Source organism: Taudactylus pleione, unplaced genomic scaffold, assembly GCF_031769625.1.
Source record: "Taudactylus pleione unplaced genomic scaffold, aTauple2 ptg000251l, whole genome shotgun sequence".
Lineage (NCBI taxonomy): Eukaryota > Metazoa > Chordata > Amphibia > Anura > Myobatrachidae > Taudactylus > Taudactylus pleione.
This window is the reverse complement of record NW_028284653.1, coordinates 7,759,932-7,832,020: the sequence shown is the minus strand read 5'-3', so window position 1 is coordinate 7,832,020 and position 72,089 is coordinate 7,759,932. Positions and strand designations below refer to the sequence as shown.

The following is a 72,089-nucleotide window of genomic DNA, read 5'->3' as shown; positions in this document are numbered from 1 at the left end:
GGTTAAAAATGAATGTATCAACTGAACAAATCATGACTTTCCAAACAATTGATATGCTGAAATTAATTGAGATGCAAAATTTATGTTCTATCCAGGAAAAGTCAGTCTGGAGGTCCAAGGGATGTGGGCAAGAGTCCTCTGGAGGGATGGACAAGGTAAGCCAGTAGCTCCCAAGGCAAATTACCCCAGCCTGGCTGAGGCAGCGCACGGTCTGACTCATCTGGGAAAGCAAGGTATGTGTAAATTGGTGAGAGCATACTGGTGCGCACCGGGTTTTTCTTCTCAGGCGTAAAAGAGAGCAATGTCCTGTCTGACCTGCTTGAGGAAAACCATTGGGAAAACGATCCCTACCGAACCATCCCACATTCCCCCGACTGATGGACCTTTCCAGGTAATACAAATTGATTTCATCCAATTACCACCCTGCAGGAATCTCAAGTATGTATTAGTGTGCACTGACGTGTTTTCCAATTGGGTTGAGGCATACCCAGCTGCCACTAATACTGCTGCGTTTACTGCCAAGAAAATTGTTCAGGAGTTTGTGTGCAGATACAGTATCCCTAAAATTATCGAGAGTGATAGGGTTACTCATTTCACAGGTGATGTTTTTCAAAACATGTGTAAGCTGATGGTATTAATAGTCGACTTCACACCCCCTACCGACCGCAAGCCAATGCCAAGGTGGAGAGGATGAACGGAACTATTAAAAACAAACTAAGTAAAATCATGGCAGAGACTGGACTAGGATGACCAGAAGCATTACCGTTGGTCCTACATAGCATAAGGACCACTCCTAGACCCCCTCTAAATCTGTCCCCCATTGAAATACTGTTTGGTAGACAACCTCATTTGATTATAAGTCCGCAGGAAGATTTGAAAGGTAACAACAAGGTAACTGTAAGGTATCTTAGAACGATGAGTAAACAGTTATGTCCCATGATATGCCTGAAACAATCTGTCATGATGTTGAACCTGGAGAATATGTTATGATCAGAAATTTCTTGCGTTCAGGTTGTTTGATTGATCGTTGGGAAGGTCCGTATCAGGTGTTGCTGACGAGTACCACATCTTTGAAGGTGGCAGAGAGAGATACCTGGGTCCATTCCACTCACTGCAAAGAGGTCAACCAACCGGTGGAGAAACAAGGCGGAGACTAGGCTGATAATGTGGACCTGTCGATCGAGAGGTTGTTTCGGGAGGATTAAAAGGTTGCAGTGAGATATCTGAACTAAAGAAATTTGCAGGTCCTTGCTACGGCAATGGACTGGTCTGCTGTGTTCATTTTTGTATTCTCTTCCAGAGTTTCCATCATCCTGGTTTGTTTGGGGATCTCTGGTTTATGTGACAGGGGACCGATAAAGGAGATGGGAGCTGATAGCAGTATTCATGGAGTGGAGTCGAAAGGAGGAGTGCTATGCCAATCAGGGGAGTGTTTGACCAATCTTAGTACTGTAATTGTTGAGATCTGCTATTTTGTATACTCTGGGACAGTGTGAAGGTCTATCGTCTGAGGATTATTGTATGTGTGAGTTCTGTGGGTCCGTAATTGATGAGAGATGCATCCAACGGTGTCAACCCAAGTATAATCAGTATTGGGGTGGGTATCCTTTAGAAGATTATCACACCATGGTGGGCAAAAGTTTGAACCAAACTGACTGTTGGGTATGTTCTCACGTGCCCCAAGGACAACATAATGTAGGATTAGTGCCCTTCACATTAAATATCTCTGAAATTCTAGAATAGCAAAAAGGGAAGACACTGAATGGGAAATTCCTTAATGCCAAACCACCCCATTTTAACTCCACCAGTACCAAGTAGATAAATCACTTTTATGTTTAAACATCACCAACTCCAATGACCCAGGAAGTTGGGAGGTGACTGGGAATAATCAGACGATGACCTTCTCACAAAGAGCTGACCGTGAGCCTATGAATTATGAACTGTTACGCAAAATTAAGTCAGGTGGAAGACACTTCCAGTATAAATATACACTGAGTTCCACCAAAGAAATGGTTGGTAGAATACCAGAAGGGTACTGTGCTAAGGTTATACAACCAGGAAAATGTATTTGCCAGATGGGAGAACCTGAGATAGGATTATTTGTGAGGGAAATGTGTCTAATGATCATGATGCATACTATTCCTTATGTTGTCCCCGATGATGTATATTTTATATGTGGAAGCAAAGCGTATAAGTGGCTCTCCCCAAGTTCCGAAGGTTTGTGTTACCTAGGAAGTGTCGTCCCAGAGGTTATGACCCTCACACATGATGAAATGCTTGGTATTCATAAAAACACACCATCACCATATCTTCACACACAGTACGAACACAGAGGCAAAAGAAATATGATACCTGGTGATGTGCATAAAGCCACACAGTTAATTAGTGAAACAATTGGCTTTCAAGTTTTGGTAGCACTGGATCCTACCAGTCTCGCTCGGGGTACACAAAATTTTAGATATATCCAAGATCTTGCTAAATCAATAGATAATATCACCAAGATGTATGATGACACATTCAGGTATACAAGTAGGGAGTTGAAAGCATACAAGAAAGAACTGGTGCAACACAGACTAGTGTTAAATTATTTAACAGCTGTCACTGGAGGGTATTGCGTAACTTTGGCCACCCAATTTGGAGTAAAATGTTGCACTTATGTCACAAATGATACCAGTGACCCCAAGTGTGATAGACTGGAAGATGGATGAAATTCTGCAGCTAAAATGGGTATTTCGAAAGAACCATAATGCTTCAGTGGCCGAAGTAGAGAAGATGGTAGAGGAATGAGTTTCATGGTTGAACCCGGTGAAATGGTTCTCAAGTCTAGGAGAATGGGTCCAGGAAATGATTGCAAGCATAGGTAAACTCCTGATCCTCATATTGGTTGTCATCATAGTAATTGGCATGTGTGTCAGGGGTGTTCCTACTGTGTTGAAATGTGGAAAATGTAAAGATAAGGTAAACCGGAAGAATGAAATTATGATGGTGGTCAGTGGTAACAATATGAATACTGAGGTAAATGTAGAACTGCATTACAACCCTGAACTAGAAGGTACCATCGTATAATGTATATAATTTAGACATGCATAAAATGTATTATTAAAATGTTATTTTAAAACAACTCAAATAATCCCTATTCCCCCTCAAGACTTCCTTTATAAGATTGGTGCATCCCCACATCTTTCCCATGATCTCCCAAGATCCGCAGTGTGCGTAAAAGGGTAGTTTTATGTCCCCTCCTAGAGACACATTATCGATGGATCAAGAACCACCTTGTGCCATCTCATAATATAACATTAAATGATATGTCATAATGTAAGCCTAAAATTAATTTTCAAATCAGAGTATGAGAGCATGTTGTTTGCTATCAAAGGGTGGACTGTCGAAGCCGGATAATTGGCTGAGACAGGATCGGTCTAAAATTAGATCTGCGCGACGTCATTTTGCAAGTGGCAATGAGACACCATTTTGCGACTGGCCGCCCAGCGCCATTTTAGTGAAACTCGCCATTATAAGTACATACGGCTATGCTATTATGTAGCGTTGTGCGATTCCCACGCAATAGAAAGAAGTTAAAAGTCCTCACCATGTAAATACAGTCACTAAAACATATAAAATAATTATCCCTTTAAAATACGCACCATAATGTACTCCACAAAACATAGTCGCACAACTCTAACTAGCATCTTTTCCCAATTCCCCAATACTTACACACTGCACTTACATAAAAGGTTCCCTAGTATTAAAGTGTAATATTCAAGGTTTATTCAGTAATTATTAATGTTGTGTAATAAAGGTTATTTGTTATCTAAGGTTTAGTACATGGTAAGCAGACAGTGTCTGGTGTTGTACTGATCCACTGTGTCTTTACAGATTTCCGGTATCATCGGTGAGAAGATCAGAACCTGCGTCTGCAAACTATGGACTATAGAGAGTTAAAACATTAAAATGTACTCTGTAATGTTAGCAGCTTAGATTAGCATGCAGCGGGAAAAAGGACACAAAGGGCGGTTGGAGGCTGTTTGTGTCCATTTGAAATTGTCCTATAAACTATCCTGTGACAGAAACACCTTTAAGAAGAACCAATGGAATCATGCCAAACTTGTCTATTGTATTGTCTATCCCTGAAAGAGTATATATGTGCGCTCTCTGACCCCAATCCAGTCTTCTTGCTGTGCTGTTGACGAAGGTTTCTAATGCTGATGCCGGTATCTGAGCCCAGAGCGCGTGCGTATGTAATAACTGTGCCTTGGGTCTGTATGATTTATTTGCGCTAATTGTCTTTAGATCACAGCGTGCAACCATATGTTTTTATACTGAATAATAACTTTTTGTGCTTTGGAACCACATTCCAAGTCTGAAGGCATTTATATATTTGTGACATTACGCTAAATTGCAACAAATTTAGAAGGTATAGGTAGGATTGCATAGAGGTTTAAAGTAGGTATCAATAACACTTTAAGCAGACTACCCTTTGGCTTCACCTAATTGAAGCAGTCCTTCATACATGAATAAATTATAGAAGAGTCTATTTAAAAGTCAGTGCAATCATAGAGGGGTCTTTCTAACGCCAGGTACACACTAGACGATAAGTCATCCGATCTGGGGGATTGGAGCAACATATCTGGCACATCGCCTAGTGTGTACACACTATGTTGCTGACTATGCGCGCTCCCGGGCATAGTCAGCGACATCCTCCTTTGGCCCTGCATGTAGGTCTGATGGGCGACATCTTTAGCGGGGGCCATGCTGCCAAATGCAGCATGGCCCCCACCGTCATTGCCAATGCCGGGTCCAGTCACTCTCAAGGTCGGACACACTAGACATCGTTTAGTGTGTACCAGCATTAAGACTCTGGTTTTGAAGAAACTTTAATTTTCAGAAAGTATAAACCCATTATCATCTTAGGAATACTTATTTCTCTGACAACCACCAACTCTCCTTCCGCATTACTACTCAGGGGGAGTGGTAATACAGAAGGAGTTGCTGGTGGTCAGAGAAAGGGAGGGAGGAGTTGTTGAAGTAAAGAGATGACAGAAGACAAGGCCAAGGGAGTGATCCTAAGACTACTCTTACTAGGTGGAATCTTGACCCCACCAGTTTCTCACCTGCTCTAGTCTTCCTTCTCTCCTCTATTACTACTCTCACCTGCCCTGACCAAGCTGTTTTCTATGACCATACCCTCACTGCTGCTCTTGAATCTTCAAGAACCAGCTGTTCCCATCAACCATCCCCACCCCAACTCTGGTACTCTTTTCTGACCTGCTTTTTCCAAAAGTGCTCTAGCTCTGTTGAGTACTTCTGGAGGAAGTCACTCTATCTTGCCGACTTCCTTCACTTCAAGTTAACAAATCAATTGTCAGTAGAAAAAAAAACAAGATCTGTCTTAGTGGATTAATTATTGATTAAAGCTGCACCTGTGGGCCAAGTCTAATGATAGGTTGAGGTCACTTTAAATATCCACAACTGGAATAATCTCCATTTTGCCTCTATTTACCTTTGAAATAGGCACCACAGAGTGCTGAAATGTGTTAGGAAAAGCATAATGAACATCGGGGCAACAAGAGGAGCCGTCTCCTAAATCTCTCTTACACCTACAAGCATTCAACCTCACTACTCCTCCTTACACCTCCAGCCTCATTTCTCCACACTCCTTCCATACCTTTTTGCTCTGTTAAGGACTACTTTCTCACCTCCTCCCTGATCACCATTTCCCACTCTCGCATTCAGGATTTCTCCCAGGTCGGGCCTAACCTTTGGAATGCCGTCTCTTCCTCCATTAACTTTCATACAGCCTCCAAATGTGTCCTTAAACAATTTTTTTCCACTAGCTTACCATCCTCAGTGGCGGGCTGGGCCAGGGTGCCATCTGCCTCCCGGGCCCGTACTATTTCAGTGCTGGAGGGCTAGCATCTGTCTGCAGCCAAACGCTGCATGAATACATGGTGACTGGACACAGGCAGAGGATGCTGCTGAGCCACTCCATTTGTGTACACATATGGAGCCAGATTATGGCATAGTGGGTAGGTGGTAAGTTCCCCAGTGCCGTCCCTTTCTCAGATGCACACCCATCCTCCCCCCCCCCAGCCTTTGTTCGCAATCTGAGACACACTGAAAAGAGGAATTTTGGAGGTGGGGTCCTGGTAGGGGGCAGGCTACACAGCGCTGTCTGAAGTCGGGGCCAGGAGCAGCAACATAGATGGGAGAGAGCATGGAGGAGCTGTAGCTGCAGTCAGTCAAGTCACAGTGGCAGAGTTTAATGTAAGTGGGAGGGAGGACACTAATGTCACAATGTATATACTGTATGTGACAAGTGTGTGACTGTATGTATGTGTGAGACTGATGACTGTATGTATGCATGTGACTGTATGTGTGAGAGACTATGTGATGACAGTATGTATGACTATGTGATGACTGTATGTGTGTATCTACCCCTACTCATCACCTCCCCCAGCTGCCATGTTTTCTCTACATTAAATGGTGGTCATTGCAATGCTCTGTGCATTATATGGCAGTCACTGTGACACACTTTGCATTATATGCTGTCCCTGTGATGCTCTCTGCATTATATGGTAATCCCTGCTATGCTATCTGGTAGTCACTGATGCTCACTGAATTATATGGTGGTCACTACAATGCTCTGTGGGGTTGAGGTAGTGTAGTACAGACAACAATACTTAGCCATTGAGTCCTGAGACAGTAAAAGTATGCAAGCTCCATTTAAAAGTGTAGATACCCCAAAACCACAGAATAAATGCAGCAGGCGCTGGAATCTTAATGTAATGGGACTAAAAATGTTGTGTTCCGTCATCCTAACACTTTTCAGTCTTAGCAATGTTGACAGCTGTATGAAAGCTAGCCAAGGATGACTACTATCTACAGGGAGGGAAGGGTGAGAGAAAGCCTAGCTTCACCCCTAATGTTGAGCCATTCATAGACACACGCCCATGTTTAATGTACATTTCATATTGGTGTGAATGGGGAGCACACCAGTGTCTTGTGGCTGCAGCACAAACCTAACAAGAAACACACCCCCTACTTACGCATCACAAACCCCTCCTGAGTAGCGCATTACACCATCTGCATATCTAGCTGCACCTCTGCCTGAACCTCTGTATCCAATCTACTCCCACACTACCTGCTAAGGTGAGAGGGATCCAGACATTGATTGGAAATGAATTACATTTCTTGCTGGCTGTTGGAGTTGAGGTGACTTTCGCAAACTCCTTCTATACTGATTACCAGAATGGTCCCTGCATTTTATACCAGTCACTAGAATAGTCCCAGTATTATATACCTGTTATGAAAATGGTCCCTATATTCTATACCGGTCACTAGAGTGTCCCCTATATTGCATATCCGTAACTAGAATGGTCCCTGTATTGTAGATCGGTTTCCGAGAATCGTTTCTGTATTGTATATTGGTCACGAGAATGGTTCTTACGTTGTACATCCATCACTAGAATGGTCTCTGCTTTATCAGATTGGGCTGGTAATTGTATTTGTTTACAGCTTCTTGACATAACAATTTTCAATATTTAATAGACTATTTAAAGCACTCCCACCTTATACATACCATACCTACAGAGGTTATTATCACGTGTCTTTGCTTATTACAATGCGCTAGTAGAAAAACTGGGCCACTTACTTGTGTCTGCCCCCCAAACTAAAAGTTGCCAGCCAGCCCCTGACCATCCCCCCTAAATCTGGAGCCTCTGCTCTATTCTTCACATTGTAACCACCTATATTGCCTATAGATTGTAAGCTTGTATGAACAGGGCCCTCTCCCCTTTGTCTTCTCTATATAATTATGCTAAATGCTCACTTTGTATGCATTTATGTGAATGTATATACTGTGTATTTTCTACATTACCTAACTAGAAATCTCATTAAATATAAATGGTAAATAAAAAAAGACTGTAGCAATACCATAATATGTATCACATTAACCACAACATTGGATAAACACACATTTGTTACATTGAAAGGTTCTATTAGGTGTAACTTGCTATCGGTTTTATAAAAACAGTATATACCCGGTCTAAAATCAGTGTCCTGTGTCCATACAAAAAACACAATTTGTCAGATGTCGAGGCAGGCATAATATCAAATATATCCGGTAGTTCTGATAGGGTTTAAATCCTTAGATCACATGCCAATGTATCAGTCAGTCTTGCTCAGAGGTATTATTATATTACCTGTATTACAATTTAGTATAAAATGATAGAGACCTGATTTAGTGGGATCTGATTAGCGCTATGGCCTAGAGCAATGTTCCGCTCCTAGGGCTGACTCTCACTCTGGCGCTACAGTGGTTGTCAGCTTTTAAGCCGCTCAGGTCCACAGGTCTATGTGACGCAGACTGCCACTGCATTACCATTTGGGCTCCGAAACCATGGATTTCTTGCAGATTACTGCTCTCCACCTCAGGATGTTGCAAGCAGAATGCAGACACTGGCGGCTATCATGCTCCAATGAAGCAACAATTGAATTGATGCGGCGGGCGCCCCTCACCGACAGCAGTCGGCGAAAACTGAATTCCACACTTTGTGTCTAACTTTATGAATGAATAGAGAATTGGCTTTGCCTCACTTATGAAGTTTTTGAGTGTGTTGGTAGCAATCTATTTTAGAGACTGTTCGGTTTTTACAATTTGGCAAATTTTACCTGTAGGGAGTAGGTGCACAATTATAAATTTACATGCCAATGATGTAAAAATTTCAACACTTATTTCAGGTGGCAAGCCAATGGAGGAGAAAATGGTTTAAGAAATAAAATGCAAAATAAAAATAAATGGATACCTTGGCTGCAACTCACTTCTAGTGTGTTGCTACAGAACAAGTGGCCACATTGCTAAATCTCTCTTACTGCTGAAAATGGTTGGTTAGAGACACCATTTTCCTCACATGGCAGGAGGAGAGGGGTGTAAGACACCATGATGGACATTTTTTAGATAAGTGTAACACTTTAATTCATGTATATTATAAATTTCATTAATACACAACCTTTGGTATACATTAATCTAAACAGAATATAATTGCGGTTCTTAACAAATTTCTGGCCAAATATGTGAGCCTATACACCACATACAGGTGAACCCCATCAGTTGGGTCCCTACCATTACTAATGCTAACACATAATGTCATAAGACCCCCCCTAATAGGTAGATCCAGAACCTGTGATGATTAAAACCACCTAAGGGGGATTTGGCTGCACACCTACCAGGTATAAATGCAAATACTTGCCTAGAATTATATTTTCTACCCAACATATCCCTAGTGACTTTTTTTTTACATATGTCCAATAATGATACCCCCTCCCAGGTACTTCATAACACCATACTTATGGCTTACAACATAAAATTAGATAATCATTATACTATTCATTTACTATTTCTACAAAAACCTGGATTTTCAGAGCGGAGAGGCCCTTCACCCTTTCCAAACGTGTGTGTGTGTGTGTGTGTGTGTGTGTGTGTGTGTGTGTGTAGGGAGGTTCAGTTAGGGGAACGGACTCTGCACTGTTGCCCAATTTGGTTTAGTTTTTAACATGCTTTAAAAATATGGGCATACTTTTATGTATTCCCGTAGCAGCGCCGGCTCACATTCTATTGCATTTAGCCTCTGGTATTCGAGTATTAAAGTATGTTAGGAAACTATTGTTAGCAATGACCTGCCCATAAGAGTATTTTGCACTTATGGATCCAGAGTTCTCCACCTTCTCTGAAGCTATTTAAGAAAAAACTTTTTTCCCCCTATTTTGCATGGACTGGTTGGAGACATCTCCAGAGGAAAACTCACCCCCCAAAAAAATGTCTTTGCTATGTGGTAAAATTTTATCGATACTGACCCCCAATTTCACTAAAGAAGTCATACACTACTCCTTTCACTATAGTATGAGACTCTCATACTTACAAGACCCGCCAATTTCTTTCTAAGTCTATTTGAGTCTAGGCCTTTATCTCTGCATGCCCGGTGATACTTTCAGTATTGGATAACCACTCCTTTACCACTTTGTACAAGACTTGTTATAGTGTACCCAACTCTTTATTGCCTGTTTTCAATGTGGATGAAACTTCTGTACCTTTTTGATGCTTCACTAAAGAAAATAAATTCTTAAAAAAAAAAAAAAAAAACACCACACAAGGGCAGAGGGGGGGAGACACCTCTATGTGCAGACCAGGGAAGGCTGAGAAGAGGTTATATGCTATACAAAGAATTGTGGAGTTGGGAGACAGAGAGAAAGCATGGGTGGTTCGGTCACTACAATAATAGAGACTAATAATTCAGTGATGGATAGAGATGTGACATTAGAGAACAAGCACAAGAGAACTCCAAAAGTGGGGCAAGTGTGAGTTCTAAGTCAGAACTAGGACCCAACTTGCTGCAGATCTCTCTGAGAACAGTAAATGGGTATCAACCTATGCACAGGAATGAAGAACCAAGGACTGTTATCTCACAGTGTCAGGACAGCTGGCCCCAGAAAGAGTCCATTGTGCATTTAATCAGAAAGATTTTATAGAGTAGATGGGCCACAGGAGAGAAGCTTGCAGAATGACCTAGGGGGTCATTCCACTCTCCTTCTCTCAAGGAGGAAGGTGTAAAGATATAGGCTTAGTTAAAAGGGGTCTCCTCTAGGGAGTCTATTTACTAAGCCTTGGATGCAGATAAAGTAAACAGAGATAAAGTACCAGCCAATCAGCTCCTAACTGCCATGTCACAGGCTATGGTTGAAATATGACAGGAGATGATTGGTTAGTACTTTCTTTCCATTCAATTTATCTCCATCCAAGGCTTATAAAGAGATATCTAGGGGGTCTGTTTACTATTTTCCTATGGGCAGAGTTAAGATTTAGATATGTAAACTATATTCAAAGGGCCCACAGTAAAATCAGGGTAGTGGGAGAGATTTTGAAAGCTATTGTATTAGAATGTAAAGGACTTGTAGTATCTTGCATGTATTACTAGAAAGAGGCATACTTTCATGTGCATACTAATTAAACACAAACTACAGGTAAATTGAAATGAACTGTACACATCCTTAATACAGTCCCAGTGGTTCCCAAACACGGTCCTCAAGGCACCCTAACGGTCAAGGTTTTAAGGATATCCATGCTTGAGGACAGATGGTTTATTCAAAAGACTGAGGTAATAATTAAGTCACCTGTGCCCAAGCATGGTTAAAATATGGACTGTTAGGATGCCTTAAGGACAGAGTTTGGGAACCTCTGGAATATCCTCTTCCTGAATGCATTTGTCCTGACTCTGCATATAGATTACTATCACACATCTAGCATGGACTTCATAGGAAAGTCTGTTTCTAGACACAGTGGGTGTCAGAAAACATTAAACAAAAAAAACCGTTAATCTTTATTTTAATGACAAAATTAACCTGTCTACATACTCTACTTTGAAAAATAACTCCAAAATGGTAAAGTATTCAAAATCTAATATTTTTTAAATATTACATGAAAATTGGCCCCATGAAAACAACATTTGCAATTGGAAGGTACAGTTTTATTGTCTTTCACATTTAATACATGAAAACTGTATAGATTTATTACATTGAAACAAAACTGACAAAGAATAGAGGTGTTGGAACATCACATTCCACATATCAGGAATGTAAGACCTAGAAATGACTCCCTTGAAATTCAGTAATAGGGCACATAGTAATACATTAGACAGTATTATTCGCATGAAACATCCAATCAGGAAAATATATATTATATAAAAATGTTTTTAGAACACTACATACAGATCACAAATAAATCTGATTTCAACACACATACAAGCCTTGCCATCCAGTTTGTTTAATTTTGTAGAAATATACCTTTCATAATTTATATGAATATATGTAATCAAAAGAGGAAACAAATTGTGTTTGTAAACACAAAGGCTCATTTAACACTGCAAACACCTTTTAGTATTCATATTACCTAATCCAAGGCAGGAAACCAGTGATAGAACAAGCATTATTCTTAGCCATGCCATAGGGTACAAGCTGCATGGCAGCATGGCAGAGTGCTATCTTATCTATTGCAACAGAAAATATTGTTAGTCTGAGAGCCACAGGTTGCCTGAGTTCGGTATAAACAATACAAAACAAAGAGAATATCATTTATTCTTGCCCAGGTGCCATCCTAGGTAGAGAATACATTGAATACAAAGAGAGAAACACAGCGACATGCTTGAGTCTTGTATAAAAAGAATGACTCCACAACAGAAAAAACAATGTGTACATACCTTTATAAAACATGGTGCACACTGATGTGCGGGTCCGTCCCTCCTGCCAGCCGCCGGCACATCATCATACACGTCATGACGTCCGACGCGGTATGATGACATCAACACCCGCGTATCAGATGCAGGGTAGAGAACAGTAGTGCGTAGAGGGCAACCTGAAGGTATAAGTGAAAGGGATAAGTTGGTGCGGTGTACTAAATAAACACTAAAGGGGACATATAACATGTAGTTTACAAGACAGACAAGTGTATAGACAATAGCAACAAGTCATATAAAAAACATAGATCGGTGAAACAAGGGTGAAAGGAATGTTACAAAATGGTCCAAAATGATTCTGCCCAGTGTAAAAAGAAAAGTGCATAGGATGAAGACAAAAGAAAAAAAGACTAAAGAAACAAAAAAGCACAAATGATCCAATATTAAAACTATTGGATACTCTTTAATACTTGATAATTTTTACTGTTTTGTTTCTTTTGTCTTCACCCTTTGCTTTTTACATGGGGCAGAATCATTTGGACCATTCCTTTCTCCCTTGTTTCACCGATATTTCTATTTTTATATGAGCCATTGCTATTGTCTATACACTTTTCAGTCTTGTAAACTACATGTTACATGTCCCCTTTAGTGTGTTTATTTAGTACACAGCACCAACTTATCTCTTTCACTTATGCCTTCAGGTTGCCCTCTACACACTACCGTTCTGTACCCTGCATCTGATACCCGGGTGTTGATGTAATCATACGTCGGACGTTATGACGTGCACAATGATGCACCGGCCGCAAGCCGATGACGTCACTCGCCCGGCGGCAGGCAGGAGGGATGAACCCGCACATCAGTGTGAACCATGTTCTATAAAAGGTTTGTACATGTTTTATTTCCCTATGTTACTGATAAAAGTCTTTGCTGACTGAAATGTTGAACGAACTAACACTGTTGTTGTGGAGCCATTCTTCTTATACAAGAAGAGAGTGCCGCTGTTTCTCTCTCACAAATGTTTGCAGAGTTAGGAAATAAAAAGTTTAATGGGCATAGCAATAAAAAAAACACATAAAAAGACAATGACTAGAATCAAAAATGTACTAATGCTATTTAAAATACATGTACACAGTATGTTCAGTGCGGGTTTACTACACTATCTAGACAAGTGGATCATTTAAAATGATGTTCAATTGAAAAAAAAAAAAAAAAAAAAAAAAAAAGGGAACAATGCAGTTTTTAATGGGTTTCACATATAAAAATATCAGGAAGGTAGCTTTATATTTGAGAATTTTTTTTTAAAGCCATAACAAAATAGCCAAATATACACTTTTGATGTTAAGGAATGAAAAAACAAAAAAACATTAATATAAATATATATATTTATATGGACTAAAATTACTTTGAAGTAAAAGCTTTAACTCTAACACTGCAGGAATATAGACATAAGCATATCAAGATGCAGAGCCTGTCTGCAAGGAAAAGGGTCTATATGAAAAGATTTACAGTGAATACGTATTTTGCCACATTTGCAGTTTGCTGTGTGTAAAGGAAGTTCTCTCTATGTTGCCTTATTTGGATACATGTTTGGATAAGCATATATTAACTAAAAACACAACTAAACTGAGTGCATACACTAAAGGTGTCTACACACTTGGCGATTTTTTACACGATCTGGCTGATTCCGATGCATTGGAACGACAGATCGTGTAAAAAAGTGCCTAAGTCCTCACTCACGATCACAATGCGATGCACGTCCCCGCTGGTCGCACATCGCATCTTCAGATCTGCCGTAGATTTGCCAATCTGGGACACAATGCACTGGATGCACGATAGATCTTAAGTCAGATTGGACATTTTTTACATCAAATCGTGTGTAGGACTGCCGGGGAGAGTTCAAGGGAAATCGTATATTGTGAGCACATCGCCAAGTGTGTAGGCACCTTGACTCATGCATTCCAGATTAGTTCTGGTGCATTCCATTGTAAATGCCTATGAATACCAATCTCTACATAATCTAAGATTTAAAGGATTAAAACTGATCAGTCGGCAAAGGTTAAGAGGACAGGGGCTCTTACATTCCCCAAAATACAAATCTAGGTGTACCTAAAAATGAATAGACACAAAGAGGCAAAAAAGTGCAGCATAGGTCAGCGTGTCATATTTGACTGCCTGAATCCACCCCCCCACGGTACACCCCCTCCACGTCCTGCGGCCGCCCACTTACAGAGCCCAAGTTGGCAGTCCGGGAAAGCTGATGACACGATTCGCAATGAATGACGTCATCGTACCCCCGCCGCCCACTATACAATGCCTGTATTCTTGCCACTGTATAGTGGGGGGCAGGGCCACAATGACATGATTGTGCCACCACGCCCCTCTCTGCCGATCTGGCTGCCCCCTCCTGGAGGAGAAGGCAGCAAAGTCGGCATGTATGGTGAAGGTTTGTGTGCCAAAAGTTATGTTGGAGCATTTATTACTCAATTAAACTTGACTAAAATGGAGTCAGTGAACATCCCTTCCACTACAATTATTGATGTGGATTCTGCAAAGACAATTTACAGTAGTAAACAAGCTATTGTAATAGAAAAACACAATTTCCATTCATATAAACCTTAAGAAAATGCTAAGAAGGCAAGTTAGGTGTAAATAAAGTTAAGGAGAAAAAAACCCCAAAGAAAATAGAATTTATTAATTAAATAGAAAAAAAAATACCAAAAAAGTGACATAACATTTAAAATGTATTAAAACACACAAAGAACAATACTAACACACTCACCATTATTTATGCCTGATCAGTATAGGTCCAGTATATGGAGCAAACATTAATTTTCAAAGATATAATTCTAGATTTTGATAATTGCTCTAATGGTAAAGTCACATATTTGTAAGATTTTCAACCAATCTCTATTTATCTGCAAACTACATGTTAAAGGATTGTCCATTCTGGAAAAATACTTAATTCAAATAAGTTATCCCACCCATTACTTAAAAAGGAGAGCAAGCATGGACACTTTTCATTATTAGAGCATGAACAGTACTGTAATACTGTAGTGTACTTATTTCTCGTAAGGAATACGATTCATTGTGAGCTAGCCCACGGCTTTCGGGTAACTTGGTGATCATATCTCTCTATCCATTTGGTAAACATAGGATACATATTTTACAAAGGAAGGGTTGTCCATTAAACAATATTGGTTGTAATCCTATTATTCTGAAACATACACCAAAAAATAATAAAAATCCTGTGTCCATGCTGCATGAATAAGCCACAGAATTATTTCCATGACAAGTACGATATACAGAGTTTGTTTTCTGAAAGCCAATTTACAACCTTCTTTTTTAATTTAATATTGCTATAAATCACCAGGGACAGAAAAAACAAACACTAAGAAGCAAAAATCTCAAATTCTCTGTCATAACACGAATAAGCTTTTCACATTGATATTAACTGGCCCATTTACTGTAGATGCAAAAGATGTTCTTTTAATTGTTGAGATAATTAGGGGTCTACAATTGATATTACTTTTGGGGATATCAAAGATCAATTTGCTAAATTCGTAGATCAGATTGATTGGCTGACTGTGCATGAATTTTCATACCTTGGTCTGTAGATGCTCACATGATTGAGAAAGACATGCAAGAAACACTCCTCTATTAAAAAGGAAAAAAAAAATAAAAATAGATATCCCTAGTTCTACGAAAATCGATCTTTATTATAGCTTTCCACTTTGAACAATGTGCAGTAGAGGATAGTGGACGTCAGAACTTCTCATAAAATAACTGAGAAGTTGTTCACTGAACAAATACATTTTTGAAGTCCAGTCCATACGTCTAGTAGCCACTGAACTGCAACAATGTACACTGTCAGGCAGAGTTGAACATACATCTGTTTGCATAGTGTATTTGCCCAAATTCGCACTGCACATGCTCAGCAGAGGAGCACACACAGAGTGATCTCAATTTGGACCCATTGATCCTTACGACTGAAGGGGAGGAACTGGGGTGGGGGAGAAGCATTCTAACTTAGGCAAATTTCAGTGAAGAGGTGTTTACGCAATGTGGCCCATGAAAAAGAGCATACAAGCATATTTATACCAGTGGTTCCCAAACTCCACCTTTACAGTCCAGGTTTTAAGGATATCCATGTTTGAGCCCAGATGGTTATATTAAATTAACTGAGGTGCTAATTAAGTCACCTGAGCTCAAGCATGGATATCCTTAAAACCTGGGCTGTAATGACAGAGTTTGGGAACCTCTGGAATATATGCTTATTGTTAGGAGGTGTATCTTTACTGCCGTTTATAGGGCAAGTGCAAAATATACGCCCATTTACTTTTGAACTCTATCTCTGCCCCATATGGATAACTTTTTTTTTTTTTTTTTCCTTTACATATATATTACATTTTGTAAAAATAAACAGAACAATTGTCCCAGTATAGAAGTACTCAAACAGCTAACAAGCCAAAATTGTAGATCTAGTGCAACAACACTACTTTAAAATGTAAAAATAGTTCCAGATAGCATTAAGTTTATAGAACTTCAATGGACAAGTGTCAATGACAACACAAGCGGTAGAAACACAGTGCCCCCCCATACTAAGACCATAAGTCATTCAGGAACGATTTGTGTCCGTTGGCACATCCATATAACCCTATACTTGCCTAATAGAACAAAGTATTGCTTAATTAACAGTCTACATTGAAAGTCTGTTTACGCAGAGGACTTAAAATACAAGGCAGCCATTCAAACAACTGCACTGATAACTTTTTAATAGAGGGTGTCTACTTACAAACATCTACAATTAGCCAAGAGAAGCATCTTCATTGGCTACATTTACCACAAACAGGCCAAGGTCCACCTAAATGTCTATTAGGAACATTTGTATAATATATGACTGCACATGACAACTGTATTGACAATTAAGTCTTTGGCTTTTCTGGTACCACAACCCAATATGCAGGCTAATTCAAGATTATTGGAAAAAGTTATTAAGATAATGCACAGTAGGCCATTGAATAAACAAGTTCTCATTCCATGATTAAGTCATGTGCAGTATGTACTGTAGGTTAACTGATATACTTCGTTCATACCTTGTTCTATTGCTGTATATACAGATGAAGCACAGGGTGTTTAATAATACACACTATATCTACATAACATTATTACATTACATTTGCCACAAAGGCTTAGGTTTCCTTTCATAGAGAACACTTGGAGAATAGTGTTCTATATAAGGCAAATTTAAAATGTATCTAGCAGCTGGCTAAAGCTTTGTTTTTTTACTTTAGAAAATAGATCTAAATGAGATGATAGAAATATATAAACTTGGATTTATTTATCGGTGAATAAAACAGGATCATCTAGTTTCCCAAGCAGTGTTTTGTAAATCTGTGCTTGTGAAACAAAGTGTACAGGCACAGACATGGAACCATTTAAAATTACATATTTTACAGTCTTTGCTATACAAAAAAAAAAAGACAAAAGTGTACACTTAATGTAGGGGAAGTCAATTTCAACTCTGTTCTGTGCATATTACCAAAATGCTAAGATATTGGTATAGAAGTCAAAAAAATTTCAAATAAAAGGATTGACAAACCAGAGTAAAAAATGGTAACAGGAATAATCACACACCGTTTTGTACAAATAAACCTAAGATTTACATATAAATGATACACTACAGAATCTACTGAATCTCTTCCTCCAGCTCTGTGTTCTTCAGCCCAGCATTGCTTCTTACTTCATCAAATGAGTAGCATGTGATTATCTCGCCATTCTTAAATACTGTGCGGAGAAGGTCCTGTGTAAAGACAGTACTATTAGGAGGCAAACTTCAGCAGGATTTATTGGCTAATCATATTTCATTTGTATTCCAAAATGTAAAAACAAACAAAAAAATAAAAATACCTAAAAACAAACTAATTTTAAGAGAAACTAATTATTTGCAGTTGTGTGTAAGCAATAATGTAATAAATATTTAACCAAACCATTTGTGCTGAAAATCTAACCACATTCTGAGATCTGTTTGCTTGCCACAATTGAAAACTGGTCACTCTATTAGCAAATCATGGCCACACATAAAATAAAGACTAAAAATGTATAGATACGTATAAATTCAGATGTCTAACAGGCAACAGAATCAACCTGCTTTATCTGCTCTCCAGTGACTGACCTGACAAATCAATTCTAATTGAACAGATCTTGCTAGAGGAGGTCACACATGGTGCAGTGGTTGGCCAATATTAGAACCTGTGTCTGCTTTATAAAGTGTAACCAGTCTGCAAAATGCATTAGTACAGTATCACCAATAAAAGATCTGGGCAAGTAGAGAGCTTTTTCTGCTTTAAAGGTTAATCTAAATCGTTCTGCGTTTTTAGTGGCACTATACACAAATGAAAGGAAGAAACCTTTAGGCAGAGAGCATGATGTACCCTATCAACACAGCATTTGAGAACCAAGTAAATAAACATGTGCAAACCAACAGATATAGTAAAAAAACACTATTATGCAATAGATTAGATGGAAAGAATATTCTACTTACTGGCCCATATTCCTCCTGATCACCTTTCCCTTCTTCAAGAGTCACATATTCGTTTCCAGGTGTTCTGTGAAGGGACAAACGTCCTTTCTTTGACCTTTTGTTTGGATCAGCTACAGGGTCTTTAAAGACATTTACCTGCAGGAAAAATATATATATATATATATTGCACAAGTTTAAATAAAAATGGAGTATAAAAACTTGAAGCAGTGCATCCTAAGGCAGGCTAATGTAGTATGGTGCAACATTTTCTTCTGCATACCCCAAGGCCATTGGTCACCACGTAGCTGCATTTAAAGGAGCAGTTTAAAAGGTCCCTGGTAAGTTTCTGTAGCAGGGCTCCTCCAGATCCAAACGCTATATTCTCAATGCTCCAATTATGATTCTTCATTCCTTCTACAATCTAAAGACAAACACGATAAAAAAAAAAAAAAAAGGTTTATTCCAAAAAGAAAGTCACCATGCATTCCCTGTTGCTACAATAGTTTATAGGAACAGGGCATTTTCAAAAGCAAAGTACTACCAGGCCTGCCTCTGTAAACCCCAACACAAAGCATGATAAAGGTCACTGACTGGGTAAGATCACACCAGTAACAAGACAAATGACACCAATATAGTGGTTTAAGGAACATTACAGATGAATAATCCTTGAACACCAATTGGTTGAAAATCAATGTTCTGGATGAAACTTTTCAGTAAATATAGATCAAAACATCTAAATGTTTGATCTAGATTGTATAACTAAATGCTCACCTCTTGCAGAGTGTTTATGTCCACACCATCCCCTTGTATTACTCGAATGTAAGGGGGCAAAAGTTTGTAACCTCTTGAGTTTTCGGCAAATGGAAACTTCTTTCCTAAAATTTCTAGCACCTAGTAGACAAAAATCACAACATTAAAATAATAATAAAAAAATGTAATCACAAAGCAGAAAATTCTCAATATACATTGTGTAAAGGAATTTGAGAATTACATTATACTTGAAATATGTATTATGCAAAATTAGACTCCTGAGTGGGATACGTTAAGTATCCCAGCATCAGCATCCCGAAGATAGATAGTGGGGTTGGAGGGAGGGTTAGGTTTAGGCACAGAGGAGAGAGGGTTAGGGTAGGGAGAGGGGTAGGTATCCTAACCCTGTCGGTATTTTGACAGCCAGGACCCAGAGTGCCACATTCCGTATCCAACCCCTCTTGGGCAACAAACAGGAGACCTCTTACCTTTAAAACTGTATCAAGAGGATCTCCAGAATCTGGTCGTATAATCAAAGGAGCATCCGAACTTCTTGATTCAATTAAACTCCTTAAATCTTCCCCCCAGATTTTTTCACAGGCATTGTAAATATCATAACTATCACTGACTATAGAAACAGGTACTGAATCAAACTGTGTTACAATATGTTCAAAAGCGTCTCTCTCGTGGTCTTTTCCCCAGGCAGTTATCGTACTGAAATAGAAGACGAATGTGAAGGAACCAGGTTACATACATATGGAGCAAACGCCAAGCTACAATAATTGCAGGAAACAAAATCAGATACAATGGGATAGCAGAAAAGTAAAATGGAACCGGGACATTGGGGTTTATTTACGCAGTGTCGGATTGTAAAACCTGGTGCTTCTGATTCTATTTATGTCCGATATTTAAGAGGGCAATGCTTTAGCTAGCAAGACACAACTAGTAAAAGTATTGCCCTTTTAAATATCAGGCATAAACAGGATTAGAAGCACCAGGTTTTACAACCCGACACTGCGTAAATAAACCCCATTGTGTTTAATGTACCAAGATATACTTTTCCCCAGTATACCAAACACAGCCATTTCTGTGTACACCAAGTCATTAGATTTAGAAATATATCCAAAATATGCATTATGCAGTTTTATATTGCTATCCTAGCTGAGCAGAAGAGGTGCCCACCAGCAGCTCAGAAAATTGTTGCTGTAATGGAAGTGACAAAAATGATAGCTATGCAATTAGGTAAAGATTTAAATTAAGATGGTTTTCCTTATTAACTGAAAAATGGTGATGCTCTCGACCATAGTGATGCCCCTCCAATGACCATATCTAACCTACTGCTTTTAATGCGCAGGACAAGTTACGCTGGACAACTGTAGGTTTCAAGTGTGAAGCCACCTGCTCTGCTGGCTAAAGTTACTTTCTGTTGCTCTAGCCCCACAACCTCTGTTATTTTCCAATATGAGGATTTGGTGAAACTATGAAAGATAAAAAAAAAAAATGTACCTGTGTTCAGCAGCTGGCACCGAAAATCCAGGAACCGGATCCTTCGTTCCATAGTATCTCTTTATCAATGCAATTCCTGGTACAGTATCTGTTCCTTTGAAGTTCACAAGGTGAGCTGAAGCCCCAATTCCTGCAGTCTTATGTAAAATAAAAAAAAATATACAATTTGTTACCGTGGTCACTAAAACAAGTGCAAGTTGATACTGCATAGCCACAATAAATACTAGCAACTATTCTGTAGCATTTACACAAGGTTTTACACTAAATGACAGCAATCCACTTATATAACGACACACATTCATTAGTACCGGATTATTCACCAATGCAGATGCAGGATGGTGGATGATACAGGCAGGTATCTGTGGTACCAGATTTTTGGCTTTAATGTTAATATACAAATTTAGATTTTTCAAATATGACAGTTTACTGATAAAATATCTAGCTGCAAACTGATTACTAAATATTTTAATAAGGCAACCTAATGCCTGCAAATAGCGAAAACTGCTACAAGTTGAGTCTCCCATATCCAAATATTCCAAAATACGGAATTATTTTGGCATGACAGATAGTGAAACCTTTGATTTTTGATGATTCAATGTACACAAATTTTGTCTAAAGCACAAATTATTTGAAATACTGTATTCAATTACCTTCAGGCTGTGTGTATAAGGTGTATATGAAACATAAATTAAATTTCATTTCTGTACACAAACTTTGTTTGAGCCACAAAATTATTGAAATTATTGTATAAAATGACCAGCAGGTTGTATGTATAAGGTGTATATAACACATAAATGCATTGTGTGTAGATGTGGATCCCATTCCTAATGCTGGCCATACACACTGCAATTATCGGGACGATCCGCCCGATATCGGCGGATCGCCGCGATAATTGTAGCGTGGGGGGGGGCGACCGAGGGTTAAATATTGCTCGGTCGGGCATGCTGGATTGTCCAGCATGCCCGTCCGATGCGATATTTACCCGGTAACTGTCGGCCGCATCGGGCAGTGTATGCCCAGCGCAGCCGACAGATAGACATTTCCTGTGTTCCTTCCTACGGAAGGAACAGGGAAATGTCTCCTCCCCCGGGGGCGGAGCGCAGATGTCGGGCTATACACTGAGATTTCTCACAGTGTATGCCGCGGACATCTGCGGCTGGCAGCCGGCCAGATAAAATGTCTGTCGGTCTGACAGACATTTTATCTTGCCGTGTATGCCCAGCATAAGATATGTCATTATGATATGCAAATATTCCAAACTACGGAATATTCCATTATCCAAAATGCCCCTGGTCCCAAGCATTTTGGATATGGGAGACTCAACCTGTATTATGAAAGTTGAACCGGTACCCATGACAATACAGTGTACACGTATAGTCAATAGGGTCTTTCTGCCTCATGTCTCAGTAAAGTCACCATTTGTTTAGTGAAGTCATCGGCTGTATATTGGTTCAGTTTGCAAAGTCACATCTAGAACACCGAATACAATAAATCCCAACATACAGATGTAACATATATACACCTGTGAATTACACACAAGACCATGCTAACATGTGAAATAGAAAATGCAATCATGATACTTTACCTCTTGTGAGGAAACGCCTCTGTAACCAAAGTCATGCAATTTATACTCCAAACCACATAAGCTACCAGAGGTTTCCAACAAATACTTTGCAAGAATTTTCTTCTGCTCCCTTGAGTTTGTTGCAACAGTGATTGGGTACCAAGTCTGAACAAGGATGGTCTACAACGAAATAGATTAATGTGCATTCAATAATGGAAAAATCAGAGAGAAAAAAAAAGAAGCATATATTAGTCACTATGATGTGATGAATATATGCTGCTTACGCATACTGTTCAGTACAGCTGTACTACTAGATGGCACTGAATATCTTTACTTTACATGAGCTCAAAAAGAAAGCTGAAGTGTAAAAACATCAAGAAACTAGAAATTCAGGCTCCTTCAGTAATACTGAACAGTTAAAATCCTTCAAAATCGACAAATAGTAACAAATCACTCCATAGTGATAAAGAAACAAATTCCCTGCCCCTAGTCCTGGAGCATAAATTGTGTAACCCATTTAGGAGAACATAAAACATCTAGGCGTCATTCTAGAATACACTAGCTGTTTAAGTATGTACATTTGGGTCATAATTTTCAAGGTGGACAGAAAAATCTTGCAGACTTAAGAAAAAAAAAAGGAAAACGACATATTTTGCAAGCATTTTAATTAAACAAACCTCTATCCAGTTTGTGAGCCAGAAGCATTCAGGATCTGTATTTTCTACAGTAAACAGCACATTCCCTCTGGGTATCACACTACCTTCAGGCACAGCCTTAACTTCAATAGGCAGGTGTCCATCATATTTCTGTGAAACAAATGTACAAGATATTGCAATAGGTTACATGGCTTAATTTTATTCTAAAAAAAAAAGCATTATTAAAAGAACGCTAATACTATTCATCAGTCCTTCACATTGAGTTCAGGGAGCTGAAAAAGAAAAAACTCTAGAGATATGATTTGTTGCTAACTTTGAAATACCAGTACTAAAAAGTTAAAATGCTAGAAAGCATTACATTATTTTGTATTTCTACATTAAATGTGATCTAAAACTTCATCTGATCTGATACTAGGCTCTAAACTTCTTGTTGTGTATAAATTACCGTGGTAACCAAAATTATGAAAAGATAAGACTCAACCGTACAAAATATTATTCTGTAGTACGCAATAGATATTCAGAGTGAGGGTTATAAAGGATCCACACAGATGAAAAACCCCTCTGCTCCAAGGTAATCATCTTAGTGAAAGGGCACACTGTGCGATACAGCAGCCGATGCTATATCGTTCCGTGTGTGGGTATTATATAGGCCAGTGCGCGCTCCCGTGGGATCGTACATCGCTCCTCCAGAACTTTCTGCATGTTCAGTTGACCCGGGGGAGAAATGTACGATCCCAGGCAGCATTATGCGGGTGCTCACATATCAGGCGAACGGCCACCCGATTGCTCGGCCATCGCATCGCAAGGTGCATACCGCACCATGTATGGGGGCCTTAAGTCAGTGTTCCAGCCAAAGCGATACTTAGTGGGGGTTTCAGCAGTCCACAGTTTCTGTGCTGATAATGCTCATTAAGCTAGAAAGAATTGCAATATTTTTAAAATGGACTGTACATTCAAAGTTTTTCTGTGCAGTCAGTTCAGAAATTTTGAAACCCACCACCATAGTATTTGGGGGGAAAGAGAGAGACACCACAGTAGGGGAGAGGAAGAGAGAATATACTAACCAATCAGCTCCTAACTATCAGGGGAACACTATTTGCTACCTATACTGCTTGAATGCATTGATGTCTAACAATAAATAATCATTGTGCAAGGTCTGTCCAGTCTCCTCAATGCGCACAATGAAAGCCTGGGCGGGCATCCCACTGAAAGGGAGACGGTACAGATCTAGGAGTGGAGGACTGGCCTTCTGTTACAAGGTAAGTATGGGAGCCGGCGGGATGGAGCAACGAGGGCAGGATGAACCGGCGGGGTCAGAATAGCATGAAGGGGTGGGGTTTGATAGAGTGGAGGGCGGGATGGGTCAGAGACTGAGGTGACCTGGTAAGGTCGGTTCCAATAAACTAGTAATAACAATGTCATAAAGACATAAGCATATGATAGCAGGAAGTCATGAATGAGGGGGATAAGTTTTAATTCTCACTTGTGTATAAACAACAGTAACTTTCCCTAAAAATATCTGCTCTAGTAAGCGGGTTTCTGAGATGACACGACAGTGTGAACATTTTGGGCGGTATTAAATGGTTTTAGCGCCCCCGATCTCCAGTCTAAAGTGACAAGAGATCACGGGGCGCTATTCTATTGATGCCGATTATCACATAAAACGGCTACCCCCGTCCAAAGTGATGGGCGCGATTGCGAAAAGTGCCATTTGGACACCCAAACAGGTCACTTTTCGCCCATTTCAGCTTGCACTCCCCTGGGAGTGCGAGCTGAAATGGTACACCAGCAGCTGATCACGCCCAACAGGAGCAACAATTTAATATAAATATAATGGTGTTGTATATTGCCTGAATTACTTACAACTGTGATCAGAACCTCATCACAAAGCCACAACTGAGTCCCTGAACAAGTGTAAACAATAACATCTCTCACAGGGGTCTATGTACTAATGGTGCATATCCACTAGGCGATTAAACAGGCCGATTGAACCATAACGTCCTTGCTATCATTAAATCGCTTTTTAATCGTCCCGCAAATAGTCTACAAATCGGGCAAATAAAAAGTGAAAAATGACCAGCGATGCACGTGCCCACTGGTCGTTTTTGCCATCTATCATCGCCGATCAACCTGACGATCACATCAGGTTCAGCATGTATGGGGATGATGGATGTGCCTACAACTGAACGTTCAGTGTAGGCACATCACAGATATAGAAATGACAGCACGATTACAATGTTGTAATCGTGCTCTCGTTTCTATGTTTGTTAGTGGATACGCACCTTAAGGCTTGGAGAGAGATAAAGTGGACAAATATAAAGCAACAATCTATCAGCTCCTGTAATTTTTCAAACGGCATGTGACATGGCAGTTAGGAGCTGATTTGTTGGTACTTAGGGCCTGATTCACAGATGGACACTAATATAATCGCAGCTGCAAAAATATGCTAATGGTTGCAAAGCTTATCCAAGCATAAGGACGCCCACTGCTACCTTCTCATATGCATATAATTTGGCTTATGTACGCAAGTATCAGCAACATTGACATACATCGAACAGCCATCTTGCACTCGTAAGCTCTTCAGACACACAGAGCTGCGTAGAAGATCGCATGGGTTAATTTATGCACGTCCATGAAACGGTGTTCAAACAGACATGCACTCCTACGTTTTTCAGACCACCACCCCCCTGAAAACACTGACATCTTGCCACTCACTTTGCAATAGAGTGATCGACGCACTGTGCGTGCGTGCGAGTGATCGACGCGCACGCACAGTGCGGCTTAAACGCATGCACCATAGCAAACAATCGCATGACCTGTGTCCATAATCGCCATTGCGCCCAGCTCTGAATCAGGCCCTTAATCTCAATCCACTTCATCTCTCTCCAAGGCTTAGTACATAGACCGCACAATCACAGACGCTGTGCGCAAAAATGCAGCACATCACTGTCTTCCGGACAGATATTCACATTACTGACAGAACAATGGGCCTCGCAACTGCGATTGCAATTACGCACGTCGTCTCACTGCGATCATATAATAATACTCTGCTATATCGTCGCAGCACAACAAAGGTACGCCCACCTTACCTTACACACATCTGTAATACATAGCAAGACTGCAAAACCATCGGTATCAGAGTACCATCACAGCCTCACGCACACTTGCACAAGCTCTGACCTTACTCAGGAATTGCTAACCTTCCAGTACACAGTGAGAGCTCAGGCTGCGTATGGCATTGCAGTGGATAATTTATGCACGCTCCTGCAACAGCGTTTGAACACACTGGCACGCCTGCGTTTTCGCCAACCACCCCCAAATGGTACTTCCTGTCAATCACTCTGTGATGGGTCTACGCAGCCACTGTGATCGCAGTTCCGATCGCAGTGGAGTGTTCGCACACTGCGATGCATGAGCAGTATGCAACAATTAGCCGATTACACGCGCAATCGCAGTTGCGATCCTTGCCGAATCAGTCCCAATGTCAAAATTACTACACAACTCACAAGGACCTGACATCGGTCCTCACCAATGGTGATCTATTCAAATAACTTGAACAGCACTTACCTGAGCTGCCACTTCAGAATCCAGCACAGCACATAGTGAGCAGACATACCAGTCTTGACCCTGAAGCACTTCCTGCCAGCATAATTCACTGTACAACACATGCTTTCTTGCAAAATGAACCACTCTTAAAGTGACAGGCCTATTCTGAGTGTTCAACGGTTTCATTCACTTATCTCCTGTATTATGTATCAAGGATCACCCCACATCATGTAGAACTATTTTGTCACATTAGGGACCATTTTTTAAGCTAGATCTACCAATTGTTAGTGTGCAGTAGCGCTCTTACATACATACACCTTGGGTGTTTGAAATCACACCAAGGCATGCGTATTATCAAAACGACCGCATACCCAAGAGTGGTATATCCATTACACAATCTATATCTCTCTCTCCAGGGCTTTCTCTCTTCAGAAACTGTGGGTGGAGCTATAGAAATATAATTATATATATATATATAATACATACATACACACATACACACATACATACATATACACACACACTGTATTTAGAAAAGGCGTCAAATAAAAGGGCCTTTAAAAGAATACTTATTTTATGGAAAGTAAATTTTTTGCCCAGGACATTATGTCATAATAGGTTCCTGCTGAAATATAGCCCTGTCTCTCTGATAATGTATCTCTCATAATATTAATATATTAAAAGCAGCAGCTGAATCAAAAAACATTAGCCCACAGACTCTCTCAGCTTTAACTCAAAACAACCCGGTAGTACCAGCACTATACACCGTTCCAAAAGGTTCACAAAAATGCTGTAGATCCCCCTGGCAGACCAATCACTTCTGCCAGGGGATCTCTTTACAAACCAGTTTCTGAATTTCTGGATAAACTTATCCAACCATATGTTGTACAGCAACCCACATATCTAAAAGATACTAATTCCTTCTTAAAAAAAATTAGGAGAATTTACCAATTTAGTTCAACCAATTACTTTATGCACTATGGACGTGTGTAGTTTATACACGTCCATTCTGCATGATCTAGGCATTCAGGCTGTGACAGAATTCTTGAACAATCTAACAGTACCTTTGGAGTTCAATGTGGACTTATATATACACACAACTGCTAAAACTTACGTTGACAAGAAACTATTTTGTCTTTGATGGATCGTACTATTTACAAACAGCGGGCTGCGCCATGGGGTCCCACGTGGCCCCGGCGTATGCCAACATTTTCATGTTTAAATTTGAAAAGGAGTTTTTACTACAAGATCCTAATTACAGTCACCATTTTAAATGGTATACAAGATATATAGATGACCTGTTTGTACTTTGGAGTGGAAGTGAGAATTTGTTCAAAGAAATAATGACTAAAATCAATCTTTCTAATACTCCCATTAAATTCACTTATGAATGTAATGCCAACACCATACACTTTTTGGATGTACAAATCAGTTTGAAGGAAGGAAAAATCAACACATCAGTTTTTATAAACCTACGGACAGGAACACATTATTAGAAGCAAGTAGCCACCATCCAAGAGCCTTGAAGCAAGCTCTTCCATACTCTCAAATGCACAGAGTAGTTAGAATAACTAGCAATAAAGAGGAATTACCTGAGGCACTTGATGTAGTAGTGGAAAAATTCAGAATGAGAGGTTATAGATTAAAACACCTTTTAAGCATCAAGGAGAAAATCTTAAAAATGGAGAGATCTGTTTTGCTAGAGAGTAAAAAAAGAAGATGGCAAAGGTGATAAAAGTAATATGTTCATCTGGTCCACTAAACATTCCACGGCAAGCCCGGTTATACCGAGAGTATCTAGGGCCACTTGGCCTATTGTATCAAAGCCGATATCACTAATCGAACACAACAACTTTGGACAGGTTAGAAAACCAGGCTGCTACAAGTGTCCGTCTTGTACCACTTGTAGTTATTTAAAAACTGGTGTTGAGTTTAATTATCCTCATTCTAATATCACGTATAAAATCAGGCATGTTTTAAGTTGCAGCAAACAGTTCGTTATCTATTTTATATTATGTCCTTGCAGCAAGTATTTATGTTAGTATGACCACTCGTGCATTCAAGGAACGAATGGCCTTGCATCGTTCGGCCATCAGACAATCGTTATTGGGAAAAGATATTGAACAGCCGGTGGCTAAACATTTTAAGCAACAAAAACATACACTTGCTTCTTTAAAATATATGATCATCGATCACGTTCCTCCAAAACCAAGACGTGGAGATAGTTTCTAATATCATGAGATCCTGTACTCTAAGTGGATTTTACATTTAAACACGTTGTTCCCATATGGTTTGAACGAGAAAATTAATTGGAACTCTCTTCAGTAATAGAGACTAATAAAATCTATGTCGTGTTTGATAAAATAGAGATATAGTTTCATTTGAAAATGGGATAGGCTTTATTGAGATATTGGATGATTTTTTAGGGATAGATTACCGTAGATATTTTTTCAAGTATTAAATATTGGTATAATGTGTGTAGCTTTTTCCATTGGTGCGTAGTATATAATAGGTGTAATAATGGATTGATTATAGAACAATACCTTTATTGCAGAAAATTCAGTCAGTCAATAACATTACATAATGTATTTTTGATGTTTAAAAAATAGCATATATATCTGTTATTAAATAAAGCTAATAAGCAATAGGCTACTTGTCATATAGTTCAGGTCTTTAGTCCCGTTTGGGGATTTATCATGTTCGTTTACTTTTTCAGGCTCCCGGACAGAGGGTGAGACGTGTTTGTGTAGTCAGGCGTTGCCATGACTACTCTCCGGCACATGACGATGACGTCACCGGTGAGCGACGCTGGACGGGCGTGGACGCCGCTCCCATCCGTCGGAAGCATGAAAACGATATGATCAGGTATATAAAGGTAAGCGTGTATATGTTTTTAATTGCTTGTGATCTTGAGAACGGGGCTGTGCGCAGTCCCGAAACGTTGATCCATATGCCATTTTCATAAACGATTCTTATTTGCAAAGTCCTGGAGTGACCTGTTTGGTTTAGTACTTTTTTACAAGTACCTTTCTGATATAGAGAGATATCTATCTATCTATGTATGTATGTATGTATGTATGTATGTATGTATGTATGTATGTATGTATGTATGTATGTATGTATGTATGTATGTGTGTGTGTGTGTGTATACACACACACACATACACACACACAGTGTTGTGATCAGCAGTGTCACAGTATGAGCACTTTTCATTAGTTTACATGTACATGCATTATTTTATATTAAATCTGTTGAAATTAGTACACTGCAGTATGTCCTAGCTTCCTTTTTGTTTCTTGAACATATGTTTTCAAGGATGGTTATGAAGGTCCAATTGAGTAAGTTTTTTTTGCTACCCTCCCCCTCCTTTTCATGAATTAGTGATAATGGAAGTACAGATCTGTGCACATATCTATCCTCCCTGCACTATAAGTCACGTTACACATATCGCGTGAGAGCTCTGTGACTTGGTAACGCTGAGCGTCTTTTTTACCTTCACATTTTTACCTTCCAATGAGCAGCATGCCTGTAATCTGTGTGCAAGTGTGGGTGTATTTGCATGCGAAACGCTACGTTACAGTGTCAGCGGCTGTAACACTGTAACATAACATTTCGTATGCAGATACACCCGCAGTTGCACACAGAATATAGGCATGCTGCATATCATTTTAAACAGCAGAAGCTACTTGTGCGTCCTATTCACATCACTGTAAGAATAAGATGCTTTGGAAGGTAAGAAGTCGCATGAAAAGATGCTCTGCGCTACAGAGACACGTCATTGCATGACACGACTAGGACTATTTAATGCATAAGTGTTACTGTTACCTAGGGTACCCCGTGTAAACCCCTAAAACCCAATTAAAGGGGTCTTCCGCCACTAACAACCACCCGCTGTTCCCTTAGAACAGATTTCATTCACCGGTACTTAGGCGGAAGCCTGGACTTATACTCGGGGTAGTAGAGGTTTACACAGATCCCCTAGGAGGACCGGAGTAAAGTGTGACAGCTAAAGAGCCCGTGACTGAAGCACAGTTAGTCCATCAGAAGGTTAGGATGCGGCATTGAGATCCGGAGGTGCGTCTGAATGCCGGTGGAGTGGCTAGAGAGCCGGTAGTACGGCTGGAGAGCCGGTGGTGAGATGCAGCTTTGAGAGCCAAAGGTGCGGCAAGGTGCCGGTAGTATGGCTGTAGAGAACTCACAGGAAACGCTGACTCTAGCAACCGGAAACGAAAGGGCACATACAGAGACGCTATAGCCGGCAAAGCCATAAGGACACTGCTTGGTATAAAAAGGGTGAGGAACCAATCAGATTAATGGACAATCATCCTGTGTTGTCAGTAATCCGTGACGTCGTCCGGCATCTAGGTTGCCTAGAAACTGGTGATGCAGTTCGCACACGGGAGGCGGAAGTAAACGCGATGTCCGCAGTGTCGGAGAGTGACAAGTCTTGCCGGCGACTTGTAACAGCAAGGAGGCTAGATGTATGTGGACACATGTAGTAATGTTCTCATATGGGCAGCATTGAAGGGGAATGTTGCAAATACTGAAAGGTGGGAAAATATCTATCTATAAATCTATCCATCTCTCATGGGCAGTATAATGACACACTGCACTTTGGAATTTTGGGTCTTAGAAATAAAAAACAAATGCAGTTTATGCAATCACCTCAGTTATGCCAGGTCACACAATGAATAGGCCCTGCTAAACCAGATATTATAAATATCGAGTTTCAAGAATAACAGATTTGCAGTTAATTAATTGGCAGCATGATTTCATAAATGAAATAGACAGTTGCTGACAGACAAAGTAGAACCTAAGGGGCAGAGCTGGATTAAGGCTTTGGGGGGCCTGGGGCACTTAAGACTAAAAAGCATCATTTGGAACACTGGGATCGTGTTCTTGTGCGCAAGCCATTGATGCGCACATGAAAAAGGGGGCATGGACACACTTAATGCCCTCATTTCATGTCACACTGGAAGTGTGTAAATCGCTTCCCCAGTCTCACAAAGCAGGCGAGAGTGTACCCTTATCTAACTTCCCCCAAAATCCAGGACAGTCCTGCCAAAATTGGGGTGGTATGCATACATACATGATAGGGCGGGATGTATCAAGCATCACATTCTGTATGAGATACATTCAGACACCTGCCATATGCAGTTGCGTTTATTAACACTGTTTGCATGAAGATTTGCCATTATTTACGCACACTACAGCTGTTCCTATAAGAGCTGTCCTTTGTGATGGGAGGACACTGGGAGGGATGCCCCCCTTAATCCGGTTCTGCTAAGGGGCTGATGTGGAGTTGGATGCATTGAGTGACAAAAACATAGGTATGCACAGCAAAAAGCCAATTCGGGCCAGTTGCAGAGCCAGATGAATCTCTATATACTGTAGAAGAATAGCATATTACGGCATATGGAACATGAAGTTGGACAGGAGTAAATATACAGGCATCACCGTACACAATTCATACACAATATAGTATTTTAATGATGTCATATTTATAACAGTCTTGTCTGTGTTTGGACAGTTTTGTTAATAAATACTAGGGATGTGCAGGCTCGGATAGGTTCGAGTTTGCACGTGGAGTTCGGATTTTTCCCTCCAAAAAAACGGAACTCAGAAAGAGGCAAAACGTCATCTTGCATGGACGAACATCATCATTCCTGGACAAAAGTCCAGGAATGATGATGTTCGTCCATGCAAGATGACGTTTTGCCTCTTTCTGAGTTCCGTTTTTTTGGAGGGAAAAATCCGAACTCCACGTGCAAACTCGAACCTATCCGAGCCTGCACATCCCTAATAAATACTAAGCTGCATTAATGTAGATGCAAATACAAAACTTCCAACAAAACACAGAAGTGGATGCCGCCATCATCATCGCAAGACGTTGAACAACCATAAGATATATGACTCTTGACAGGCACATACGAGTCTTTGTTATGAAAGATGTCTGTCCTTACTGTACTTGCCCTAAGCTTGCATCTCCCCTCATTTAATCATTCTGCCTCTCTAACAGTAAGGTAGCATAAGAGTCATAAGCACAAAATGCGACTTAAGGTGCCCACACACATAGCGATATTTTACCCGATCTGGCCGATCCAACGCATTGGAACGACAGATCGTGTAAAATATGCCGAAATCGTGAGTCCCCACTCACGACCACGATGCGATGCGCGTCCCCGCAGGTCGCACATCGCATCTTCAGATCTGCCGTGCTGTAGGGCAGATCTGCCAATCTCAAGTCAGGATGCACGATAGATCGTGTGTCACATTGGCAGCTTTTTCATACCAGATCGTGTGCAGGACTGCCGGGGGGCTCCCGGGGAGAGTTCAGGGGGAAATCGTGTACATCAGCTGATCGGGAACACATCGCTATGTGTGTGGGCACCTTTAGTCTACATACAGATGTACATATGCACAGTTTTGTTCTAGTTCTATATACAATAAGTCCCTGGATGTTCAGGAAATGCCTTTTAAACAGCTGCTTTAGAGGAATTTGCACATAGATCTATGAGAATAAATACAACAAAACTAATTCCTGTGTGGTTAAAATCACAGGCCAGCGTCTCTAGTACACCGAGTGGTGTTTTGTTTTGTCTACAATGCAAATAAAAAACGCAAAATTGAAAGAAAAAAAAAAAAACAACAATACGCTACACCTCGGTGTGGATCAGTCCAACCAGGCGTCTCGTGCTGTATGGCGTATAGACACTATGAGCCGTATTCAATTTGAGCGGACCCGTGATACTTTTCCGCCTGCAAAACACGCGATGTAGGCGAAAAGTCCGGGAAGCGGAAAAGTATCGCACGCATGCCCGCTTATCCCCGTACTCAATTTGAAAGTACGCGAAAACAGGACCCGGCGAAACTTAAACAAGCGGAAAGTCATGTCAGATTTGGGGAAATCAGCCTGACAGCCCCCAAAAGATGCTCTGACATGGGGGTTAACTATGGTTACCCCCCGATTTGGCTTGCTGACGGTATTTGGTGTTTTTAAACGGGCTCCATAGCTGCTAAATAGCGTTTTTGTATAAGTGGTGAAGAATAGTATTCAGGAGATTTTTTTGCAGAAAATAACTTATCCCAGCAAATTTGGGGTACTTGAAAATGGGGGTCAACATATTTTAAAGTTGCTAAAGTTAAGTTTTAAAAATCGTGAAAAATCCACCTTCCGCAAGCCCCTGCAATGGAAAAAACACCAGGGGCATACTTGGGGACCCCCTGGAGTCTAGTTTGCTAGTTTTTAACTTTGTCCCCCAACTTTTTTTTTTTTTGCCCCCAAATTGAAAGTGATTTTTTGGGGTGTTCTTAAGTCTTTTTTAAAACTTTTGAGATAGTTTACCTTTGAGGGCCTGTCTTAGGGCTTCAGGGGGGTTCCCGCAACATTGCACCCCAAAACCCCAATTCTGCACTTTTTTCCGCCTATTACAATGCATCCTAGGCGGAAAGACTTTCAAATTGAATACGTGATACTCTTCCACCTGGCGAAATGACATCATCGGCGAAACTTTTACGCCGATCACGGCTTTTCGCTCCAAATTGAATAAGGGCCTATGTCTATGAGCGCACATCTGTATGAAAAATAAAAATAAAATTATGGCACTACACAGTTTTAACTGAGGGAGGCAGGGCTTGAATGTAACTATGATACCAATCCTTGCAAATTCATTTGTTTATCTGAGGGGAGTTTATTTAATCAGTATGGCATTACTTTCTCCAGCTTTCTTATACATGTAAGGGTCTATTTAACAAGTCTTGGATGGAGATAAAGTGAACGGAGATAAAGTACCAGTCAACCAGCTCCTGTCATTTTTCAAACACAGCCTGTGACATGGCAGTTAGGAGCTGATTGGCTGGTACTTTATCTTCATCTAAGGCTTAGTAAATAGAGCTCTAAGTTATGAAATATAAAATTACTATCAAAATTGTTTTAATACCGTATTTTCAATTATCATTTCTTATGCAATTTTATTTTTACAATTGAAGAAACCTGGAAATGTTTAATTAACCACAAAACAAATCATGTCCATTTCTATGAATCACATGGAGGTAAAATGATATTGCTCTCTTACCTCAAGGATGTAATTCCATCCAGTCTCATTAAAAACATCATCTTGGAAGTGTTCTTTGTATACCTCTTTGGCTTCTTTAATTTTTTCTTTGGTCACCACTTTTCCTGTTCATTAAGAATAATAATTTAAAAAAAAAAAATAGAAATGGTGACAAAAGCATCATAAATGGCCACATCTTCTGTCATCATACGCACTTTTCTTATGGCACTATTCTACTAAAAGGAGACCCTGGGAACAATACAAGAAAGTGCCACAGTTTGTTGTGTATGACCCGCCAGACTGGCAAGCAACATAGTTAACGTGTACCAGGGGAACAGAGTTGTTTGCGTAACACTAAAATAGGCATTTGAAATGTCTCAGTATCTGAAAATAATAAAATTAATTTCCTTTTTTCATTTTTTTTTCAGTATGTTTACAAGTTTTTGGGTTAAAGTATGTACATGTAGTTTTATTTACAAAGAAGAGGCTCAAATGGAATAGGCTTCGATTTGCTGGTCCTGGTGCAGCTCAGCAATATAGCTGCTAAATTTCAATTAGCAATTAGTTTTAAAAATAGCCTGGATTTGTTTCAAAACCAATTGCCTCTTTAACCACTTGCCTGGCTTGGTTGCATCAGCCCCTCTGCACCCTAAGATATTCGGGCAGTATTTGGCAATCACTGCTGGTGGCATTGATCGGGCAGCCAGCAGTACCCCCACCTGATGCCTGCTGAGTGGAGCAGTCACCGGGAAATCATTCTAGTGCTGTGACCGCTGCCCTCTCAGTGTATATACACTCAGCGGTTGCAGAGAGAGCAGCTGCCAGGAAATCATCCCAGCGCTGCCCCTCAGTGTACTGTATACACCCTGCAGCTGCCAGGAAGTCATCCCAGCACTGCCTCCCAGAGTATATACCCTGCAGCTGCCAGGAAATCATCCCAGCACTGCCTCCCAGTGTATATACCCTGCAGCTGCCAGGAAATCATCCCAGCACTGCCTCCCAGAGTATATACCCTGCAGCTGCCAGTAACTCATCCCAGCACTGCCTCCCAGTGTATATACCCTGCAGCTGCCAGTAAGTTATCCCAGCACTGCCTCCCAGTGTATATACTCTGCAGCTGCCAGTAACTCATCCCAGCACTGCCTCCCAGTGTATATACCCTGCAGCTGCCAGTAAGTTATCCCAGCACTGCCTCCCAGTGTATATACTCTGCAGCTGCCAGTAACTCATCCCAGCACTGCCTCCCAGTGTATATACCCTGCAGCTGCCAGTAAGTTATCCCAGCACTGCCTCCCAGTGTATATACCCTGCAGCTGCCAGTAAGTCATCCCAGCACTGCCTCCCAGTGTATATACTCTGCAGCTGCCAGTAACTCATCCCAGCACTGCCTCCCAGAGTATATACCCTGCAGCTGCCAGTAAGTTATCCCAGCACTGCCTCCCAGAGTATATACCCTGCAGCTGCCAGTAAGTCATCCCAGCACTGCCTCCCAGAGTATATACCCTGCAGCTGCCAGTAAGTTATCCCAGCACTGCCTCCCAGAGTATATACCCTGCAGCTGCCAGTAACTCATCCCAGCACTGCCTCCCAGAGTATATACCCTGCAGCTGCCAGTAACTCATCCCAGCACTGCCTCCCAGAGTATATACCCTGCAGCTGCCAGTAACTCATCCCAGCACTGCCTCCCAGTGTATATACCCTGCAGCTGCCAGGAAGTCATCCCTGCGCTGCCTCCCAGTGTATATACCATGCAGCTGCCAGTAAGTCATCCCAGCGCTGCCTCCCAGAGTATATACCCTGCAGCTGCCACTAACTCATCCCAGCACTGCCTCCCAGTGTATATACCCTGTGTCAAAACTGGATTATTGGCTGAGACAAGATCAGTTTAAAATTGAAGCGTGCGCGACACCATCTTGCAAATGGCAGCTAGACTCCATTTTAGAAACAAGAATCTGCAAGACGCCATTTTGCGACCAGCGTCACTTTAAGTTACAACTCAGGAGCTAAGAACAGATAGCAATGTTTTTGATAATCTACCAAGGGCAACTGGAAGAACAAGCTTCCTGAGTAAAAGTAAATAGAATAGACAATGGGTATTTTTACATACAAATTGGGAATCCCTGGATGCAGACAAAGTATAGTTGTGGCAATTGTAATATAATCCAGGCATTGATCTACACAATTGGATTTGTCTGAATCCTAAACAGGTCTTAGCCCCACACACAGACAGGATGGCCCCAACTTCACAGCTTGAGGTGATAACACAGTTGCATTCACACAAGAGTCTGGGAGAACAAAAGAGCTTTTTCCTTTGAACACAGGAAAGGTGGGGGCCTGCTGACAGAGGGCATGTGGAACTAACATGCTCAGCAATCCACACTGCTAGATGTTCACTTCGTGTATGAGAAATTATGCACTTAAATCTCACTCATTAATAACTAGCGTCCTTATATCAAACTCTGAATACTCTCACATTACATATTCACACATAAGGTTTAATAAGCTTTAAAGTATATGATTTAAGTTGGTTCAGTTAGTTTAAATGCTGTGAAATAAAGATATTTGATAACTAAGGTTCTATACATGTTAAGACAGCAGTGTTTGGGTTCGTACTAATGCGTACTCTTTCAACAGAATTCCGGTACTATCGGTGTGGAGATCGCATCATGCATTCGCAACTTATGGACCGCAGAGACTACAAGCAACAAAATATATTTTAGGAACAACTGTTAGGATGCAGCATGGGGAGGCGGGAGGGAAAAGACCCTCAGTTGTTAGAGGCTGGGCGAGTCTATTTGAACCAGCCTGTTAAATGCACTGTAACATATGCTTCTCCCCTGGGAACCAATGGCATAAGCAAGAAACTTCTCTATTGTCCTGTCTATTCTGGGGGGGTATAAACATGTGTGCCCAAACACTGGGTCTTTAGTCTTCTTGCTGAATGACGACGGGGTCTCTTGCTGATGCCTATCACCGGGTCCAGAAGCGCGGCGTATGTATACTGTACTTGGGGGTCTGTATAATTCCTTTGCGTCTAATTGTGTCTGGATCAATAGCGTGTAACTGACTGTAGTTTTTACTTGAATACTACTTTGTGCTTTGGAACCACATGTTCTAAGTCTGGAGTCTCTATTTACTGTATGACTGCGTACGCAAATTAAGCGTCATCCTTAGAGGTTTATAGGTAGGATTTTAGAAGGTATAGGCAGGGGTATATAGAGGTTCATTTTAATATTAACACCTGCAGCAGCCAGGAAGTCATCCCAGCACTGCCTCCCAGTGTATATACCCTGCAGCTGCCAGTAACTCATCCTAGCACTGCCCCTCAGTGTATATACCTTGCAGCTGCCAGGAAATCATCCCAGCACTTTCTCCTAGTGTATATACCCTACAGCTGCCGGGAAATCATTCCAGTGCTGTCCCCTCAGTGTGTACCCTGCAGCTACAGAGAGTAGCACCCGCCAGGTCAGCGAAGCCAGCGCTGCTCCCATTTCAGAGTGAATACCCGGCAGCTACAGAGAGGAGCCAATCATCGATGCATATCGATTGTTCCATACATCAATAAAAATCAATATTTATCGAAATTCTAATTTTTCTTATAAATTTAATTTTACTTATATAAAATTGTGTTGAAGTTACAAATTAGTTGTTCTTGACTTAATTCAATCACAAACAAAAATAAAAGTCACAATTTCTTAATAAAAAATATTAGATGGCTAAAACTAGTGGCTACATTGCCAGACTCACTCCGGGACCATTAGATTTGGTCAGTGTATGAAATGCACATACCTTTTAAATACTTCTTCAGAATGTACTGCAAACCATAAAAGACTGTTTCTTCATATTTCACCTTCTTTATTTTAGAGTTTTCAATCTTCTTTTCCCGACACTCAAAGTAAGAATATACTTTGCTTGTATTTGGAGGGTACTGTTTATAATGTGTAACCTGGGAGAGGGGGAAAATGGAACAAATGTAAAATACACATACCAATAGTCAACTAAAAGCAGTATTTGCCAGAGATACTGTACCATTATATTGGTAAAAAAAAAAAAAAATTCCTAAATCAAGGAGCAGCATAAAATGATGATGTTCTGGAAATAAGCCAGACCATATTGATAGGTCAACCAATTTAATTGCTCTAGGGGCATTAAAATCACTATCCTAAGCAGAAGAACTATTGCTAGGAAGCCAATACTGGAGGCAATTCAGCTGTTCAAAGTAGCAGCAAGTTGACTGCGTTCGGACCGTTTCCCCAGCAACTTGTAGGGGGATCAGTATGAAATACCGCCGGACATCAAATCCCGATGCTGGAAGACTGGCAGTGAAGATCACGACAGGTAAGTATTTCAGCTATTACCAACTTAACCCCCCCACCCTCCCTTAGGAGTGCCTAACCCTAACCTCCCCCCCAAAGCCCTTAAAGTGCCTAACTCTAGCCCCCCCCTGTAAGTGCCTAAAACTAACCCCCCCTTTCCCGCAGCCTAAACCGAAGTCTCCGAGGGGGGGGGGTTGCCTAACCCTAATCTCTCCCCAGGGGTGCCTAACCCTAACCCACCCTTTCCCTAGCCTAACCCTCCGGGGGGGTGCCTAACCCTAAGTCCCCCCACGGAAGCCCCTAACTTAACCCTTCCCCCCCGGCTTACCTTCGATCGGTATGCCGGGCGGCGGGCTCACGGCGTAGGTAAAATGACAGATGTCGGGATTTCGACGCCTGTCATTAGACCCCTGCCGAGATTAGACAGTCAGGAAGCCGGCTGTTGACATTTCGACCGTCTGCTTCCTGACTGCATCCCCTTATAGCCACAATCATCACTGCCCATACAGGCGGATGTTGCTAAATTGCAGTTCTCAGGATTGCACACATTTGTGTAGATCAGCCCTATATAAAACAGTTGTAGGATTTATTATCTGAAACCAGTTATACTAGAAGTCTCGAAGCCAGAAGAAAAAAAAATTAGATCTGCTTTTCAGTAATATACACAGACATAAATGCACAGTACTTGGTCCAACAGTATACAGATCTTTGCTAAACAATGTAATGTCAGTGTGAATACCAGGGATAGTGTTTTCAGAACAACAGCAGTCATTTTTAGATGCAGATTTTAGGCATGGTGCTCCAAACTACTGAAGATTCCAAGACCCAAACGATTTGAAGAATAGATCCTATGCCTATACCTTATTTCATTCTGTTCCCTGACTATTCTATACTGTAGACTGACAAACATCTGCTTGATTTAGAAAACATGTGACAACAGTTCCTGTTTGGTGGAGACAGGTTTCTTCTTTGGCAAGAATATAAAGTATTTCTCCATCTTGAAAATAGAAGCATTTCAACCACTCACATCATTAGAAAGTGTAATATCTTATAGCTTGCAACAATTTTACCAGAGAAAGGATATGTCCACATTTCTATTAAGCAAATCCTTAAAAACTTTGAGTATCACACAAGTCAATTCCCAAAAAGGATGAGGGACAGCGAGGCTTACGCTTATAGGATGTTTCACTAAGACTACTATCTAGCTACCCATCAGCTAAATGGGTTATGGTCTGTGCTCGAGATGGTATCCGGACTATATCTAGACATTGTCGACCTTTTAACTGTCTATCTAGACAGCAGATGTTAGACAGGCAATAGGTTGACAGGGACAAAATGTCAACACACTAAAGGTTGAAAGGTACAAATGGCCGACAGGGTCAAAAGGTCGACATGAAAATGGTTGACACTTTTTTTTGTTTGTTAGGAACTATAAGAGACTGTTAGGGTTAGGCACCAGGAGGGAGGGATAGGGTGAAGATTATGGTTAGAAAACAAACAAAAAAAAAAAAGCCATTTTCTTGTTGACCACTTGACCCTGTTGAACCCTGTCTAACATCTTGTGTCTATTTAGACATTGCCAACCTCTCTTTTATACCATAACTGCCAGAGATGACATTGTCAGCTTTAGGTTTCCTGACCCTAGCACTGCTTTATCCTGCACAGACTTAGATTATGGTCTGAATGTTTAGACACTGGCCTTTCAGAACACACAGTTCCACCAATAATATATTACCCTTCCTAAATGTCTACACAACTGGCAGTGCAATGTGGCTATGGTATGCCCATGACCATGTCGTCTTATCCTGTATTACCTTATGTCATTTCTTTCTTCGAACAGTAGTCATACAAAGCAGAAAATGGTGAACGTATACCCTGTCACATACATATAATGGAGGCATCTATGAACTAAACGCTCAACATTGTAGCTGTTCTATTCACTAGAAGTTAGTAGTACATCAGAACTATAAAGTAGTTCGTAGTTCTCACAAATATATTAGTTATTACAAGGTGGTAATTGGTTCCGCCCAATGTGTACAAGTGACGTGTTCTATGTAGCTCATCACAAAGCATGAAATAGCTCTCACAAAAAGCAAAAACAAATGCTGAATGAACTAGAGCCCAAAGCAGGAGGTTTGCAATGTACATTAGCCTACCCAGTTTTTAGTAATGTAGTTATTTAGAAGAGATACTGAAAGGAGCATTAGTGAAAGAGCTTTCAATTTCACCAAGAAACTAGGATACCGATAACGACATCCAAGTAGAATATTGTGCTGTTATTCTGCAATAATGAGTATTACTGTGGGGCAAGCACTTACATGGAAAAAAAGTATATTACAGTATCTTGGTAAAGAAAAGCAGTGGCAACGTCGGGCCCGCTAATTAAGTATTGCAGACTAGCAGTATTGGGAGAAGAGGATTACCTCCACCACCACATTAGTTTACAGCTGGTACACAAGTGGGCAAGCAAATAGCCATGCACATTAAAATGTGCTATTAAATAAGCCCCAAAGAGCAATCATGTGCTGTAATTCATAGCAACCAGACATTACAGGCCTACAGTGGTAATTTCTTATCCATTTATTAATGCAGGCGATAATTAATGGTTTGGGTTTTTTTTTTTTTCCCACCCTTATAGGTGGCAATAACGATCATAATAAAAGTTACAGTTGTCACTTCGATTACTAAAACATAGACCTGTAGTGTACATAACATTAACATGTCAATGCTTAATGTTAAGTAAAAAAAAAAAAAAAACACAACATACAAAAAAAAAAATTCTAGCATGCATGACTGGATGACAAAAATGTCCAAAGTAAATCTCTCAAAAAAACAAAAAAAGCCCCAGACATATAGATGTACTTCTTCCAAATGTACAGCTTCAAAAAGCAATTTAACATTCACCACTATAGGTGCTATTCATGCAAAATGTATGGCGGTAAGTGTCAGCATTTTTCACTAAAATGTTGATTTAAAAGCTTAAAGCTGTCAGAACATCTTGGCTCTTCAACTCCTGCTTATTTGTGTGTGAGGGAAAAACATCCACTTGGTGAGAGCTAGATTTGAAGCCAGCCGTCCGTTGTCTGCTGGTACAGAATGTACAGAGCCCTGATACACACATGCCTACGCCCAAAGCACCATTTTACATTGTATCTGAGCATTGCTGTGCACTGCACAATCTCCCTGACCAACCCAATGTACTTGGTGCAGTGCCATGTCCTTCTATGTTCTGCTATATCAGTATTTTAATGTACAGAAGCTACTGTACGTGTAAGTGCAGTAGTTGGATAACCTTAAATTAATGTCTAATGCTGGGCATACATTATACAATTTAGGTAATTGTACTATGGATTTGAGAAGACTAATCTCAAAATATCGATCAGTCGAACATGCTGCATCACTGATCACACTGAGCGAAAAAAAATTGTGGGTCCGGGGACCCCTCACGTCAAATAATTGGGGTCCTACACCACTGTTTCTTGGGTCTCATCACATTATGGGGGTTGAGGGCAGGCAGCAGTTGAGAAAGTGCTGGAGGCAAGCAACAGTTGGGTAGAGCTGGGGTAAAGGCAGGAAGAAGTTGGGGTGGAGCTGGGGGTAGAGGGGAGTAAGGGCAGGCACTGCTGGGGGTAGGGAGGGGTTAAAGCATACAGCAGTTGCAACAGTGCTGAGGGAACAAGGAGGGGGCTATGGGCAGGCAGTTCTGGGGTAGGGAGGGGGCAAAGGTATATAGTTGGCGCAGTACTGGGAGGCAAAGAGGGGGTTAGGGGCTTTCAATGGCATTGCACTGAGGGGTCCCATCAGACGCTGTGTTGTTACTGCATCCTATGGTACCCGGGCCGGCTCATCCGCAGATACACTGGGATGGTGTCCGGTTGGCTGCAGCAGCTGGTGCTCCGAGTCAGAGTCAAATGCTGCTTTCTGGGAACAGGAGGGGGACTCTGCTCATGTTTGGGTATAGTTACTGACCACTAAAGCCCACTGGCCGGTGACTGCTTCTGCCGGATAGCTATCCAGTCCATTACACATGCATGAACTTGTAAAGTCAGGTCTCGCATGCACAGAGGCTTCCAGGATTGGCTGTTACAGTATACTAACCACTGCCAGTCTGAAGCCCTAGGGAGCAGATTTTGCGATATTTTAATGGTACATAGTGGCGATAGGTGGTTTCTTATTGATGCGGTAAAATTTCAGCCCTATCTCCACATTAGTAAATAGGCACGATTGTTAGTGGGTACCTCAACTTAAACTCATTTTACCTGTGATAAAATATAAGCCCTAGCTCCACTTCTTAGCATATAGGCATGATTGTTAGTAGGTACCTCAACTAAAAACTAGGGATGTACAGGCTCGGATAGGTTCGAATTTGCACGCAGAGTTCGGATTTTTCCCTCCAAAAATCGGGTATCAGAAAGAGGCAAAACGTCATCTTTCATGGACAAACATCATCATTCCTGGACAAAAGTCCATGGAAGATGATGTTTGTCCATGAAAGATGCCATTTTGCCTCTTTCTGAGACCCGATTTTTGGAGGGAAAAATCCGAACTCGGCGTGCAAATTCGAACCTATCCGAGCCTGCACATCCCTAATAAAAACTAATTTTACCTGATATTCAATTAAGGAGAATTCAAGGTTTTAATCTTCCCTTCTGCCAGGTACAAGGAGCCTTGTGGCTCTGGAGAGGAGTACTGCAGAACTAAAGGGGTTCTTAAGATGAGATTTACAATATGCAGGTCTAGAACAGTAGTTTCTCAGCAGTTGGAGTGTTTAAGATTTGACATCATGGATGGCACAGGTTTGGGGTAATTTATTTGGTGTTGAAGGGCCAAAACGCTATATCAATGATCTTTGATTGTAGGCTCATTTGAGCACAGACACCAGTGTCTTCTTTTTCAAGACACTGTTCATTTGTAGAATTGATAGTTTAGAGGGTAAATACATCTGCCAGCCACCCATGCCCCCTCCAGTGCCCAGAAAACAGCATTTGCAGCCACGGAGGGTCAATGAAATGGCAAGCAGAGGGATAAAAATTAAATAAAACCCATCTGTTTCTCTGGGATCTCCTTCTCTAGCTCCCGGTATTTATTGTGACACACCAGAGTCAGGAGGTAAGACAGCGTGGGAGGCTGTGGAATAGACTGACTGGGATGCTTGGGTATGTGTGCGCTGCTGTGGTCATGGCATGCTGGAATCCATAGGGGGGGTGGGCTGGGGACATGACGGGAGTCTAATGAGGACACATCCTCATTGGACGAGGAGTCACTGCAGTGTGTGCCGATAGGTTAGGGAGAAGCTGGGCGAAGTTACTGAGCTGGCTTCTGCGGCGCGTCCTGCAGGACCCGCTCATTTTTAAAAAGCGAGTCACTCATGTGCTGTAGCGCGTATTTTGCGATTACTGCTGAATCAACCAGCATGTCAGTCTGATGCGATACCATAACAATTGTAGTTAGTTATTTAAACCATATCACTTTAATATCCTTTTCTTAATCTATACATATCCGCACCGCAGACAATAATTAGCCCAAGTAGTGGACACTAAACATTTGGAAAGAGTACAATACAAGGCAGGGCAATCTTTGTATTCAGTTCAAGATGAGTATCACCTTACAAGTTGTAACAAAAAATGTCTGACGGTTTGACAGACATTTTATCTGACAGTGTATGTCCAGGATTTATAGGGAGGCTCTTTTGGATTTATCTCATACATGAATTTTGGACAAATGCAGCCAGATAGTACTCTCCACAAATTTCAATTCAACCGAGAGAAGTACCCAGAGATGCATTGGATCTGTTCCCCATATAAACACTTGGGCAAAATGGGAAGTGCAAGCAGCTATGTTAGAAAGTAGCACAGATAAAGAGGGTGCAGAGCTGGGGAAACACTGAGTGCTCTCTCAAACTGCAATGTCCCTAGCATAGGACCCACACTATTCTGATAGCTGGGGAGTAGAATAAAATTAACTATAATCACTGAAATTAACATTTAAGATTAAAACAGGGTAAAATATGAGATATGGTAAGAACTTACCCTTGTTATCTCTAGTTCTACGAAGTCCATAGGGTTCCACAGGATACCTTGGGGTATAGGTGTGACGTCAGTCGCAGGGCACCAAAGAGTTAAGCTTTCAGCCTCCCAGGATGCACTAGGTCCCCCTCCTATACCCCGCCCCCGGGCCAAGGCACCTCAGTTAGTTACCAAGCCATAGGCCGGAGGAGGAGAAGGAAGAGAGAGAACAAAGATCTGGACACATACAAGAATCACATTCTCACCAGAGGGAGACGGAAAACCGGTGACCAGAGCAAAGCCCATCTGCAGCACAGGTGCGACAGGGCGGGAGTCCTGTGGAACCCTATGGACTTCGTAGAAATAGAGATAACAAGGGTAAGTTCTTACCATATCTCATATTTTCTACTTCAGGGTCCATAGGGTATCCACAGGATACCTTGGGGATGTCCCAAAGCAGTATCCTTTAAGGGTGGGGACGCTCCTGTGCAGAAAGGAGAATCCGCCGCCCGAAGGAAGCATCCTGAGAGGCGAAGGTGTCAAACCTGTAATACCTCACGAAGGTATGGACAGAAGACCACGTAGCAGCCTTGCAGATCTGAACTGCCGAGGCACCACGTCGAGCTGCCCACGAAGGACCCACAGACCTAGTGGAATGAGCCTTCAGAGAAGGAGGGACCGGTAGGCCTTCATGAAGATAAGCTTCAGAAATAGCCATACGGATCCAGGCTGCCAAAGTTTGCTTTGAAGCAGGCCAACCCTTTTTACGGAAGCCATAGAGGACAAACAAAGCGTCCGACTTCCTAAACGAAGAAGTGCGGTCAACATAAGTCCTTAAGGCCCGCACAACATCCAAAGAGGCCTCACCCACGGAAAGACCCGGTGAGTTAAAGGCCGGAACAACTATTTCCTCGTTAACATGAAACTGGGAAACAACTTTGGGAAGAAACTCGGGCCGAGTGCGGAGCACTGCCCTGTTCCCATAAAAAACCAAGAAAGGGGGTCTACAAGAAAGAGCCCCTAACTCAGAAACACGTCTGGCCGAAGCAATGGCCAGAAGGAAAACAGTCTTAGCTGTTAGCCATTTAAGATCCACTGAGCCCAGTGGTTCAAACGGCGGTCCTTGGAGAGCCCTCAGGACCACAGCCAAATCCCAAGGCGCCACAGGTGGAACAAAGGGCGGCTGAATGCGGAGAACACCCTGCATAAAGGTGCGCACATCCGGGATTGTAGCAATCCTACGGTGAAACCAGACAGATAGGGCCGAAACCTGTACCTTCAAAGAAGCAAGGCGAAGCCCATGATCTAGTCCCGCTTGCAGGAAGGCGAGAATCCGAGACAGACGAAACTCCCGCGGTGCATAACCTCTCGGTCGACACCACTGGAAGAACGTATGCCACACGCGATGGTATATCCTCGCGGAAGACGGTTTCCGAGCTCGTAACATGGTACGCACCACAGAGCTGGAAAACCCCCGGGACCTCAGCATGGCCGTCTCAACAGCCACGCCGTCAAAGACAGCCGAGTCAGGTCCGGGTGAAGGCAAGGACCCTGAGACAGAAGGTCCGGTCGTAGCGGCAACCGCAGAGGACTGTCCACGGACAGACCCTGAAGGTCTGAGAACCAGTGCCGTCTGGGCCACGCGGGAGCTATCAACAGGAGCGTCCCTCCTTCCTGTTTGAATTTCCGGATTACCCGTGGAAGAAGGGAGACCGGAGGGAACAGGTATGCGAACCGGAACGTCCACCGGACGGACAGAGCATCCACCAGAGACGCCCCTTCGTCTCTTGTGCGAGACCCGTACACCGGCAACTTGTTGTTGTGCCGGGACGCCATGAGGTCGATTTCTGGAAGACCCCACCTGTCCACCAGTAGTTGAAAAACGTCCGGGTGCAGGGACCATTCCCCCGGATGAACGTCCTGGCGACTTAGAAAGTCCGCCTCCCAATTTAGCACTCCCGGGATGAAGACCGCTGATATGGCCGGAAGATTGCGCTCCGCCCAAACCAGGATCCGAGAGACCTCTACGAGAGCCGCTCGACTGCGAGTTCCTCCTTGCCTGTTTATGTAGGCCACGGTGGTAGCGTTGTCCGGCTGGACCTGCACCGGGCGACCCTGGAGAAACCGCTGTGCCTGCTGGAGAGCATTGAAGACCGCACGGAGTTCCAAGATATTTATTGGAAGCTCTGCTTCTGTCGGCGTCCACCTGCCCTGGAACAAGTGTGGACCCGAAACTGCTCCCCAGCCCCGAAGACTGGCGTCCGTTGTCAACAGGACCCAATTTGGAACCCAGAACGGACGTCCCTTGTTGAGGTGGGTCGTCTGTAACCACCACGCAAGGGACAGGCGAACCTCCTGGGTGAGCACAATCGTCTGGGACTTCAAAGACTGAGTCAGCCCGTTCCACTTGGACAGGATCAGGTGCTGCAGAGGTCTGGAGTGAAACTGGGCGTATTCCACCATGTCGAACACCGACACCATGGAGCCCAGTAACCTCATCGCCGAGTGTAAGGACACCCGGCGGCTGTGCAGGCAACTGCGCACCCTTGACTGTAAAGCAGAGATCTTGTCCTCCGTCACGAAGATCCTTTGCTGTCCCGAGTCCAATAAGGCTCCAAGATGCAGAATCCTCCGAGACGGGATTAGAGTGGACTTCTGCCAGTTGATTAGCCAGCCGTGCCGTTGCAGCAGTGCAATGGTCAGGTCCAAGTGGCGTAACAGGAGCTCTGGAGATCCTGCCACCAATAACAGGTCGTCCAAATACGGCAACATGCGGACTCCCTGCAGCCGCAGAGAAGCCGCCATGACCGCCATCACCTTGGTGAAAACACGTGGTGCTGTTGCCAGGCCAAAAGGTAACGCCCGAAACTGGAAGTGGTCGCTGCGGATTGCAAACCTGAGGAACTGTTGATGGCGCCAAAGAATAGGGACATGCAGGTAAGCGTCCTGTATGTCCAATGACACCAAGTAGTCCCCAGGTTCCAGCGCCAGAATGATGGACCGTAGGGTCTCCATCCGAAACTTCGGGACCCGCAAAGACTTGTTGAGTGCTTTGAGGTTGAGAATCGGACGATATGACCCATTGGGTTTCTGTACCAAAAATAGATTTGAATAGAAACCCTGGCCCCTCTGGGAGAATGGAACAGCCACTATAACTCCAGCCTGGAGCATAGTGTGCAATACCTTCCGCAGCTCCGTAGCCTTGTTCCGGTCTGATGGGAGACCCGTGGTGAAGAAGCGAGCCGGGGGTCTGTGCCGGAAGGAGAGGGCGTATCCGTGGGAAACCACCTCCAGAACCCAAGTGTCTGTCGTAGTGGTCGACCAACACTGGGCGAACTGTAGCAGGCGGCCTCCCACCCTGGGATCCCCCAAAGGGAGGCCCGGACCGTCAGGCCGCAGGCTTGTCATCTGGCTTGGGGGCCGGACGTCTGGTACTCCATGCCTGCTTCCGGGGCTTGACCAATTTCTTAGGGCCAGCCTGTCGAGGAAACGACTGTGGTTTGGGCCTGCCCTGGGCCCTAGATGACCGAAAGGACGATGGTCCCGAACCAGAAGGAGCAGCGGCCGACGGGAGACAAGCAGATTTGGCTGCCGCCAGCGTGGCCACAATCTTATCCAGATCCGGACCGAAGAGAACTTCTCCGGTAAACGGCAACGCTTCCAGACCTTTCTTGGAATCTGCGTCCGCCTTCCAGGATCGCAGCCACAAGGTGCGACGAGCAGCTACCGCTGCTGAAGAAATTCTAGACACCAGAGTACTAATGTCTAGAGCCGCCTCGTTGATGTAGGTGGCCGAATCACGGAGATTGCCAATCAACTCCGCCTGTTCGGCCGGACAGTCGGATTCAAAAGAAGCCTCTAATGAATCCGCCCAGCGCTCCATCGCTCTGGCAACCCAGCAAATGGCCATAGCCGGCCGTGCTGCCCCCCCTGCAAGGGAATAAGCGGACTTCAGGCAGATTTCTACCTTGCGGTCCGTAGCATCCTTAAGGGAGGACATGGATGGCATCGGCAATGTGGCACTACGGACAAGACGGGTCACGTGAGAATCCACCTGTGGAGGGGATTCCCACTTAGCAAAATAATTATCCGCGAACGGATAAGCCACCGCCAGGCGTCTCTGCGGCTGGTATCTTTTGCCAGGTTGTTTCCACGCCTCCTCTAAATGGTCCACCAACTGACCCGAAAGAGGAAAGACTGTGGCATCGCCCTTCACATCTTTGAAAAAGGCATACTTAGATTTAGCCGCTGGGGGAACTTCGTCCTCAATCACCAAGGCTGTGCGGACCGCCCGAATAAGTCCAGGAATATATACTTTGGACTTAGCATCAGCGTCCTTAGTATGGAGAGGTTCCTGATCGTAAGGATCCAGAATCTCCCCATCATCAGACGTCCCTTCGTCATCCTTATAAGGAGCGGACAGAGACGCCACCGGCCTTTTATGAGGCCGCATCACAGACTCCCCTTGCAACACATCCGACAAGTGCTGTACAGAACTCGTCAGGGAGTTAACCCACGCTGGCCCCTGAGAACCCGGGAGCGGGGAAATAGGGAGACTGTGGGGTACCACCAATTGTCGTGGGAACCCCTGCATGGGTGACGACACCACAGACTGCTGGGACAAACCCCTCGGAGTAAACGCGGGCTGCGGAGCTAACTGGCCCACTAAAGCTGTTAACGCCTGAGCGAAACAAGCCCAGGGCGGCTCCTGTACCGGTGCTGTAACCGTAATAGGCCGCGCCATGGACAAACACTGCCGGCAAAGGCCCTCCGCGCTACCCTCCCCCTCCGCTAACGGTACTTTACACGTGGTACACTGTAGCCGGAGGGGAAAATCACTTTCAGACATGATGGCACCACGTATGTGACCTCTCTCACCAATTAAGTATTAAATAGGCGAGAGACCACCCTGCAGCACCGCACCGCAAGGGCTTTAGCAGAAGAACAGGGACAGTAATAAAGCTGACAGTTTAGAGAAGAAAAGTTACAGGCAGCAGCGCTAGCACAGTCACATACAATGCAGAGAAATAACAATTCCTGCACTAACAGCGCTGATTACTCAACTACACAGACACAGGGCCTGGTAGGACACAGCGCTGCATACACAGACCTGAGCCACAGCGGAGGAGAGGTATGCGGGGAGACCCAGACCACGATGCTTCCGTCCAGCGCTTCCAGCAGCGTTCACCATGCGTTCTGGAGAAGATGGCCGCCGAGGAGCAGAGGAGGAGGCTGGCCTGGGGGAGGAGCGCTGCCACAGGACCAGTCGGCAGCATGCAGAGAGGGCTGTGTGCAGCGGGGGAGGCGCCGGCTGTGAGACAGGGAAGGCGCGCTCCCCTGGCATGCATTTAACCCCTGGGACGCCGCAGCGCTACCGCTCTGCTGCGGTCCGCTGTCCCAGGGGGTAGTGGAAGCGCAGGTTGGTCGCCTGGCTCCACGCTGCAGCCAGTCCCCAGGGAGCCCCCTGCCTGGGGACTTAGGACCATGTGATCAGCGGGGACCCACCGCGGGACCCCGCTGCTTACCTCTGTCCCCCTTGAATCCGGCCATGGTCCGGAGCATCTGGGGTCACCGCTAGCTGTGACCCCAGACGCCCACCAGCATCCCCGGATCAGTACCGGCGTTCTGGTACCGGCGGGGTGTAGGGAAGACAGCATGGACGTCAGGACTGACTGTCCATGCTGTTCATCCAGATGTGCAGCCACAGCTGCATGAAGAAAAAGCTTCAGGGGCTCTTCTAGCCCCCACTCCAACAGGTGCACCCGACTCCGGCCGGGCACCAAACTAAACTGAGGTGCCTTGGCCCGGGGGCGGGGTATAGGAGGGGGGACCTAGTGCATCCTGGGAGGCTGAAAGCTTAACTCTTTGGTGCCCTGCGACTGACGTCACACCTATACACCAAGGTATCCTGTGGATACCCTATGGACCCTGAAGTAGAAAGACAGATTACAATACATCAAATCGCCATATCCAATGTGGTGTAATGCCATTGCTACAAGGTACAGCACTGATATATAACTATATACCAGACACGTCCAATCAGATGCACGGAACATACCATATTAAGGGCGAGATTTAGTAAAGCTTGGAGAAAGATAAAATTGGAGATAAATAGCACCAACCAATCAGCTCCTGTCTGTCACTTTACAGGCTGTGTTTGAAGAGTAACAGTTAGGAGCTGATTGGTTGGTGCTATTTATCTCCAATTTTCTCTCTCTCCAAGCTTTATTAAATCTCCCCCTAAATTTAATAGACATCACAGTAACTGTCAATACATTTCTAGCAATACCAGAACAATTGGTCACATGAAATGTGCAGATCACCTGCAACAAACATGAGAAATAACATGGATATAGAATACACTGCTGATGGGCTCACAAGGATCACTTTAGTGCAAAGGACAATTAACAGTTTAGTTTTAGGTGGAGTTAAAATGAATTTAAAAATCAATGGGTTATATTTACTAAAACTCCTAAAAATGAAAAGTAGTGGTGTTGCCCATAGCAACCAGATTCTACTTATCATTTCTCTACTGCATCCTAGAAAATGAAAGGCAGAATCATATTGGTTGCTATGGGCACCACCAATTATTTTTTGAAGCTTTAGTAAAACTACCCCAATGGGGACGATTCAATTGAGCGCAATGTTGAATAACCCCGGGAAGGAGTACCCGGAGCTATTTAATTGACCGATCTGTTCGGTCTGACTAGAGGATTTCTGAGATGCGAGCAGATATCCAACATAAGTGCCGGCCGTAATTGCTTTTCCTGCTTAGCGCTGTGCTCGGGGCCGGTACTTTAGTTGGAGAATGCCAGTTACCATAACTAAACACCCAGCTCAAGGGGCGTAAACCGGCATTCTCCGACTTAAGTGGTTCTAGTCGGTCAATTGAATAGCTCCGGGAACTCCTTCCTGGGACTATTCAGCATTGCGCTGGATTGAATCGCCCCCACAATCTGCTTATCATGTATGTATAGTTGTTACGGTCAAGCACAAGAATGGGAGAGCGGGCAGGCCTATTATGCCACTGAATTCTACCCAAAACTATCAATTATAGTTAATTGAACGATATCAAGTTATTATCCTATTCTTATTAAGACATTGCAAGTTTACACAGAATACAAATAGGACAATCCTAGTTTGTAATTAGCCCAAGTAGTGGACACAAAACTTTTTGAAAGCATACAATACAAGGCAGGGTGCTCCTTGTATTCAGCTCAAAATGAGTATCCACCACCTTCTAAATCTGTCACAGATCAGTCTTGTTAAGAATACATTTAATTGCTTCTAAAAAGACATTGTGCAAGGTGTGTACATAGCACTAATGGATAAACATGCTGTACACAAATAGCAGTTAGGAGCAGTTTGCCCTCAGACCCAACAGCACGCTGCCAACTATAATACTCAAGGTCAAAATCTAAAGCTGGACAAGTCATGTTGCATGGCTGCACTAGGCTTGGTAACACCTACGGTCATGTGTTAGACTCAATTTAAATGCAGCATGTGCATTTCACATGTCAATGATTAAACTTCTGACCAGGCAGCAAAGATTTCTAACTTAGTATTAAAAACAAACTAAAAAAAAACAAACACCAAAAATTTTCATTGGACAAGTTCCACAGTACATTTAAAATACCATGAAGGAGATTCCCACATGCTCTATTGGATCTTGACATCTGTGGGGGCCATATCACTTCCAGGACTCCTTGCTCTTCTTTACACTGAATGTAGTTCTTAATGACATTTGCTGTATGTTTGGGGTCATTGTCCTGCTGCAGAATAAACCTGAAGCCAAATCAGACACCTCCATGATGGTATTGCATGAGATAAGTACCTGTCTATTTTCATCAGCATTGAGGACACCATTAATCCTGACCAAATCCCCAACTCCATTTCCTGAAATGCAGCCTCAAACTTGCAAGGAACCTCCACCATGCTTCACTCTTGCCTGCAGACACTCATTGTACCACACCCCAGCCCTTCACGAACAAACTGCCTTCGGCTACACACCCAAATATTTCATATTTTGACTCGTCAGTCCAGAGCACCTGCTGCCATTTCTCTGCACCCCAGCACCCACTATGTTTTCGTGCATAGTTGAGTCGCATGGCCTTGTTTCCACATCAAAGGCATTGCTTTTGGCCTCAGTTCTTCCATGAAGCCAGACAGTAGATGGGTGTAGCTATGTCCCACTGGTTTCTGCCAGTTCTGAGTCGCAGGGCAGAAGAAAGGTACAATAATGAGCATCTGCAGGCATCAGTGAAGCATGGTGGTGGTTCCTTGCAAATTTTGGGCTGCATTTCAGCAAATGGAGTGGGGGGATTTGGTCTGGATTAATGGTGTCCTCAATGCTGAAAAAATACAGACAGGTACGTATCCATCATGCAATACCATCTGGGATTCTGCAGCAGTACAACGACCCCAATGTCATTAAGACTATCTTCAGCGTAAAGCAGAACATGGAGTCCTGGAAGTGATGATATGGCCCCCACAGAGCCCTGATCTCAACATCAAGTTTGTCTGGGATTACACAAAGAGACAGAAGGATTTGAGCAAGCCTACATCCACAAATGATCTGTGGTTAGTTATCCAAAATATTTGGAACAACCCCCCCTGCCGAGTGCCTTCAAAAACTGTGTGCAAGTGTACCTAGAAGAAATTATGTGGTTTTGAAGGTAAAGGGTGGTCACATCAAAAATGTATTTGATTTAGATTTCTCTTCTGTTCATTAATTATGCATTTTGTTAATTGATAAAAATAAGCATTCTTACTTTGCAGCATTTTTTTCCACACCTGCCTAAAAACTTTTGCACAGTACACTATAATTTCTATTTAAGTGCATCCTGAAGAACTTTTATCTCCGAAATGAGCTTCGGACAGATCCAATGCATAATGGCATGTAAATGTATGCACGGAAGACCATGCTGCTGCTTTACAAAAAGTCTTTAATTTATACTTCCGCCTTTATTGCCCAAGAAGTAGATACTGCTATATAGATAAAAATGATAACCTCTTATCCATCTTGCAATGGTCTGTTTAGTAGGCCCATGATCTTTTTCAATTATGTTGATAAATCTATTAAGTGTTTTGTTTTCCTGAATTCTTTCACCCTGAATAGATATACAGAGATTGTTCTCACAAGATCTCTCTATCATTCTTCGGGTGAGGAAAGAAAACTGGTAATGTAATATCTTGGTTGAAATGGTAAATAGAAACTATTTTAGGTACAAATTCTGGATTCATTCTCAATTTCACCCTATCTGGCATGATATTTTGGTATGGCTACTCTGTCCATAAGGCCTGTAGTTCACTCACTCTTCTAGCTGATGTTATTGCCTCCAAAAAGACCACTTTCCATGTTAAATATTTAAAGCAGATTAACTGTCGCGCCTTACAGTGTGTCACTATCAATGCCTTCAAAATTAGATTCAGGTCCCACAGGGCTATGAAAGGTCTAATTTGTGGACAAATTCTTTTGATTGCCTGACAGAATCTCTTAAATCAATACATCTTCCACCATTTTCTTTTACAAAAGTACACTTAGGGTTGATATTTGTACTTTAATAGTTGAGACTGCCACATCTTTAATAAACCCTTCATGTAAAAATTTCAGTACTTGCAAGATGTCTGCTCTTACTGCTTCAGTTTCCATTCCTATGAAAGATTTCCAAGTCTTAGAGGTATATTTACTAAAGTGCTGGTTTTTAGAATTGGAGTTGTTGCCCATAGCAACCAGATTCTAGCCATTATCTTCTAGAACAGAGTTTCCCAACCTCCATCCTCAAGGCACACTAACAATCCTGGTTTTAAGGCTAGCCATACCTGAGCACAGGTGGCTTAATTAGTACCTCAGTTATTTTGAATCAACCATCTGTGCTCAAGCATAGATATCCTAAAAATCTGTATTGTTAGTGTGCCTTAGGTTAGAAAATACTGTTCTAGATAAATGTGAAATAGATTCCGATTGTAGTGTTCCCGCTAGCTTGTTATAGCGGGGTTGCCACACCCTGCCAGATTTTAAAAGGACAAAATGCACCCTGCCCTTTTAGCAGCGCCCCACTAAAACAGCATGCCCTCAAGCCTCGTGGTGACAGATCGCCGCTGGGTGAATAGGCGCCGTGCGCATGCCATGTATTCACCATGAGGTGAGAGCTTGGGGGAAACCCAGCACCCTCGCAAGTGCTGGGCACACCCTCAAATCGGAGTGTCACACCTCCTCCCCGACTGGCCGTTCCCCCAGTCTAGCAGGAACACTAGATTGGTTGCTATGGGCAACATCTCCACTTCTAAAAACCCGCACTATAGTAAATATGCCTCTTCTATTAAACCTCTGAAGATTCATATTCTCTCTCTCTCGGTCTACTTGTTCAGAAAGACCCTTCTGTTTTAGCATTTTCCGCTCAATCTCCAGGCCATGAATTGAGGACTACTGGATTCTGATGAAATAATGGACCTTGCGTCATTAGGTCTGATCAGACTGGTAGCACCCTTGGTTCTTCCACTGTCGTTTCTAATGCTGTTGCAAACCATGCTCTTCTGGGCAAATACAGTAAGATTGCTATTACTTCTGCCTGTTCTTCCCAGATTTTTCTTAATGTACGGTATATCAGTAGGAAAACATACCCCAGGGTGAAATTCCACTTTTGTGCAAGGGTGTCTACACCTTGTGTGTCTGGTATATGGTGTTTTGAGAAGAATTGTGGTAGTTTTGTGTTCACGTTTCAGATTTAATGCCCATTCTCCTGGAAGAATTTATTTTCTGCTTAGAAAATCTGATAGGACGTTCTCCTTGCCAAATACATGCAGCACGGAGAGTGAGAGAAGATATTTTTTCTGCCCATATAATGATCCTTGAGACCTCTTTCATAATGGCAAGACTTAGGGTACCGCCCCTGGCGATTTAGATACGTTACTACTGTCACATTGCCTGAAAGTATTATCAAATGGGCTCCCTGCAGGACATCTTGGAAATTTTAAATTTACCTTCCAAACTGCTCTCATCTCTCTTGCATTTGAGGATAACAGACTTACTTTCGGGATCCACCATCCTTGTGTTACAGGTTGTGACAGGTGCGCCCCCCCCCCCCCCCCAACCTACCGAACTTGCATCTGTCAATTATTATATATTGTGGCTGTATCTGATCTACCTTAATTAATGTGGAACTATCTGGGACATTTCTTGAGTAAGAAATAAAGTTTATTATCCTAAGGAAGTGGGACATCACTCCTGTTTAACCCTAGATCCACCATCTGGGGTTCCTATGCATGTTTCTATCAACCCTAGCGCTTAAGTGGACAATTTTTATGTTTTTCAATATTCACTTGGGACTTGGCCCGTATTCAATTGCAGGCGAAAGGGCCGAATCTGCAAAAAAATTTTCGCGGATGACGTCATTTCGCCAGGCGGAAAAGTATCGCCGTATTAAACTGCAAAGACTTTTGGCGTATACGGAAAGTCGATGCAATGTAATACGCAAATAAGATTCACCTATGAATAGCAGGCGGAAAAAAGTGCAGAATTGCGGTTTTGGGTTGCATACTTCTGGAAACCCCCCTGCACCCTTGGAACAGTTCCCAAAAGATAAACGGTGTAAAAAAAATAAATTAAAAAAATACTTTAATACACACCGGAAAATTATTTTCATTTTGGGGGCAAAAAAGTTCAAAGTTGGGGGACAAACTTAAAAACTAGCGAAATAGACTTCTGGGGGGTCCCCAAGTATGGGGCAGGTGTTTTTTTATTGCAGGTGCTTGCAGAAGGTGTATTTTTTACGTCATTTAAATCTTCACTTTAGCAACTTAATAATATGCTAGCCCCCATTTTCAAGTACCCCGAATTTTCTGGGACTACTTATTTTCACAAAAAAATACTGCTTAATGCCATTCTTCAACACTTCTGTTAATCCGCTAATTGGCACCTATTGAAGTACCTCAAATACCTTCATTAGGGCTAATCGGGGGCATATATAGTGATCCCCAATGTTAGTGCATCTTTTGGGGGGGATGTCAGGCAGAGTTTTTTGCCTGCTTCAGTTTCGTTGGGTGCCGTTTTCGCCTCCTTTCTAACTGAATACGGCGAATAGCGGGAGCTCGCCCGATGCGTGTTTTGCATGCGAAAAAGTAATGTAGGCGAGAAGTCCGGCATGCGAAGTAGTATCGTGGGTGCGAAACTAATTGAATACTGCCCTATGTATTCCTCCTTCAAGTGTTAACCGAAGCAATACCTGAAGTCAGAACCTTATCACACAAACAGGCTCCATGAAGGCCTTTCCCAAACACATACAGACACCGTAAAGGCTGGCCTAAACACATACAACCTTGTTGACCATGAATGAGTGTAATGACAGATATATTGGCCGATCAATTGTTCGGCCAATATATATGCTGCACGTCGGCCAGTGTGTTCCAGCGATATGTCTGTGAACGGCGTCTGCAGACATATCTGTCCATCGGCAAGTGTGTACGGGCGGTCTGCAGATCGCCCGTACACACATAGCGGCAGCTGCGGGGAGGGGGGGTGGGACACGCCCCCCAGGACCCGCTGCAGCATGCATATGATGGTTGTTCAGTGTGTATGAATGACCATCATCTGCAGAGCACTTGATCTGCAGATATATCGCTTAGGTGTGTACCCACCTTTACAGTCTTTAAAATAAACAGTAAAAGGACATATTGTTTAAATGATTCAATGTCCAATCAAAAATTATATAATTTTTGTTGAATTAAGTAAAATTACGTATAAATACAAAATAATACAAAGAAAACATTTTATAGTTTCGTGTCTCCGCAGCATTTCATGCTAGAACTTCAATCCCCAGTCTCCTACCGAGCGAACCTTTGCTCAGATTTTTATTACTTAGCTTATCAGATGATGTCTTCAAGACTCATCTGTAGATCCATGGGAAAGTACCCTTGACTTAACAAGTAACTATCTACACACGTATCTTGCTTTACTTGGCCTATGCACGTCTTTCCTCACTTGGCTTATGTCCAAAAAACCTTGATGGTAGCCATTTAAACTTATAACTTTGAAATAACTTTCTAGAACGTAATAAAATATCTTACATTATTACTATATATTTTCCCACTTCATATCTATATTATTACAACACAATTACCTTAATATTCCCATGTTAATATAGCTTAGTAAAGTATATCTCTTTAGTTATTGTGTGTGAGATATACACCATGGCAAGACTGAGTACAGCAACAAGACTCAAGGTAGTTATACTGCTTCAGCAAGGTCTCTCCCAGGCAAAGATTTCAAAGCAGGTGCTACTTAATGGCCCGTCGGTAATATGAACATCGCAATGCCGCTGTTGGTCTTATGACTGCCGGTCAATAGTATGTATATCTCATGTTATGGTCCACAGAAAGCCCTGATCGCAACATCGAGTCTGTCTGGGATTACACGAAGAGACAGAAGCATTTGAGCAAGCCTAAATCCACAGATGATCTGTGGTTAGGTGTTTGGAACAACCTCCCTGCTGAGTTCCTTCAGAAACTGTGTGCAAGTGTACCTAAAAGAATTGATGCTGTTTTGAAGGCACACCAAATATTGATTTGATTTTAGATTTCTCTTCTGTTCATTCACTTTGTATTTTATTGCCAAAAATAAACTATTAACATTTCTATTTTTGAAAGCATTCTTCCACACCTGCCTAAACTTTTTGCAAAGTACTGTGTGTGTGTGTGTGTGTGTGTGTGTGTGCGCATGCACGCACACATTATATATATATATATACACACATACATACTGGGACCTGTAGTTCTACTGCAAAAGACAATATTTTTAACTCTTTCAATTACACTGCACCATCAACCCGGCACCCACCACTCCAGGGGTGCCTGGGATAGCCCCGGGTTATCAGCCTAGGGTGCCCTGGAGAGGGGGACCCCTTGATCCCTGGCCTGGGATGACTAGAAGTCAGTGGCAATGCATTGGCCGGGGGTCCCGGTGAAAGGGTTCCCCCTGGCTGTGGCATTACTACCCCGTTAGAAAACGTTTGATGCTGGTTATAGATAATACAGGGGAACCCTACTCTTTGTCCCCTGTATTTTCCATAACCAGGACGGCTCAGAGCCCAGTGCTGGTTCCGCCAAATACAGGGGACTCCCCTACGTTTTTTGTTCAAAGTATTTTGAAAACCAGGGTGGTTCTGAAAAGCCCAATGCCAATTGTGCTAAATACAGGGGACCCCTACATCACTTGTCCCCTATACTTAACACAACCAGTACTGGTTCTCCAGAGCCCGCTTCTGGTTGAGCCTAGAAGAGGGGGAGCCCCAGTTTTTTTTTTTTTGTACACAGATGCGCGGACAGATCTCACGGATCCGTCCTTGCATCTGTGTCTTTAATCACAGGTGTTTGCCGCACAGAACGCACAAATTTGTGCGGGCATCTGTGTCGTCCATGACACCATTCACCGTGCGTGCACACGGACCGATGTCTGGCAAATCGTTGAAAGACAGGTTGTGATCTTTCTACATGTTGGAGATCACCGAACATGACCAACGACAGAGAGAGCGCGCATCGGCATAGTTATGCCTACACACGGCACTTTTTAAACAATTTGTCGTTCCAAAGCATGGAAAACGCAATATGGTTTAAAGCATCGTACGTGTGTGGGGGCCATTACTTTGCAGAATTTTTTCCACACCTGCAACTTTTACACAGTAAAATATAAAAAAAAAATAACAAAATGAGGAGATATGACACTCCTAGCAGGCCACTGCCGGTTGGACCACGTCAGACCTGGACGTGCTGTGGAGGTAGACGGGAGTCTCTGGAGTTCACGTCAGAGAAGCCCCGCCCACGGGGTGTGTGAGCCCGACGGTATCCCAGGAAAGCGTCTGGAGCATGTCCGGTGGATACATGTCACGCGGTAACCAGCCCACACTGTTTATTTTAAGGTACGTGCGGCACTGTAGCACCGACGTGTGATCTTAGCAACATTGTGGTAAAATAAAATTGTGTTTATCTGCACCATGGAGCACTCTAGACGTTGTCCGGGCTCTACAGATATATGTTGATAGGACTGCATCCCTCCGGAAGTCGGATACGCTGTTTGTTCGATATGATATGGGGCATCCGGGCTGGCCAGTTTCTAAGGCAACTATTTCTAGATGGATTCGTCTGACAATCAGACAAGCCCATCTGGTTGCATCAAAACAACCTCCTACTTCAATCACAGCGCATTCAATGCGCCCTGTGGGTCCTTCATGGGCGGCTGCCCGTGGTGTTTCCCTGACTCGGCTTTGTCGGGCGGCCACTTGGTCAGGCCGGCATACTTTTGCAAAGTTGTACCGTTTTGACACGTTTGCGGCATCTGCTTCACAGTATGGCCGTGCTGTTTTGCAAGTGTTCTCGGCGCTCTCCCGCCCGGGATGTGAGCTCTGGGACGTCCCCACTGTACTGAGACTCCAGTGTCCTCTAGTGGATGAAGGAGAAAACAGGATTTCGGTACTTACCGATAAATCCCTTTCTCTGATTCCACAGGGCGCTGTACCACCTGCATTGGTTATTTTTCTTCCTGGTTTGGACAGTCATTTTTCTTCAAGGTCTGCTTGATTTGTTTGCATATTTGCTTGTTTGTTCATGTATGTTCTAGCTTCTCTTCTCTATTATTCTATTTTCCAGCTCTCCTCAGGCACAGTTTCTTAAGACTGACCTGTAGGGGGGTATAGAGGGGGAGGAACTAGCTACTATTCAGATTTATTAAAGTGCCAGCTCCCGGTTATCTCACATCTATACCACACTGTACTGAGACTCCAGTGTCCCCTAGTGGATGAAGGAGAAAAATTATTTTTCAGATGCATTATGTTAACAACTCACTGCTATACTTTTTAACATGACAATAGTTGCTTACTTTTTGTATGTACACATTTCATGTAATTTACACTGTGACTGTCAACCAATAATGCTTAACAAAACTTGTAATGTACATGGGAACGCCAAATGGCAGCTATATGATAAGTACTAGTAGCAAATGTAATTGTAATCCCCACTGCAAGGGAATCTCAAATAGAAAGGGCAGACTAGATGAGCCAAGTGGTTCTTATCTGCCGTAAAATTCTAGGTTTCTAAACATCCATGGAAAACGCATGTGATGACCAGCATTGAAATGCAACATGCAGAGGTATATGTAAGTTTCTAGAAATGTTGTCTTAACTCACATTAAGAGGGTAAAAAGCCTGTATGGGATTCTGCAGACAAGCATTTCCCACTAACTCTATGCACTTTCAGTTTCTATTCTATGTATGGTTTCACAGTTTCTTGGAAATGCAGCTACAGCAGCAGAAAGGAACATTCCAAGAGAAGTTTACATCATATCACAGTTGTCTGCTATGGAAAGCACCCAATAAATGAGAAAACCCCAGATACATCTATTCACATTTGGAAAATGCCTATAATCCCTGGCTAGCTAAGACAACTGCAGAATCACCTTGGTACAATAGAAGCCTGCTTTCGTTTGGATTTCACCTTCTCAATTTACATCGGTAGAATAAAGCTGGGTACACACTAGGTCGACCCGCCTACCTGACGATTGGTAAGTGTATACACACTTACCAATTTGTCTGCCCGATGTGCCAGGCTTGACAGCTCAAAAAGACGGCATTTAAATTGCCCGCCCAATTGAGCTGTCAATCACTGCTGAGTCCCGCAGCATGTGTAAGGGCGATCGGCGGGTCACCCGTACACACTAGCAGATTGGATATGTCTGAACAACATCTTTCACAGACATGTCCACTGTACACAGAAAGAGGAAATTAGGAAATTCTCAGGGTGCCACTAACTGGTCACCTTTGCATACAAAAATAACTTCTCTCTATGCACAGGCATATGTTTGACAGACAGCCTTGAGACTCAAAACGCGTTTGTTTTGGTGTTTTGTACTTACCTGTGCATATTCTGATGCCTTTTGGGAAAGTTTGACTATTGAATTCGGCCGGTGGAATTGTCTAAAATTGGCCTTTTCTTATTTCTCCAGTAAAAAAAACTGTAAAGTTACTTAAGCGCTCTCTCACAGACCTTTTTCTATCTTTCTTATCCAGTCCCACTAACAGGGGACTCTGGGCCTGATTTAGACCCGCTCGCGAGCGCTGGCGAGTGGGTCGATGGTGCCCAAGTGCGCATGCGCACGACGGAGGCACCTCCGTCGTGCGCATACGCGAGACCCGAATAACGACGGCCAAGCCGTCGTTATGGGTCTCGAACCAAAGGGGGCGTGCTGTCGATGGTGATTGACAGACGCCCCCTTTGGTGGGCGTGCTGGGGGCGTGGCTGCCCGGACGGAAGCGTTCCCATGGGAACGCCTACCGTCTGCGTCCGGCCCCACTGACATCACTAATGATGTCAGTGGGAGTGCTTTTGGCTCTGATAGAGCCAAAAGCACTCCTGGGCTTGCGGCAGCGAAAACCTACCACAGGGTCTCCTCGCAAGCCCGATGGTCGCGATGGTCTTGACCATCGTGGCCATCATTTTGGCCGCTCGCTATAGTTGTGGGTGGTCACCCACAACTATGCGAGCAGCCAGGTGGCCTCTCCAAAATGAAGGAGGGACGGCCCTGATTCAGAGCGAGCGCTCTGTCAGAGGGTCCGGCTCTGAATCAGGGCCTCTGTATGAGTAGCTGCTAGGTTCTCTGTATAGGCGCAGGATAAGGGTGGTTTGTATAACCATTTTAGATAGACAGCCATTGTACACACCCTGGGATGCGCTATAGATATATTGCCTATTCAAAGAAAGGGGCGTTATATCTAACAGGGTGTACCCAGCTAAAGAGTAGATGTTTTGAACCTAGAGCTCAGTTTCATAGTTTTAGTAAAGAAATGGAGGTAGAAGCTTTTCACTTCCCTGCACACAATATATACATCTCTTTTTCAACACCGATTCAGATGGCTTAAATCACCAACAAAGATGTCCAGCATGTACCTCTATGCAAATTCCAAAGTGATGCTACTTATAAAAAAATATTTAACCATTTGTGGAAAGTTCTCTGAAACACTGATTTGCAAGTGATGTATTCTGTCTGGCAAGTCATAGGGCACGATTCTATTCAACGCGATGTAAATAGCGCCGGGAGTGAGCTCCCGGAGCTATTCAATACACAGCGCTACCAAGTCCGACTAATGATTTCTTCTCTCATCCCTCTGGGGATGAGATAAGAAATCCGACAAAAGTCCCGGCGTGAGGCTGTTTTCTGCCCTTCGCGCCTGGAAAACAGCCTCGCGCCGGGGAATGCCCGTTATCGTGCCTAGACACCCTGTTTAAGGCGCGAGAACGAGCCTTCCCCGACCTAACATCGCGATGAACTGAATAGCTCGGGGGCTATCTCCCGGCGCTATTTACATCGCGTTGAATAGAATCGTGCCATAGAATTCTATATTACAGTATAAAACAATACCCAATGTATGAAAAGTTCACTTATTTTCTTAGAACTTCACTCAAAATTCTATTTCAAGTCTCTACCCCTGATATTACAATAATCTGTGTATCTATAAAGGCATCACAAGTTTCAAAATGTTGGGCAGACAAGAAAACAAGTTCTGTAATCAGAATAAAACAAACAGAATAGAGGTATGGATGTCATGTGAGAACAGTTGTACATCAAGACATGACGTGTAAATTCTCATCATACAATTCAGAGAGTGTGCTAATCATACAAATCATGTAACGATCATACAGATAGAGAGAGCACAAAGGATGGACAGTGTGCGAATGGGTAGACGCAGGGGCACATCAAGCTTGCATTCAATAGCACAAATTAAAATGCTGAATATAACTATTAGCAAATTGTGATTATAATGTTCCTCTGATTAAATAAGTGAATAGGTGAGTGACACTAATACCCCTTTCAGACATACGACCCGGGAATTTATCCAGTGCAAAATCCTGGGTATTTGGTCGAGACACCCCTTTGATACTACAGCGTCTACCCGGGAAATTCCCAAGTAGACCCCTTTCAGACAAGAGCAAGGTTTTTTAGATTACCTGCCTCTACTCTGCCCCTCGTAGCCTATCCCCTCTCTGGCTACCGCTGATGAGGTCATCAAAATGTAGCAAGCAGCCGGCCAATCCCAATTCAGCCATTTTTTTTAATTTTATTTTAGTAATAAATTTTTTTTTTTTTATCCCTACTTTTCGTCCCCCCCTCCCCCCCAATGGGGAAGAGATAGAACCCCTTCTGTTAATGTACTGCCCTGGTGGTCCAGCGGGAGTGTGGGCGGCCCGCTGTGCCAAAGACCTGTCGCCGGTCCCCAGCGTTGGCGGGTGACCCGGCGTCCGGCTGGGGTCCTCTGTCGCGATCTACAGCGACACAGCCACCGGCGTGTGGGGTGGTGAGCGGAAGCGCCGAGCGTCCTATAGGACGCTCTGCTCTGCCAACTCAATGTAAAAGCTGCTTGGTGCAGCCCGGGAGTAGTAAATTCCCAGGTAGCACCATTCAGACATAAGCAGGGTAATTTCCCGGGACTTAAGTCCCGGGAAATTCCCTGGTCGATTGAAGGGTCAGCTACCCGAGAATGTGTTCTCGGGTAGGTACCTTTCAGACATACGCGGCAACCCGGGAATTTGGCTGAGGCAGGCCAAATTCCCGGGATTCTCGGTATGTCTGAAAGGGGTATCAGCCAAGCATTAGGAAAGTATCTGTACACATTACACTTGTTACATCATGATGTCATGATTGCTGAGTGTTATCCAAACTTGTCCTTAAATGCTACCAGCAGGTGAGATTTAAAAACACATGGGGGCTTATGTATCAAACGGATTTTTACAGAAAATTATGCAGAAACTGCAGTTTTATATCGATCCTATGTCTCCCAATAATCTCCGGCAAAGTGCTAATTAGCACTGCAGATCGCAGTCCCCATTATCAATGGGGACTATAATCTTACCCCTATGTACTAAACTCCAAAAAGCAGCGATAGTTTACACCATCTTCAGATGGTGTAAACTATTGTTTGTCTATGGAGTCTCCAGGGGCAGGAGAGAGCTCTTTCAATCTCTCCCCCGCAGCCCCCGGCCGGCCCCAGAAGCAGACGCAGTGCGCATGCGCAGCGGCAGCTTCACCGAGAAGTAGGGATGGGACATCTAAAGAAAACATTGGAATGTTTTTAACATTGGATACAAAAGAATGTTTAGCCCTAAACATTGGTTCTGGAACATCGATGTTATCCGATGTTTATATTTTTTTTTGTAAACTACCTACTTAAACATAATACACTAATAAAGTTCTGAAATCATACTTGTGTTTATTTGATGGAGGCTTACAGTATACACAGTCGAACGGTAACAAAAAAAAAAAAAAAAAACGGCACTAAGAGGATTTAATAAATTCAAAACTCCTTTATAAGATATGTAAAGGGGTGTAGTAGGTATTACCCCCAGCCACATGGCCAGCGGTTCAAATCCCGACAGCGGAAGCCCGGCAGGGCTGAAGATCCCGAAAGTCAAAAGGAAAGTATAAACTAACCCTATTCTACCCCGTAACCCTAACCCACTGTCGAAGCTGGATAATGGGCTGAGATAAGATCAGTTTAAAATTGAATTGCGGCGACGCCATCTTGCGACTGGCCGCAAGACGCCATCTTGGAAATTAGATCGCAAGACGCCATTTTGCGAATGGCTGCCCAAGCGCCATTTTAGATAAACTCACATTTAAGTACATATGGCGATATTACTATTAGCACCATGCGATTGCATCTTTCATCATTTCTCATATACACAGTAATACGCACAATTGCGCTGTTAACTAGTCGCATATTAGCGAATGCCTAAATTCCTATATGAAAACACAGTTTAGTAGCTAAATGCACACACACCAAGTTAACTAGCGTCTTTATATCAAGCCCCGCAAACTCACACATGACATATTCCCATACAAGGTTTCATAAGCTTTAAGGTATAAGATTTAAGTTTGTTCATTTAGTATAAATGCTATGAAATAAAGATTGTTTGGTAACTAAGATTTTATACATGATAAGTAAGCTGTGTTTGGTTTTGTACTGATGCGTACTCTTTCCACAGTATTCCGGTATTATCGGTGGGGAGATCGCATCATGCATTCTCCACTTATGGACCGCAGAGACTTCAAGCAACAAAATGTATATGATATGAATAACTGTTAGGATGTTGCATGTGGCGGGAATCTAGGGACCCTCAGTTGTCGGAGGCTGGGTTGTGTCTATTTGAATCAGCCTGTTAAATGCTCTGTAACAGATGGATCCCCCTTGGGAACCAATAGCATCAGCAACAAACGTCTCTATTGTTTTGTCTATTCCTGGGGGGGGATAAATATGTGTGCTCCAACAGTGGGTCTTAAGTCTTCGTGTTGAATGCTGATAGACGATGGGTTTCTTGCTGATGCCTAACATCTGGTCCGGAAGCGCTGCGTATGTATACTGTACTTGGGTCTGTATAATTCCTTTGCGCCGAATTGTGTCTGGATCAATAGCGTGTAAACTGACTGTACTTTTACCTGAATAATACGAAAAATGCCCCGTTTGGGCGCCCAGACGGCACTTTTCGCGACTGCACCCAGCACTTTGGTCGGGGGTAGCTAAACCCGACCTCTATGGGCACAATAATCTGCATCAATTGAATAGCGCCCTGCAATCTCCTGTCACTTTATATGGAAAATAGGGAATGCTAAAACAATTGAATTCCACCCTTTGTTTGGCAAAGTGTAAAAAAAAAAAAAAAACACAACCACCATTACACACATTTCTGAAGGATAAGACATATGAACAAATTAACAATCATCAAGACTGATGATTAATAGAATACAACGTATTCATACTTTGTGCTCCCACCACATAGGATGACCTGCTGAACACCGACCTTGGTAAGGCACTTTGCTCCAGACTAAAATTCCAAAGATCACATGATATTACCATGCCGTTACCTGTTTTATCAGAAGTGAAACTTACATTATGAAACGGTTTCCAAGAAAGAGGAAGGTCACAATCCAATTACTAATTAATATGATATACTATTAAGACACTTGCTTTTCATAGACTGGCAATGGACACTAATAACAGAAAGATTCTGCTGTAATGATAAACTTTCTAGTAATAAATGATGTCAAATTGTAATATTACTGCACTACCAAAGATGAACATGCACATGAAAGCTTGCTATCACTCACATACAAGAAAATACAGCTCAGTGCTCAACACAGACACTGAACTGAACTATGTGCCACCACTTGTTTTGGGATCAACCTGTCAGATATAACTTGTAAATAGAAATGGGAAAACAGCCTATAAAGTTCCCTACTTCTAATGACTATGGAGAAGATGTGGGACTGGTACAATAAATATGCCCGACTCTACATCACCATCAGCTTATGTTTAATATAAAGAAAAATGTCTGGGGTCATCAGCTGAAAGACAAAAGGCCTCCAGTGCTACTTCCCGGTGTGAGGCGAAGTGAATGAAATACAGATGATCGTGGTGGGTTTGGAGATGCTGCCTCCTGCAGTGATTGCCCTCCAGCACCGTGCCAGCCAGGTGTACACAGGGTCATCTGTCAGTACTAGTGACGGGAGCATGCACACTGCGATACCTGACCTTCACGCCGCACACCATGGCCGGGTCACCACCGAGCAGCAGACTGGGGCGCCGCTCTGACCACACAATGCCGCCGTTCCCCGCTTCCAGCGCCCGCAGGTAGTGTCGGAAGAGGCCACGAACCCTCTGAGGCTGAGCACAGCGGTAACCCCTGCAGATGACCGCACCACACCAGCTCCTCACCTTGTACGAGTCAGTCGCCAACAGAATGTTGAATTCCGCTTCCCCACATTCCATCTCCGCGCCGGTAACTGTCACCACGCTGTCCGCGGCTCTGTGCTGCTGGGCGAACAATACTGAGCCGCGCGGCGCTCCGTTCTTCTATACCTTCTCCTGTGCCAGGGGAGAGGGCGGGGCTGCTGTGTACCGTGACGTCACAGGGAGGTGCCGTCTTCTATAACCTTTTCGCAGTTAGCATTGTCGGTGTCAGAGCAATTTTTTATTTTTTTGCTCTCGAGAACAATTACGTCAAATCGGCAGGTCTATCATTGGTTGGTTGCTGCCCACCGGGATCCGCCCAGCTGCTGCTGCTGCTGTCAGTTTCGCTTTTGCTGAATGGGCGCACTGTTTTTTTCCATAAGAAAGAAATGAAAGTATCACTGTATCATCATCATACGCTCAAACTTTCCTGTAAGTACATGTATACTACATTGCATACTGCCAACCTATGTGCCCATGTATTGCTGCCATGATCCTATGTGTCACATTTGACGGCAGATAAGAACCACTTGGCCCATCTAGTCTGCCCCATTTATAAACATACATGCTACCTCAACCCTTATTGATCCTTACTTCATCTGAAGGATATCCTTATGTCTATCCCATGCATGTCTTAGCCTCTACCACCTCTGATGGGAGGCTATTCCACTTATCCACTACACTTTCTGTGAAGTAATTTTTCCTCACATTTCCCCTGAACCTACCACCCTCCAGTTTCAGAACATGTCCTCTTATTCTAATACTTATCTTTCTTTGAAGAATGTCTCCTTCCTTTACCTTGTTAAAACCCTTTATATATTTGAACGTTTCTATCATGTCCCCCCTTTCCCTTCTCTGCTCCAAACTATACATATTAAGGGGGAGATTTAATAAAGCTTGGAGAGAGATAAAATTAGAGATAAATAGCACCAACCAATCAGCTCCTAACTGTCATTTTTCAAACACAGCCTGTAAAGTGACAGGAGCTGATTGTTTGGTGCTATTTATCTCCAATTTTATCTCTCTCCAAGCTTTATTAAATCTCCCCCTAAGATCTTTTAGTATGTTTTGTGGTGTAGGCCTTGCACCATTTCAGTTTCCCTTTGTACAGTGTATTAACCACTTGCCTGGCACAGTCGTATCAGATACGACCATACCAGACTGGGCTTTACCTGACATGGTCGTATCTGATACGACCAGTCAGAAATGCCCACTGGGAAGCTGTGGGAAGCTAATCTTCCCGCAGCCACTTATATCAGAGGGACCTCCTGGTCCCTCTACACCTGCGGCTCCATCTCCAGCATGTCCCGATCACTGCTGGCCACAGTGATCAAGCCCACCCCCTTCCAGCACGGCTGACATACATAGTAGCAGCAGCCACGGCTCCTGTAGCCGCGGCTGCTACTGAGTCCCGATCACTGTGGCCAGCAGTGTTCGGGATGCTGGCATCACCCCCACGGTGCGGCTGCAGGGCAGCCGATATCTCACCTCCCGCGTCTGCATACGCCGGTTCTGGTCGCACTGCCATGTGCCTCCGGCCAGCGCCATCTACCTCTCCACACGGCTGTCGCTCCTCAATAGAAAGCAGCAGCCGCGGCTCCTGGAAGCCGGCTGCTGCTATGACGACCCGGCCTCGCCTCCCCCGCTCAGCTGCTCTCTCTCTCTCGGGCAGCTACAGTATATCCTCCTGGCCGGGAGCAACCCCACCTCCTCATTCCTACCGGCCAGGAGCAGCTCCGCCTCTTCTGCCTGCCTTGTGCCCGATCACTGCTGGCCACAGTGATCGGGCTGTAGAGAGTCACACAGAGTATATATAGATATATATGCAGTATATATATGTATGCAGTATATATATATATATATATGCAGTATATATATGTATGCAGTATATATATATATATATATATATAAATATGTGTGTGTGTAATATAAATATACATATACACATACACACTAGGGATGGCCGATGGCCACTGGTCATCGATGAAAAAAACACAGATGGTTTTGCCCTGCTGACAGGCACCGATGCTGCACATCGATGTCAGCCCCACCGATGTTATAGCAACATCGGTGACTGCTGTCTCAAATAATAAAATAATTTTTTAATCAATGGTTTCCCCACTAACCATCGATGGTACACCTGTCAATAGCTACCATTACAGTATACCATAAAAATTGCTATTTTTATGGTATACTGTGTTAAAAAAAAAATATTAATAAAATTGTTTTGGATAAGTTTTAAAAAAGATGTTCTTGACCTAATTCAATCATAAAAAAAAAACGAGAATTTCTGAGCAGTTTTTGGAAAAATAATTTGTCAGTTAAGTGTTTAATATACTTCTGGAGATATGGCCTCCAGAACTGAACACAGTATTTGAGATGAGGACGTACCAATGACCTATATATACAGAGGTATTATCACTTTCCTTTCTGCAACTGATTCCTCTCCCTATGCAACCAAGCATCTGACTTGCCTTCCTCATTGCTTTGTTACAATGCTTGCTTGCCTTTAAGTCATCTGAAATGACTCCTAGGTCCTGTTCCTCTTCAGCAGTTTACAGTATAGTGCCCTTAATACTAGTTGAATAATTCTGTTAATGGTGTTACCAGCACCCAGGGCAGTTTCTAGGGTCTGAGACTCCCAGTGCGAGCAGTCAAAATGCGCCCCCCCCTTCCCTCAAGAAGCAGTAATATTGTGGGCGTGGCCTAATCATGGGGGGTGTGGTACCACAGTAAGGGAGCGTTGTCTTGAAAGACCACAGAATGTCAGCTGCTGTGACTACTGAGCCCAGGGGTGGCTAACCTGTCAGAGGCAAAGCGCTGAAAAATATATGTAGTTAAAAAAACGACAGACATCATGCGCGCGCTCAAAAATTGGGGTGTGGCCTAGCTGTCACAAACCCACGCCGCACTTGTGTGTGCATGCCTTTGGTGTGACATTTGCAGAAGTATGACCTTGTATCACACCCGTTTTTAGTAAGGTTGGGGGTCGAGCCCAGCACATTGAAGATACAAGCCAGATCCACATAAAATACACTGTAATAAGCCAGGTCCACATAAAATACACTGAAAAGGCCACTTAGGGATTACACTGCAACAAACCACTTCCACATAAAATATATTGGAAAAGCCAGAAGCACAAACTATGTTTTAAAACCACACGTGCCCCCTGTATTTATGCCCCTTATGCAGTGCCCACAGTGGTAGTGCAGTGCACCCAGTAGTAGTGCCCCCCGGAGTGGTGCCCCCTATGCCATGACCCCATTAGTAGTGCCCCCTATAGTCTTGTGCCCCATGTAGTCATGTCCACATTAGTAATGTCCCCAACAGTGATGTCCCCAGTAGTAGTGCCCAGGTGCCCCCAGTGGTAGTGTTTCCCCCAGCAGAAGTGCCCCCAGAGTAATGTCCCCAGTAGTAGTGCCCAGGTGCCCCCAGTGGTAGTGTTTCCCCCAGCAGAAGTGCCCCCAGAGTAATGTCCCCAGTAGTAGTGCCCGGGTGCCCCCAGTAGTAGTGCCTCCCCCAGCAGACATGCCCCCCCTCCAAGTATTGTCCCTAGTAAAAGCCGCGTGCACACACAAAAGAAAAAAAACACTAATACTTACTATAAGCCCCGCTCCGGCGTCCGCTCCGCTTGGCTGCTCCTCTGCACTATGGGAAAGACGTCACGAGTCATGACGTCTTTCCCATAGTGCACACTGGGGGAGCCGGAAGCCGGAGCTTCCGTCTCCGGCTGCTGCTCTGCTCTGCTCTGCCCTGCCCTGCCGGGCGCCCGCTGCTAACTGAATCTCAGCAGGCGCCCGGCAGTTCACAGGCTTGCTACAGCAGGGGTCGGAGGAGGCGCACCCCGTGCGATTGCACTGGTCGCCCGGCCCTAGAAACGGCCCTGCCAGCACCCCTTAAGCTCTTTTAGTATCCTTGGATGTATCCCATATGGCCCCATTGATTTATCCACTTTCAGTTTTGAGAGTTCCATTAGGATCTTCTCCTCTGTAAATGTGCTTGTTCCTACTAATTTTTCTTATTACACCTGCAACTTAACTGTGGCCCCTTGCCTTCTCTTTCAGTAGTGAATACTGAACAAATATAAATATTAAGATGATCAGCTATTACATTGTCTCCCTCAACAAGACTCCCTCTTTCTGTCTTTAGTCTTTTTATTCCACCTTTTGTTTTTCTCCTTTCGC

At 43.1% G+C, this 72,089-nt stretch overlaps 1 protein-coding gene across 1 annotated transcript; it reads right to left on the bottom strand.

Annotated features, from left to right (window-relative positions):
• Positions 1-16,472: 16,472 nt before the first annotated feature.
• Positions 16,473-68,051, bottom strand: NAMPT (nicotinamide phosphoribosyltransferase). The gene is made up of 11 exons (XM_088480264.1): positions 67,891-68,051; positions 38,608-38,764; positions 34,840-34,943; positions 23,239-23,367; positions 22,583-22,741; positions 20,998-21,134; positions 19,980-20,205; positions 19,513-19,632; positions 19,022-19,162; positions 18,763-18,897; positions 16,473-18,021 (listed from the first exon to the last, which is right to left on the bottom strand). The coding sequence occupies exons 1-11, from the start codon at positions 67,942-67,944 to the stop codon at positions 17,908-17,910; spliced, it is 1,476 nt and encodes a 491-aa protein (XP_088336390.1). The 5' UTR covers positions 67,945-68,051; the 3' UTR covers positions 16,473-17,907.
• Between the last annotated feature and the right edge of the window lie 4,038 nt (positions 68,052-72,089).

Excerpts from the sequence above, each read along its gene's own strand:
- NAMPT (XM_088480264.1), bottom strand. The coding sequence starts at position 67,944 with ATGGAATGTGGGGAAGCGGAATTCAACATTCTGTTGGCGACTGACTCG. Across the intron at positions 23,368-34,839 it reads GATGGAATTACATCCTTGAG|AAATATGATGGACACCTGCC; the intron begins GTAAGAGAGCAA and ends TTTGTTTCACAG. Across the intron at positions 19,633-19,979 it reads CTCTTGATACAGTTTTAAAG|GTGCTAGAAATTTTAGGAAA; the intron begins GTAAGAGGTCTC and ends TTTGTCTACTAG.